The 72089-nt window shown below is 36.3% G+C and overlaps 1 pseudogene; it reads right to left on the reverse strand.

The window, feature by feature from the left end:
* Positions 1–28808: 28808 nt before the first annotated feature.
* Positions 28809–29508, reverse strand: LOC101543256 (elongation factor 1-beta-like; annotated as a pseudogene).
* Between the last annotated feature and the right edge of the window lie 42581 nt (positions 29509–72089).

The following is a 72089-nucleotide window of genomic DNA, read 5'->3' on the forward strand; positions in this document are numbered from 1 at the left end:
CTGGGAATCAAAACTGTTCAGCCATATGCAAAGCAACCACCTTACCTGCTGAACTGTCTCTCTGACTCCTATCTTTGGAAGAAATCGTTTGAAAAGAAATTGATTTTTTGTACTCTTCCCTAATATAAAATAATCCTATACACATGACTTCTATAATTCACAGAATAATGCTCTTTCAGAGCAAAATGTAATGAAAACTCATGTCCTAAGACCACCAATAACTGATAATAAAGAGTTGAGGGATATGAGCTTAAGTTTTCCATAAAAAAATGATGAAAAGTAGTTCCAGGCAGTTAATTTGCAGACACCAGATAATGACTAAATATTATAAATGAATTTTGTCACAGTTGCCTTGCTCATGTTAAATGGGCTAAACCTTCTCATACCATAGCGATTTCTAATTGTAGAAGTACATTATGAGTAATTTTAAAGACAGCATATGGCAGTCAGTAATTATATTAGATGAACAGTCACTGAAATCATTAGAATAAAATCAAGATTTCTCCATTTCTGATGAAAGGTCTCCCATTGGGTGCTCAGAGGGTGGTGGGGAAGAGGGATTCTACCAGACATCATCAATTTAGCTAGTGGATTGATGCTAGGGTCATAGGATGTGGCACTGCTTGGGCTCACCTGGTGTTGAGGAATACTAGGGCCACCCTCAGAAAGGCTTCTGGAGTCATACCAGAGATGCCAAAAACAGTAACCATAGGTATCATTCCCCTGACCCTGAAAAAGCCTCCAATTGTTGGGAAAGATGAGTGAGGAGAGGCTGCTAAAATCTCAGGGCTGGGAGGAATAGAGACATTACTGGTACCTGCTTGAGTAAATCGACGAACAATGGGATGGCAGTGATACAGTGATACAGTGGCCAGATATGTATGTCATATATAGATGTGTAAGAGCCTCCAAGGCTGAGGATTAAGCCAGGATCAGGAGTATATGTATCCTGGCCAAATGTACACATACATGTCTCTATTTTAGTTGAAATGTCAAAGTTCCACTGACATTTTAAAAATCAGCGTTATTTAAGATGCCTGCTGCAAATGAATGTGAGTTAATTATATCATTGGTATTATCCCATTAGTCCTTTGAATACAATCGGCACTATTTTCCCTAACTTCTAAATTACTATTATGTTTTAACACAAATAAGAGTGTTGTATAAATTAGAAAAAGACCACAAAATGCATGAGGGACAGATGCTAAGATGAATATTTAAAAATAAATCTATGATACTTATTGGTCACTGAAAAGTCTGTACTGAAGGGACAAATATCACATTGTGAGGGGAACTTATTCTTAATCTCTAAAGACTGTAGGACAAGAACCAATGACCTATACCAGGGGAAAGAAATTTAGTAAGATAAAATAAAATAAAATATATCTGCTCAGAAAAGTGGGTAAAACATACAACTTACTATAGTAATAAATCAACTCAGTGTTTTTCTAGGTTTTCTGATTTTACTTCCCAAGAAAGCATTATTTACTGTGGTAATTGATTCTGTTTATATGATTTTCAGATTTTATTAGAAAAGCAGGATTTATAGAGCCATATGAAAGAATTTGTTATACGGATTTTACTTTACACGATGATGTGATCTTGTCAAGCAGCATTGGGAAAGCTGTTGTCTCTGCATGTGCAAAAGGAGTAAGAGGACAAAAATACAAATAGAAAATGGAATCTATAAGCAGAAAGCCATGAGAACTGAATGCGACCCATTTCATTTTCTCAGCACCTCCACATCTCCAGTTTCAATGATCAGAGGTATCTGCATAAAATGCCTGTGCCTTCTAATAGTCCAATTTTTGGAATGCCAGAAGGAGGATCCAGAAGGCGTTCAGACTCTGGTCCTGGATGCAGCCCATGCCAAGACTGTGAGCCAGCAGATAAGCCACAAGGTATTTGAATGTTTCATGCTGCGCTCCAGACTTCAGAGCATGCAAAGCTCGATGCTGCTGCTCCAATCCTCTTTCCAAGTTTTGCAAAAAAATGTCTCTGTGCCCACACTGATCTGGAAGTATGCAATGGATGGAATTCTAGGAAGCAAAGTTTTATTTTAGCTGAATTGATACACTTTCACTGTAGTATAATTTCAGTCTAGTCCCAGTGAATTTTCATTGAGATACAAGAAAGATCTGTAATGGAACAAAAACATAAGGTGAAACATAATTAACGAAAAGCTTTTTAAAACAGATGTCCTGGCATTACCTCCAGAGTTTCCAATATGGTGATTGTATTAAGTAGGCTGACCTTGAGAAATAAAGACAACAATATGCGAATGTAGCAAAAATTGTATTTAAATATACATTTGAATATGATATATATTTACTGACTGATTTCTGGAAATCTTAAGCTATTGCTGTGTATACATCTACATCTACATATGTATGTATACAGATCCACACATGCATATACTTACCTATATGTATATACATATGCACATGATATATAAGTAGAGAGATTTATTTTAGGATACTGTTCATTTTCTAAATGAATCACAGGACTGAGAAGTATGAAGTCTTTAGGGAAGACCAAAAACCTGAAGACCCAAGAAGGAATCTCACTGATTTGACTGTCAATAACAAATTAAAAAATAAATTTACAGGGTCAAAGTGATAGTACAGAGATTGAGGCAATTGCCTTGAGTGTAGGTATTCCTGATTTGATCCCAGGCAATGTATGATCCTCAGAGTATTGCCTGAAATGACCTCTGAGCAGAGTTGGGAGCATCTACACAGTACAACAGATGCGGCCCCCAAAACAAAAAAAAAAAACATATTCACAGCAACATCTGGACTGGTATTTGACCAAGCATCTGGGTATTTATATGACGAACCTAAGGTCACATATAAAACTTTCAGAGTGGAGATCAAAGAGATCAGGTGAGGTGTTTGTTTTGTACACAGTCAACCTTATTTGTTCTCCAGAACTGCATGTGGCTCAGCAAGTACATCAGAGAAAGGAGCAAGTCCCGAGAGCTGTTGGGTTTGCCATAATAATCAAATAAGAACTATCAGAAGTAACTATAAATGCGAAACCTATTTTTTTCCCTACCAAGTTCTCTTCTCAAAGCATGCAATAAAAATCCTTTAATTTGTCTTGATTAGGACAATTTAAACTTTGGGTGAAACCCTGTAAGAGGTTTCAGAAAAATGTCATGCAGTGATTGACTTAAAATAAGAAGTTGTATTAGGATGAATGAAGATAATGAACATCCTTGCTGGGAAATTGGATGGTTTGATATAAAATATTTAATGTGCTAATTACACAATATTAATATACAGGGTATAAGAATGGTGTAATATCACATAAATTAAATATTATATCTATCTTACTAGGTCATATATTCCTTAGGTTTGGGTTTTTGAAATATCAAATATTATGGGACCAGCAGCATAGTAGTTGTATTCTTAAGCAGTATTTTTTTCTACTTATGCCATAAGTAGATGCATTGTTGAACAAGGCAACACTTTTTTGGTTATTGAGTTTCAGAAAGTGGGGATCTGATAAGCATAAACGTCTTCTTCATAAGTAAAATTATTGCTGATATGCTTAAAGAAAGCTTGCTGCCTTTTTGGGAGCATAATTGCTCTTGTATATAGTCTCCTCGGTGATGAAGAAAGTAGATTCTTTGAGAAACAATAATTTATACTACTAAATCTTTCAAACTTTTAAACCATAACTCCCAAAGCATCATTTAAGTAGCAAAACAAAGCAGAATTATTTATCCCAAAATAGACTACAGATACAAAACCATACAAAACCTCAACTGTGCTCAATTTTGTTTATTTTGATGGAAAAAAAATCTTTTCAATACCTTTAGACAATGGGTTTCATGCTTCTTCCTACAATGTTCCTCAGAGAAGAGAGTTAAGGGGCTCAAGGAGTAGGAAGAAGTTGAATTCCCTGGCACTTCCACTGAATCCTGATCTGATATAGAAGAAATCAGTAAACAGGAGTTGGTGCAGGTTTGAGGCCTGTTTCATTTTCTTCACGATGAAACTGAAGGACCAACCCTCCCTCCCAGAACTGGTACGGAATATGGCTGCATTGTTGAACAGGAACACTCTCTCATCAACTTCACAAGAACAAAGTGTTCTGTGATGCATGCAAAGTGTTTCGGTATAAAAGGGCTCTTTGTTCAGTGTGATGAATTCTGCCTGCTCCAGGCGATCTACTTTTCTGATCCTGGGAAGTTCCAAAGGAGAGTTTGTCAGTTTTCATATATGTCAGTCACATGATCTTAACAGACCAATGTAAATAACTTGCCTGGTTTTGAGAATGACATTTTTGTAATCAATTAACTGGAAAACAGGTTCTTTCATCACTATTCTATGATAATTTCTTTCTGTGCCAGGAGGTTATCTCCTGCTATCATCATAGGCCATTTGATAAGCACTTGTCATTGCAAGTGAGCATCACTTTTTTTTTTTTTTTTTTTTGCTTTTTGGGTCATACCCAGCGATGCACAAGGGTTATTCCTGGGTCTGCACTCAGGAATTATTCCTGACGGTGCTCAGGGGACCATATGGGAAGCTGGGATTTGAACCCGGGTCAGCTGCATGCAAGGCAAACGCCCTACCCGCTGTGCTATCACTCCAGCCCGAAGCATCACTTTCTACTGTGTAACCGCTGTCACACTTTAGGAATAAGGAATGAGTTCTTTTCTTTACAAGTTGTAAGAAAAAGGGTTGAAAAGCCCCCTTTGTAGCAGTTTGCCATTAACAGGACCTATCATTTATTGGATGACTTAAATGTCAGACACTATGCTTAATACCTCACTTTTCACTTAATTTCATTTCCTTGTTATAACTGCACAAGATGAGAAGTGCTAAGGGTAATATTTTTAGAAATATATTTAGAAGTGCAAAAATAGTCACTTAATTACTTTACAATTGATTTGCCCTTCTTTATATCACCTGCATATTATTAAAAAAAATCAGAAAAGTTCAAGTGGAAATTCAATTGGTTCTCATTTGGGAAAATTTATCTCAATATAATACCATAATTTAAATATATTCTTGGGGCTAGAGGGATAGTATAGAGGGTAAAGCATTATGGCTCGATGTAGCTGACCTGGGTTGACACCAGGCACCACATATGGTCTACTGAAACATGCCAGGAGTGAGCACAGAGTCAGGAAGTAAGCTCTGAATACTGTGGAGTGGTCCCCAAACAAAAAACAAATGAGCAAAAACCCAGTTCCCATAAACACCTGTATATTTCTCCAGCACAACTGTAAATTACTAAGGTACTTTAATATAATATACTACCAATGTGTTCCGGCAAGCTGCACATGTACTGTCACACTGGGTTTTCTTTGTTATAGCTGCCCTGTTTGGGTGCAAGTGTGCAAGGATTTCTGTGAGATGATTTCTTTCTGAGTTCTGATAGTATATTAGTTCCATGATTCTATTCCAGTATCTCACCTCAACCTATTTAGCCTTTGCCTTGCTTTAAAAGTTCTGTTCACACAGCAATATTGCACTGTAGCACTGTCGTCCCGTTGTTCATCAATTTGCTCGAGCGGGCATCAGTAACGTCTCCATTGTGAGACTTATGTTACTGTTTTTGGCAGACCGAACATGCCCAAAACAGTTTGCCGGGCTAGGCCATGTGGGCAGGATACTTTCGGTAACTTGCTGGGCTCTCTGAGAGGGGTGGAGGACAGCAATATTAGAATACTTATATTTATTTCTTCTCTTTTTTGGTCAATATTTTACTATCTTTTGATGAAATTTTTTCCCAAGTCAGTATTCAACTCAATTTGACTCCCGTTGGTTATTTTGGTTCTATATTACAGGATGTCATGGTTAGAGCTCTGTTAATATAGTCCTCCCATATCTGTGATTCTTTATAAATGACTTTTGTCTACTTCTGCCAACAAGAGAAATGAATTTATGAATTATAATATCACTTCTAAAATAATGTAGACAAAAAGCTACAGTAGAGCTTAGGCAACGTACTGAGCAGTGAAGCTACTTAATTCTGGATTTATGCTTGAATAAGAAAGGGGAAGGTGGACATAGGATTCGTTAAAAAATTAATTTTAGGATATCAAAATGTTTAAATGGTTTATTTTGGTTTATAGCTTTTTAATCTACTTATATAGAGTCAGTTGATAAAATGATTAATTTTAAATCCCAAGAATCTTGATTAAATCATTAATCACCATGTAACAAATTAGCTTATTCCTTAAAATTAAAAAAAAAAGTGTGTGTTAGTTTGTGTTGTCTATTTTCCAACCGATTGCTGCCTCTGCATGAAAAAAACAACACCTTAGGTGTGAAATATTAGCACAAAATATCACAGTAACTTGGTAAAATGTTATTTTCTACCCAAACACTTCTACCCAAAGTGTTTCAGCCAACAGTTCTACTATTTTAAAAGATATCATTTTCCTCAGTGGTTAATGTTTGTTATACTTTACTTTTAGTCTTTTTAAAAAAGCTTATTTCTATGGGTTAACATAAACATGAACATTTTTATTAATGCATAGAATTGTCATGCAAAAAAAGCAGATCATTGGAATAGAAATGCTTCTGTGCCTTTGAAGCTTTGCGTAGATTTGTTCTTTGAAATGACAGCTTAGATGTTTGTATGATTTTAACAAATTTTATGTATCTATATATGTGCATATATAGATATATGTCTCTCTCTATATACATATAAAAGAATAGCATACGTGCTATAACACAAAAGTAGACATTTTCATTAAAATTTTGGTTGAAACTATTTTGTATCAAAAATAAAATATAATTTGATATTTTTAATTTTCTGCTAATGTACACATTAATTTCATTAGAAAGACATATTTTAGTTTAAAATCAATATAAGTATAAAGGTTCTTTCTTATACTAAAATAGAGGTTCTTCCTTATACTAACTGTAATTATATGTTATTTGAGAAAAATGTTTTATAAGATTCTTCCAGTAGAGTAAAATGCTGTACTGACTAAGAGATGCAGACACCAGAGTCTGAAATTTTGTTTCATTTCATAAAAATTATTATAAAAGAATCCATTGACTTTAACTAAAAAGGGATTTATAGTATTTTCTTTATAACAAACTTGATATGGTGAACTTACCAAATACTTTTGTTTGAGGGAACTTATTGTCTTTTTAAAGCATTAAAATGTAAATACATCACATGTGGTAAATATGATTGCCCAATAAGATTTGGAACAGATTGAAACATATTCACATTTTTAAACTTTTTTAATTTTTCTTTTTTCTTTTTTAATGAATCACCGTGAGGTACAGTTACAAACTTACAAATTTTGTGCTTACATTTCAGTCATACAATGATCAAGTGTCCATCCCTCCACCAGTGCCCGTTCACCACCACGTGTTCTCAGTATCTCTCCCATCCCTCCCCCATTCCCCTTGCCCTCTGTGGCCAGCACATTCCTTTTCACTCTCTCTCCTCTCTCTCTCTCTCTCTCTCTCTCTCTCTCTCTCTCTTCCTCTCTCTTGCTCTCTCTCTCCTTTAGGGTGTGTGGCCTGCAATGCAAGTGTTGAATGGCCATCATGTTCGGTCAAAAGTAGACTTACTTTTGGCACCCATCTCTCATCCCCAGTGGGCCCTCTGAACATCCTTTACTTGGTATTCCCTTCTCTATCTGAGCTGCCTTCTCCCCCAGCATGTGAGGCCAGCTTCTGAGCTGTGGAGCAAACCTCCTGGTATCTCTACTATCCTTGGGTATTAGTCTTTCATTCTGTTACTTTATATTACACAAATGAGTGCAATCTTTCTATTTCACCCCTCTCTTACTGACTCATTTCACTTAACATGATACTCTCCGTGTTGATCCACTTATATACAAATTTCATGACTTCATCTTTTCTAACAGCTGCATAGTATTCCATTGTGTGGATGTACTAAAGTTTCTTTAACCAGTCATCTGTTCTTGGGCACTCAGGTTTCTTTCAGATTCTGACTATTGTAAACAGTCCTGCAATGAACATACAAGTACAGATGTCATTTCTACTATATCCTTTTGCCTCTCCAGGATATATTCCCAGAAGTGGTATATTGCTGGGTCAAATGGGAGCTCAATTTCTAACTTTTTGAGAAATGTCCATACTGTTTTCCAAAAGGAATTAACTAGTTGATGTTCCCACCAGCAGTGAAGGAGAGTCCCGTTCTCTCTACATCCACGCCAACACTGGTTGCTTTTTTCTTTTGGATTTGGTCCAGTCTCTGTGGTGTGAGATGATATCTCATTGTTCTTTTGGTCTGCATTTCCCTGATGATTAGTGATGAAGAGTATTTTTTCATGTACCTTTTGGTCATTCGGATTTCTTCTTTGAGAAAGTTTCTTTTCATTTCATCGCCTCCTTTTCTGATGGTGTTGGATTTTTTCTTCTTATAGAGTTCAACCAGTGCCTTGCATATCCTTGATAGCAACCCCTTCTCAGACGGGCATTGGATGAATATACTTTCCCATTTTATAGATTGTCTTTGTATTTTGGTCACTGTTTCTTTTGAGGTGCAGAAGCTTCTTAGTTTAAGATTTGTTTTTCTCTGTAAGAAACATTTTTGCACTTTTGTGGAGAAAGCCTACTTCGCAAAACTACTGCCTTCTTCTGTTCTGTGTACAAGGGTTCTGGTAATTCTCTAAAATGGCACCTTACCATGACTTCTTAAAATTTCTGTGCACATTGAAAAAGTGAGTTATAATATTAATAGGGACACTGTAGAGTGATGCAGTTATGAAGGTGCCATGTTAGCAGGTTGCAGAAATAGCTATTGAACTAACCGTTAGCATATAGAAAATGGTTCAAATGATTGTTTAAAGATTTCTGTCAAAGGAGCTTTATTTCTGCATACAATTTTTAATTAATGGATTGTGTGTGCTTTAGGTATCTTCGGGGAGAAGGGACCTGTGGTTATTTAGCTTAATGACTGTATTGAGTGGTTGAGTAGAACTAAAACGAACAGCTTTAGGGAGATGTTCTGCATCAGGCCAGAGAGATCTTATGACGGTTTATGGACTTAACTTGCATGTGGCCAATTTGAGTTTTATCACTGGTACTTCATGGTCTCTCAAACATCTCCAGGAATACTGAGTAGAGAAACAGTAGACTCAGAACTCCACTGAATGTGGCCCCCAAATTTCATCTTTTGGTCAATTAAAAAGATAAATCTTGTATAAACAGTGCAAACGGACTGCAGTAATTAGAGACTTTTTTGCAAACTGCCTAAAACTGTAGAAATCTGAGAACTGAACAATCCAATATTTTTTAATTTGTAATGGAAGTATTTAATAAAATGTTGAATGTAAGCTATTTTAAAAATTGTTATTTTAAAACTACTGGGTGGGACCCAAACCACCTTCCAATAAAAGTTTTAGGATAGTTAAAAAAAAAAAGAATGAAAAAACTTTAGGCTAAAAGGATACTCTATCAAATGGGGCAAAAATATTTGCACATGACACACCAGAACAATTGCTAAATATACAAAATATATAAAGCACTCACAAACTCAAAAACTTAGTAAGAAAGAAACTAATAACACATCACAATGCAGAGAGGAGATAAACAGTCATCCCATGAAGAGGACTGAAGACTACATATAAACACAAAAAAGGCATAAACAGTGTTTATTGACACTTACTAAATACATATCAAAATGATACTTAATTTTCCCAAGTGGGAATAGTACTATGTAAAAAAGACTGAACAGAGTCAGTGTTGGTGGGGATGTGATGAAAAGGGAACCCTCATTCATTATTGGTGGGAATGCTGTCTGATTCAGGTTCTATGCTAAACTGTATGGAAATACTAAAAAACTAAGTGTAGAGCTCCATATGACTCAACAGTTTTACTTCTTGGCTACACTTCCTCTACACAAAAACTAAAGCAAACCTCTAATTCCTGCAGCACTAAGTACAATAGGTAGGACATAGATAAACCCCGAGAGTTCAATGGCAGATGAATGCATAAAGGAATCATAGTCTATTTTCACAGTGGAAAACTGTGCATTCATAAGAAAAGATAAAATCATGCAGTTTGCTGTAAATTGAATAGTACTGGAGGCTATTGTGTTAGGCAAAGAAGTCAGAGAAGGACAAATGATGGGCCATCTCATTCATTTGTGATATATATAGAGATAGAAGACAAAATATTGGAAAATATAAAATGATGGTAAACACTTGGGGTTATATTATAGAACTAAAAATGCTAAGTTAAGGGGTCAATGAGTGGGGGGGGAGAAAGATGAGTTAGATGGGATGTGATATAGAGAAATTGGTGGAGGGTTTTGAGATCTTTGGAAATGGAGCTTTTACCTCGTGTTGACATTATTGTAAACATGTTACTCAAACTATACCAATTAAATAAAGAATTTCCCAAAAGGTAGGTGGGTGGTATGCGAGAGAAGACCTTGAGACCTTGGTGGAGAAATGCTGATACTGGTGGTGGGTGTGAGTTGAAATATCTCATACCTGGACTGCTAGTTTTAACTAGAGTATCTAAATAAATCTAGAAAGAAAAAATTCACTGTATCACTGTCATCCCATTGTTCATCGATTTACTAGTGGGTGCCAGTAACACTTCCTTTCATCCCAGCCCTGAGATTTTAACAGCCTCTCCTTACTCATCTTTTCCAATGATTGGAAATTTCTTTCAGGGTCAGGGGAATGAGACCTGTTATTGTTACTGTTTTTGGCATATCAAATATGCCATGGGGAGCTTGTCAGGCTCTGCTTTGCGGTCAGGATACTCTCGATAGCTTGCCGGGCTCTCCGAGAGGCATATATATTTATTTCCCTCTATGATGATGTGTCCGTGACCGCGCGGTCCAGGAATATGTTCACTCATGTTCACTCAGCCTGAGCGTGTGGAAAGCGGCCTGGAGCATGGCAACAGTTGGGTAGTGGAGGTCGGTTGCTGGGGCTCGGTGGGTCCCTTGGGGTGGGGATGGTTCTCACCTGCCCTCCCTCTGGGACACCCCTTGTGAAAACAGCCTGGCGTGGAATCCAGCATCATAGTTATGGGGGTTTCACTTTATGCTCCCTTCCAGGAGAAGCAGCCATGTGTTCTGGAGGGTGGCCAATGAGGAGGTTATCTGGTACTGATAGGAGGTGGCTTATGGGTGTGACCCCCAGTTTGCTGAAGACTGGGGGAAACGGGCAGAGGATATCTGCCCCCGGATCCCACTGAGCCCAGAGTCCAAGATCACAAAGTTTCGCATTACCTGGGTTCCGTGGGACTTTGCTCATGTGTGAGGCTCGGCCGGAGCATATGGAAAGCAACTTGGAGCATGGTGGCAGTTGGGTAGTGGAGGTCGGCTGCCGGGGCTGGGTCCCTTGGGGCGGGGAGGGCTCTCACCCAACCCCCTTTGGGGTACCCGGAGTGAAATAAGCCTGGCACTGTTTTAAATTTATTTATATAATTAAATAATTATATATAATAATTTTTATCATAAATTTGGAATCACACTGGGTGTACAAGTTCAAATAGTATATTACTCTAGAGAATATAAAAGAACAGACAACCCTGATTATTCATAGTTCCATATTTGCATATTTACTTACAAGTTAAAATTTATTTAGAACCTCAAAGTCAATACTGATTGTACTTTCATGGGTTATTCATGAGCAGAGCAGTGAAAAATTTTGTTCATCAACATATACCTTTCTAGTTAAAGTTGAAAAATGACACTCTACCTTTTCATTTAATTTATATTGTAAACGAATGATTATTTCCCCCGTCATTTAGTGTTAGGTGCTTTGCAAACTTGTCTTTTTGTAGGGTGCACTATTTTTCTCTTATTTTTTTTATTTTTTATTTTTTTTGCCTGTTGGGTCACACCCATTGATGCTCAGGGGTAGCCCTTGGCTCTGCACTCAGGAATAACTCAGGGGACTATATGGGATGCCGAGGATCAAATCTGGGTTGGCCACAAGCAAGGGAATTGCCTACCCGCTCTACTGTTGCTCCAGCCCCCTTTTCTCTTAATTTTTCACTTTATCATTAATTTATAATTTGTGCACAATATTATGGGATTTAAGGAATTTATTTTTTTTATTTATTATTTTTTTGCTTTTTGGGTCACACCCGGCGATGCACAGGGGTTACTCCTGGCTCTGCACTCAGGAATTACCCCTGGCGGTGCTCAGGGGACCATATGGGATGCTGGGAATTGAACCTGGGTCGGTTGCGTGCAAGGCAAACGCCCTACCCGCTGTGCTATCACTCCAGCCCCTGGGATTTAAGGGATTTATCTTCACACTTTTTCATGCATACAGTTCTCAAAACTCTTACTATAAAATTCCCAGTGCCATTCCAGCAGCAGAAAAACTCTACTCATTTTTCTTATCCAGTTCCCTTTCCTTTTGGTAACTGCCATTGTTTTCATTAAGAGTCAGTGTTGTATTCACCAGTTTAACTTAGTATAGTGCAGATCCGTTCAGTTTTCTTAGGAGGTGTAAATGTATTCTTTGTTCAGTCATCTGATAATGGACTTTTAAAATTATTTTATGTTTTAGTTATTGTGAATAATGCTGGTGTGAACCTAGGGTGCAAATAGCATATCAAATTAGCTTTTTCATACTCTTTGGATAACTGCTGAAGTGGTATTGAATCACATTTCCATTTTTAATTTTTAAGGAATTTCTCTACTATTTTCTATGGATGTTGATAGCTTTTTTCTTCCCTCCAAATTGTTGCTAATCATTTTGGCTATTTTCACTGCTGCAAGGTCATTGTAGGTCCAATTTGCATTTCCCTAAAGTTAAATGATGTTGAGAACTTTTTCATGTGTTTGTGAACCAACTATTGTCTTTATAGGAATATTGTATTTCACATCTTGACCCAATATTTTTTGAGCTATTGTATCTTTAATGCTGAATAGTGATTTATTAATATATTTTAGATATTATTCCCTTGTTCGATGTATGATGTTCACATATCTTTTCCAAATTTGTAGGTTGCATTTTTTTGTGGTAATTTCTTCTGCTTTGAAAAGTTTTTTAATTGATAGAGTCTTATGTGTTTATTTGTGCTTTTGTTTACCTTGTCAGTAGAATTAAACCTCCCAATATATCTCCTTGAGTATATCACCTGAATTCTTCTATGTGTTTTATGGTTTCAATCTAATCTTTAACATATTTTGAGTAAATTTTTATTTATGGTGTTAAAAGGTACTGCAGATTTTTCAGTTATTTGTTTTGCATTTGTTGTTCTAATTTCCCCAGCACCATCTATTGATTAGACTTTCCATTTGTATGATTTTGACATTTTTTGTCTTGGGTTAGCTGTACACATTCTTGTGGGTTTATTTTCTATACTCTTTATTAGATTCCTTAACTTGTGTGCCTACTTTAGTGCGAATTCCATGCTACTTTTATTAATACTGACTTATAATATATCATGAGTTAGGAACAATGATAATGATGATGCTACCATTTTTCTTTTTTCAATAACTTCCATTATTTGTGGACAATGAATATTTTAATAGGAGCTGTGTTGAATATGTAGATTTAAATCAAGTGGCCATTTTAATAGTATTTATTTTAAAGTCTATGAACATGGAATGTATTTTTAATTTTTTTGGTGCATTTTTCTATTAGTAATATTTAGTAGTTTCTAGTGTTTAGGGAATTTTTGATTCATTTGTTTTAGGTTAACTCTCAGGTAAATTCTCTTTTTCAATGCATTTTTGTATGGAACCAAATTCTAGTTTCTCTTTCCTTTAACTTATTGTTCTTCAGAAATACAACAGTTTCTTGGGTGAAAGGTATAGTACAGCCAGTATGGCGCTACACACTGCAGAACTGTGTTCTATTCCTAGCATCCTGCATTTCTGGGTGTGGCCCCCAAAACAAAACATAGTAAAAGAAATACAGCAGGTTTAGAGTACTTCTTTTTCATCTTCTTTGGGGGCGGGTGTGGAACTTAGAGTTTCTTATATATATTATATTGTCATCTTCACTAGCAGTTGTCTTAATTCTATTTCCATTTTGGATTCCTTCTGCATCATTTTCTTGTCTAATTTCTCTGTATAGAACTTCTAAAACTATAACCCTTAAATGTAGTCCTAAAATACTGTTTTGTGTTGCTAAGGATAAAATGACTGCCATGTGCCTTATTTAGGAGATATGTTAGATTATATTTGTTTAGGCATTAGTTGCATTGTTGTTAGTTATAATTCTGATGTTACTGAAACAATAATGCATTGAAAGTAAGGAGTCTTTGAATAGAAACATGCACAGAAACTAGAAGCTCTCAAGACTACCCTTACATTTCCCCTAGCAGTAATGGTTTGCATTTGTCGATTCAGTGTTTGTGGCAATTTTCAGCATGTAACTATTGTGGATAATGGGACTTGGGTATATACTATAGTTGGGATACATATATAATATGATTAGGGAACCAAACCGTTTACTGTGATGCCCTTTGTGAGTCTTGCTACTGTTTTGTCTATCCTGTTATTATGATTTTTTCTTTACAAAAGGCCAGTTTTGCTTTTGTTTATTTTTCTTGGATTTTTGTTGCTGTTGTCGTTGTTGTTGTCAATTCCATTTTGTTAATCTCTCCTCTATGTTTTGTTATTTTCCTTTTTTTCTGCTTGCTTTGCTTTTCTTTTGTTTGTCTTTAGTTGCTTGAGCTGTGCAGTTAGGTTATTTATATGGATGCTTTTGTAGTGAATGTTTGCATTACTATAAATTTTTCTTTTAACGCCACTTTTGCTGTGTCCCAAATACTGTGGTAACTCTTTATTCTAGCTAGTTTCCAGGAATCTTTTGACTTCCTCTTAGACCCACTGTTTGTTCAATAATTTCACAGTACTTGAGTTAGATGCAGGAGAGATAGTACAATCGGTAGGGTATCTGATCCTTGGCATCCCATATGGTCCTTTGAGTATCTCTAATCATTAATATATGACAACTTCTGGGTCTTAAAACCTTTGATTTTAGCTTAAAGTCAGTGTTATCAAAAATAAGAATAACCATCTTGACCTTTTTAAAGGAATTATTTGGCTTAAATATTGTTTGTCAGCCTTTGATTTTTAGCTTGTGTTTGCCTTAAATGTTCAAGTGTGTCAAAGGCAGCAGGGAATTGCATTCATTCTATTAATCCATTTCACCATTCTGAGAAATTATATCACTTGTCATCCTGTTGGTCTTCGATTTGCTAGAACAGGCACCAGTAACGTCTCCATTCGTCCCTGTTACATGCCAGTGTAGCCCAATGGCATCTGCTTGCTCCAGGAACATGAAGAGCCTCAAACCATTTGTTCAGGGTTTTGACGAACAAACATGTTTCTTATTCCCCTGAGAAATTTTATAGCTAATTAAAACTGATTGAGTCTTCTGGATTGTTATCTTCACTCATAAAGAGTAATTGGGGCCTACATTGCTTCCTTATTGCTTTTTTTGATACTGGCGGTGTATCATTCTAATTCACCACTTGTCTCCCCCAGGGCCCTGCCAGGGAGCTCTCCTGTAGAAAGAATTGGATTGTGTTTTCTTCCTTTTATTTCCTTATGATTATATTCTGACCCAATCTGTTGTTGCTAATTGGTTATTCAGAGTTGTGTGCTAGGGTTCCAGGAAGACTTTCAAGGTCATTGGTCCTACCACTATTCCAGCAGTAACTGGTTCCTTAAGACCACAGCTACCTTGTGTGTTTTGGGCAGAGTAGATGACTGGAGCTAGGATGAAATTAGTGTGGTTGGGGGTGGTAGTCAAGACACTCCAATGTTATTTTAGTACAAATATCCAACATATTTTCCCGGCAGGATATAAAGGAGTGAAGTAGTGCACAAGCTTTATTATTGGCTGTATGCTTATGGAAAACCAGCAACACAACCCATTGTTTAATGGGCAGAGCAAAATAGTAACTCCTCATTGGGCGTCCTTAGTAGGCCTCCAAGTTTCAGCCTGCATGATGGCTGGGCAGGCTGAATGACCTGTATGAATTTTGTGAAAGCAGTGGTCTTCTGGACTCAAAAAGAAACTTTTAAAACATGGGATTTGTTTTTGTTTCCATAAAATTACATTTCACTTGTTTACTAAAACACTTGAAGTATCACTAATATTTTATCAGTAAATATAGCACTATCACTGCAGCACTGCTATCCCCTGTTCATCAATTTGCTCAAGCGGGCACCAGTAATGTCTCCACTGTGATACTTGTTGTTACTGTTTTTGGCATATAAAATATGATATCGTGCGGGCGAGATACTATATCGTGCGGGTGGGATAATCTTGGTAGCTTGCCAGGCTCTCCGAGAGGACAGAGGAATCGAACCTGGGTTGTCCTCGTGCAAGGCAAACGCCCTACCCACTGTGCTATCGCTCCAGCCCATCAGTGAATATGTCACCCACAAATTACTGTTCTTCTTGGTGATCTACTGATTTTTTATACATCATCTAATATAAACATTTTATTAACATTTTTGTATATACAGTTATACAGTTTGAAATTTTAATAAATGAAAATTCATTAAAACTTAACATTACAATCGAAAGAATAATATATTATGACTGGTACTTCTCTTTAATTTTATCTCTTTTCTTAACATTAGTGATTATATTTACTAGACAGCTCCACATTTGTACTATGCAGAGAAGCTTACTGAAATTAAATCATGATAATTTTTATGAATGATCACGAATCACTTTGTTTTGTTTCTTTCTTTCTGTTTTGGCCACACCAGCTGTACTGAGATCTCATTCCTAGCTCCATGCTCAGGGATTACTCCTGGGCATACTTGGACACCCTATGTGGTGTCTGGGACCTTACAAGAGTTAGAAATGTACACAGCAAGTACTTATCCCTTGTAGGATAAAATAGCCTCAGGTAGTTTAGGTTTATTGGGTTGTTCCCATTACAGTGCTCCCTTTCCTTTGTGCTTATTTGTAACTTTTCTTTGTGCTAGGTTGACTTGTAAATATTGTTTTTCTCATCTTCTTAAGTTCTTTGCATAGTATATTCAGAGCAATGTCCTTTTTGTATGGGCACAGGAAGACAGAAGTAAATGCTATGCTTTTGTAACCTGGGAGTCATTTGACTCTAAATGATACTTTCCTCCTGGGCATCTGTTCTCTCTCACCTAAGCCTCAGCTGACTTTACTTCCTAGCACCCTCAAAAGCAGGGTCCTGATCAGGGACGGGATGGACCCAGGGCAAGTGGTGAGCTATGTGCTACCCTGCAATCGAGATGGGCCTGGCCAAAGTGCCTAATGCTTAACTATAAGTTAAGACCTTGGTCATGGACAGATGCTGTCATGATCCAAAAGGTAGTGACTAGATTTGTACCCTGCTAGGGTTAGGAATGATTAATCTGGGATGAGTTCTATAGTCTGAGTCTGTGGCAAGATGTTAGGAGGAAGGCTGCTTTACAAGTTTCAATGTATCTCTTACTGTGTCCATACAAAAATAACTAAAGGAGAAAAACACTTTAAGTGGTACTTTGCCCTGTCAGGAAGGGCTTCTTTATGTTATTTTTGCTTCCAGACCTGGTGGAGCTTGGGCCATGAGGGCAAGGTGAAGAGATATAAATAGGGGTGACGAGAGAAGTCAAGGGGGTCAGAATCCAAGAGAAGTAGTGAGAGTCTGAATCCAGAGAGTCTGAATCCAGAGGGAAGAATCTGGAGAGCGGGGATTGCGGAATGAGGAGCTAGGAAAGAGAGTGCGAAAGATGAGAGAGAGGGAGGGATTATTATGATGAATATATTTCCCTATTTTATTATTTGGTATTGATATATATTTGTAATCTGTCTTTTGCAATCATCACTTTTATTTCTTCCAGTTCTTTTATACAAATGGGAGTGCAATTAATTTTAAAATAAGCTGTTTTTTTGCACCCTAAGGATATATTGCCAGAAGTAGTATTGCTTTGTCAAATGGGAGCTCAATTTCTAATTTTTTGAGAAATGTCCATACTGTTCTCCAAAAGGGCTGACCCAGTCGGCATTCCCACCAGCAGTGAAGGAAAGTCCTTTTCTCCACACATCCATCCCAACACCACTTGCTTTTGTTCTTTTGGATCTGCTCCAGTCTCTGTGGTATGAGGTGTCTCATTGTTGTTTTGGTCTGCGTCTCCCTGATGATTAGTGATGAAGAGCAGTTTTTCATGTGCCTTTTAGCCATTTGAATGTCTTCTTTGAGAAAGTTTCTGTTCCTTTCATCACCACATTTTCTGACAGAATTGGATGTTTCTTCTTGTAGGGTTCAACCAGTGTCTTTATATCCTTGATATAAACCCTTTATCAGAAAGATATTGGGTAAATATCCTTTCCCATCCCATAAGTTGTCCTTGGATCCTAGTCACTGTTTCTTTTGAGCTGCAGAAGCTTTGTAGTTTAAGATAGTCCCTTTTGTTTATTTCTGCTTCCACTTGCTTGGTTAGTGGCATTTCATCTTTGAAGATACGCTTAGCTTCACTGTTTTGCCGACCTTTTCTTCAATGTACCTTATGGATTCTGATCTGATGTTGAGGTCTTTAATCCATTTTGATCTGAGTTTTGTTCATGGTGTTAGGTAGAGGTCTGAGAAACTTCCATACTGTTCTCCAAAAGGGCTGACCCAGTCAGCATTCCCACCAGCAGTTAAGGAAAGTCCTTCATTTTTTTTTGCTATGTAGCTGTCCAGTTTTGCCAGCACCATTGGTCTGTGGATCTATCTTTGTTCCAATACTATGCTGCTTTAAGCATAGCAGAAATGACATCTGCACATGTACATACGTTACACTGTTCACAACAGACAGAATGTAGAAACAGCAGGAGTGCAGGAGAACAGAAGATTGGTTACAGAAATTTCGATACATCTACACAATGAAGTACTATGCAGCTGTTGGAAAAGATGAAGTCATTAAATTTGCTTATAAATAGATGGTCATGGAGAGTATCATGCTGAATGAAATGAGTCAAAAAAGAGGGACAGTCATAGAATGATTGTACTCATTGTAGAATATAAAATATCATAATATGAGACTAACACCCAAGGACAGTAGAGACAAGCGCCAAGAAGATTGCTACATGACTGGAAGCCTTCCTTATGAGCTGGGGGAGAAGGCAGCTAGGATAGAAAAGGCATCACTAAGTCAATGATAATTGGAGGGATCACTTGGGATGGGAAGTAACTGCCAAAAAGTAGGTAAAGGAACAAACACGATGGCCTCTCATGATCTGTATTGCAAACCATAATACCCACAAGAAGACAAAGAGTAAGAGGGAAACTGCTTGCCATAGAGGCTGGGGGAGGGTTGGGATGGTGAGGGAGGGATACTGGCAACATTGGTAGTGTAAAATGTACACTGGTGGAGAGACAACTGAGTGTTGTATTATTGTCTGACTGAAACTCAACATAAAAGTTTTGTAATTGTAGCTCACTGTGATTCGATTAAAAGTAAAAATAATATTAATAATAATAATAAGTAAGTAAGCAGTGTTTTTAAATAGACATTGTTCTATCTTTCCTCTTTACTGATAGCTTAAATTTTATATTTTGTTCACATTTTTTATTTTAAAATAATCTTTAGTATTATCTCTGTTTTATGTGTTTCCTTCTGTGTGGAGCAATTTTCAAAATTGTTATCTTTAAAATTTTGCTCTTATAAACAATTCAACTTAGGTGTCTGTAAGAACAGTTAAAAATTAAAATAAAAATTTAAAGTGTGAACTGAGTACTGCTATGCAAAATAAAGGACTGCATCTTGTTAATTTTGCTTTCATACTTTCCTAACTTCTGTTTTATAGTAATGTATCTTATTTCTAAAATTAGCCTTATATTTAATTCTCGTATCTGAATTTTCTGTCAGCTCAATTTTTATATTTCTCCTCTGAAAAAGTATTTAAATACGTCTTTATCCTTATTCCAATTCTAATTCTGACTATTGGGCTTGCAGTCAAATGCCAAGGATGAATAAGAAAGTAACTGAGAAAGACAGAGAACTATAAAATCATAGCATTTTCTTCTGTGACTGTATGAGATGTTGGACTTTAGACAACTTTCCTATTCCGATCTTAATTTGGCACAGTATTTATATATGCCTACCTATAGGTAAATTGCTTCTCTAATGTGTACATCTAACTGCTAATATGCTGTTCTTTTTTTTTCTTTTAAAATAGTTGCCTTGTAAAACTTGTTTCTTTTAGTTTCCCACCCCCTCCCTTCAATGCATCAACTTTAGTTTGAGATGGGATTCTTAGCTGTCTCTTTGTACTTCCTTTACCTTTAGTACTTGTAAATTTACTGTTACTCGTGGATTTTAAATGAGGTCAGCTTCTTTATTTATAATAATTAGGGCATTTCCCCCTTATTCCTTGGGATGCAGAATATTTCATCTTATATTCTTTTGTCTACTCATTAGGAATTGTGAGGAATGTGGTATCTTTCCGATGAGGCCCTTTTACACCAGCATGCATTCACTGTTTTATTTATTAAGCACATACCACTTGTCAGGCACTGTGCCAAATATTGCCTGATTTTTTTAAAGTAGGATTTTAGTAACCTAAACTTTGGTTTATCATTTTTTAAGACAATAAAATGCATCCCAAAATGTAGACTAGCATGAAGATATTTATGTACAAATGGGGTACAAATAAACTAGGGCAGCCAAGATTATTTTTTGCCTCTACTGGATATGAAAGAGACACCAATGTCAATTTCTGGCAAGGACAATGCTTAAAAACTGGCATCTCAAAAGACCCAGTGAAAAGTTTAAGAGAATTTGCTTTTAGTCTAATACAGCTAAAAAAATTTGTAGGCCATTCATAAATTTGAATTTTTTTTGTCCATAAAATAAAATTTGGAAATGATGGGTACTAAGCTACTTATGTTAAAGAAGAAGGCAATTGACACTGCATAATTAAAAAATCGATGTTCTAATTTTAGTTTTTGAATTGTAGGTCTAAGCTTTTAAAGGTATTTATTGATCAGTAAAATAAAGCTAAAATTTAGGATACTTTTAAGGTCACTGATGATGCCTTGTCACAGATCCTCAGGGTGCTGCTAAAATTAATTGAGGATGGCTTGTTAAGCATTATCTCAACTTTTTGTACCAGTAATGAATTAGATTAATCATTTGCCCTCAATGGAACGAACATCTCCGAATGTAGCAGCTATGTGTACCTAGGTCGAGAACTCAACATGACAAACAACCTGGCACCTGAACTGCACAAGAGGAAGAGAGCAGTGTGGAACACCTTCAAGAGCATCGAAGATGTGGTTAAGAGGACAAAGAACCTCCAAGTCTGGCTACATTTTTTCGACTCCATTTTTTCTTCCCGCACTAACATACACCTCAGAGACCTGGGCCCTACCAGAACAGGATGAGAACTATTTGGGTCTCCCAAAGAGGAATGGAAAGAGCTACGCTTGGAGTATCACGTTTCACACAAGTAAGAAAAGGAATCTGGAGTTCCAACCTCTCTCCACGATCAAGAATCAGGGACACTGTCTCATTTGCCAAGGCATCGAAAATCAGATGGGATGGACATGTGATGCAATTTAGAGACAACCCTGGACTAGAGCCATTACCGACTGGATTCCACAAGACGTCAAAAGAAGGCGTGACCGCCCACCTACGAGATGGTCAGACTTCTTTGTCAAGACCCTGAATAAATGGCTTGAGGCTCTTGGTGTTCCTGGAGCAAGCAGACGCCATACACGAGCACGTGACAGGGCTGAATGGAGACATTACTGGCGCCCACTTGAACAAATCGATGAACAGTGGGATGACAAGTGATAAAATGAATTAGAAGTCATCATCTAAGCAGGGACGACTGGGAATAACATGAATTGAAGCAGAAATTGTAATTCTCCTACTAAAAATCATTCAGGATTTCCGGTACAATAGAAATGTGAAAACAAAATTAGAAGGTGAGGAATGAATGACACATCTAGACAGCTAAGTTAATGCTCTCATTGCTGTCCTCTGAAAGCACATGGGTGAAAATCACAAAACAAACACAACCCAGAACGGATAAGCTCAAATTGTTTCCCAAAGTCTAGCAAAATACCTTACATTATTGATACAGTCACACTATTAACCTTGGTATTCAACTCCCTGATTTGTAAGGCTACTTTGACATTAAGTGATGTGTCTCTCATCTTTGGCTGCCATTGCCACCATCTGCACTTTTACTGCACCAAGGACATAGACAATTAAAAGCTACAGAATGTGGGAGATATCATAAGAATCTGACTATTTATAATTCCCATCTGGAGTTGCAATTAATGAAGTAAAGTAGATACTTTAGTTTGTGTATCTGATTTTGAGAGAGTAGATGAATTGGTTTGAAAAGTTGTGTCAGTTGCCTGTGCTATTATCCCAGCAGCAAAACAGGAATTTAATTTAATTTTGGAAGAGGTGATCGATGAGTTGTACCACCTACAAGCATTTTTGTTTTCAATCTTAGATAAAAGTCATCCAACAGGAAGACTTTGCCAGTGTTCCTTAGTTTTTTTTATTTTATTTTTTTATTAACTGTTACTATCACTACTAGAGACACAAAAATCTCTTGAAACTGCTGTCAATATACTAGAGAGTTACTGGAAACAGGTGATTTCAAGTTTAATGGGGCATTGGCTATAATGGAGTTTTGACTGTGTGCTAGGCACTAGGCTAATATCTTTATAGAGACATCTCATTTAATCCTCATAGCAGTCTGAGGAGGTAATGCTGTCATTAATTTATTTTTTTTGGCTCAGGAAACTGAGACTAATAGAGGCTCAGGAAAATGAGACTTATAGAGGTTCAGGTACTTGTTTAAGATTGTGGTGTTAAGCAATCAGAATTTGATAGTACATAGTTTGACTTTGGAAATAGCATTCTCTATTGCAATACCCTTGCACACTTTTACTTCTCTTCTGCAAGTCCTTTTGAAATTAGTTGAATCCCACATTTTTCACACAATTATTAAAATGTAATTTATATTAAAATGCAAATTAATTTTAATAATAACTAAACAATGTTAACACCAATATGAATAATAACACTTTGACATTATGAGCAATTTTAAAGTCTGTTTTAAAACTATTAGTGCTTCTAAGGTAAATCAGTACCTTGGTCTCAAATCCTTAATTTTCTCTTATCAACAAGCACCAAATGATAAAATTAAAAGTCCTTCCTTGAAACTTGTCCTCAGATCTCCCAGCTTGCTCAGTTTCAACTTAAAATTGCTTATCTCTAACGGATGGCTATCTTCCCTTTGACTCAACTATAGTAAGTTTATTCACCCTATTTGCCCTTTATCTCACCAATAAGAAGGATGCTGTAATTTTCTTAAGCACTAAGAGATCCGTTGTGAGCAAATATATTTGCCAACTTCCTTAGGGGAGAGAAAGAGAGAAATGATTTTCAAGGTTATCTTTTGTTTAAAGCATTTCAATACTGATCTTTTTTCTCCCACCTATCTGAATAACAAAAATGAAAGCAAAACCCCCTCCTCATTCCTTTTTTCTTTATCTTCACTATGTCACTAGGACTTTGAAAAATAGAAAAGAAAGCAACCAAAATAAAGAGTACTTGCTTCCATCACTAGCAGCCTATGGCTGAGATTTAAAACTATAAATGGCCTCAGAATTTAAAAATATTGTTTATTAAAGGATTTACACTTTCCATTTGTTTTATTTTGGTACCACAGTCAACGATGCTCAGGGATTACTACTGGTGGTGCTTGGGGAATCATATGGGATGCCATAGATAGAACCCTGTAAACCACGTGTAAGGCAAGGGCCTACCACTGTACTATGTCGCCAGCCCAGATTCATACTTTTTATGTAGGCAATAAGTTTTAGACAAAATTCAACAGAAAAGTAACTTTAATATGGTACTCCAAAAGAAATCTTGCTTTGTTATGTCTTAAAAGAATTATTTGAATTAATGAAAAGAGTGATAGCACAACGGTAGGGTGATCGCCTTTCACGCGGCCAGCCCGAATTTGATTCCTCAGCCCCTCTCGGAGAGCCCGGCAACCTACCGAGAGTATCTCACCCGTAAGGCAGAGCCTGGCAAGCTACCTGTGGTGTATTGGATATGCCAAAAACAGTAACAATAAGTTTCACAATGAGAGAAATTACTGGTGCCCGCTTGAGCAAATCGATGAACAACAGGATGACAGTGACAGTGAATGAAAAGAGTAATGATTCACCAAATTTTTCCTAATTTGCAGGATGTTGCCTTTCCAGAGAGAGACAGAGAGACAGAGAGACAGAAGACAGAGACAGGGACAGAGACAGACACAGTGACAGAGAGACAGAGGAGAGGAGAGAAAGAGGAGAGAGAGAGGAGAGAGAGATAAAATTTATTAAAATAATAATATTAAAATCCATGGAACCAGAGTGCTAATATTTGTGGATAAGGTGCTTGTCTTGCATGCTCCACTCAGATTTGATCCTCAGCATCCCATATTGTCCCTGGAGCCTAACAGGAGGGATCCCTGAGTGTACAGCCAGGAATAAGCCCTGAATACCTTTGAGTGCCCCTCCCCTTAAAAAAACCTGAATTCATGTATTAAACTCTTTTATGTGTCACTTATAATGTTGTGACCTTATATCATCTTGCGCACAACCTTTTGGCAGAGTTGGATCATGGTACCATGGGCCTTAATCTTCTAGTTTTTGAGAAACCATTTTAACAACATGAAAGCAGAAGCTGTGGAGAGACTGCAGAGGACTGAACCCCTTTTTTTCCCCTGCAAATTGTAAGTTGTAAATTGAAAGGAAGCATTCACAAATATAACCAATAATAAAAATTCCTTGGGGCTGGAGCGATAGCACAGTGGGTAGGGCGTTTGCCTTGTGCGCGGCTGACCCGGGTTCGATTCCCAGCATCCCATATGGTCCCCTGAGCACTGCCAGGAGTGATTCCTGATTGCATACGCCAGGAGTAACCCCTGTGCATCACTAGGTGTGACCCAAAAAGAAAAAAAAGTTCCTTAAAATTCTTTAAAAATGATGTACCAAGGGACGGGAGCAATAGTACAGTAGGTAACGCACATACACAGCTCACTCAGGTTTGATCTCAGAAGCCCATACGATCCTCAGAGTCCTGCTAGGATGTATTCCTGAGGAAAGAATTATGAATAAGCACTGAACACATGTGGGTGTGGCCACCAAGTGAAGCCAAAATTAAATTTAAAAATGAAATGTTAATAAAACGACAATAATATTTTTCATCTTGATGGAAAACTGGTATCTTTTATATATGAAATGATGCTGTATTATTTTTTATCTATAGAAAGGTGGGGGTATGCCTAGCAAAAACTTAAACTCTGTTTTCTCACTTGTCATATATTTCAGTACACTGCGAGTGTTTGCAAGAACGGAGTTTCTATGCTATTGACACCCAGCAGTCAAGATCCTAATAGTAAAAAGACACTGATAACATGCTTGTTGATTAAGGGAATAATTAAGCTGTGAATAAGAATGATTTACAATGTGATTTAGTTCAGTTGGGAAATAGATGTGGTTAAGAAGTGTTCTGTACACCTCATTTTGGGCTAAGGAATATGGAATGCATAGGAATTCTCCTTAAGGCTCAGCCCATTCCTTCACAAATCACTCTTTTGTATTTAAGCCAGACCCTGAACTGGATGTGTTTTGGGATTCTATCATTTTGTTTCATTTACCAAAGGTCAGTAATTAATATAAATTTCTTTTTTTTTAACAAGGTACCATTTTAAAAAATGCTTCAGAAAAGCTCCAATTTCATGCACCTGCACCAGTCTAACCACCCACATAATCTTCCTTGGCATCAACTCAATGGTCTTTTCAAATTGCTATTTGCGTATGTTTTCTATGAACCCTTACAGAACCCATCCCAGCAGTGTAGGAAATGAAGAAAAATAAAACAAAAACACCTCTTAAAAGATACAGGGATTTTCTTTTTTCCTTTTAAATAAAATGAGCTGGGAAGAGGCAGAGAACTTTTATGATTCAGTAATGGCAAGATACGATACTCACTAGCTCACAAATCAAAGAGCCGTAAGCGGCAAAAGCTTCAATTTCGAAAAGAACAGCTCAGGGCCAGGCAAAATGTCATCCTTTTTATAGGTTCAACGAAATTCCTGTTTTTCATCTTGCAACACAGGCATTAGATCAGCTCTTCAAGTTCCTGGGATGTCTGGAATGCTGACTTGTGTGCACTTTCTAAAACACAGGGTCAAGTGCGAATAAATGCTACGGAAAAAAAGAGGTAATAGCAGCAGAAACCCAAAATGCCTGAGTAAAATCTTGACTGAAGCAATATCATGTTGAGTTCTTTGGTGGCACATAAATGCACCCTAAGGCTAACATGTGTGCACACGCTAATGAGAGTGACCAGCATATGCACTGGGAATTGCAGGCGAAATCACATTACAGTCTGTTCTTAGTCACATTTAAAATTTGGTTCTGAAGGATAAAACCAAAGGTGAGGACAAAATATTATAAAGGAAGACCAGACTTTGAAATTAACATAAATTTCATGTCTAAGTTATTTATTTTTCACATGACAATTAAGATAACATATCCTTTAAGTAGCACGGTAGCACTGTCATCCCGTTGTTCATGGATTTTTCTGGAGCAGGCACCAGTAACATCTCCATTGTGATATTTGTTGTTACTGTTTTTGTCATATCGAATATGCCCTTTAAGTATATATTTAAATACTTCACTTTTACTTTTCAATGATTTTTAATATTATAATATTCCCTGCCTATATTAACTTTCCTATTATAAAGCTCAATTTTATGTTGATAAATAGACAAAGATTGTGTCTATTTGTAGAATCTGGTAATATTTCAAAAATGAATAACATAAATAAACAAATGACCTTTAGGTTTCCTCTAGGCAAATAAACTATAAATAACAATTGCTTGTTTATTAATTTATTTGACAAATGTTATTAAAGTACCAATTTCCTATGTATTTTCTATATTGGTAGATAAACAAAGATTCATGCTAATTATATGAATTAGAAAACTACAGGTTTGAAAATCTGATGTCTAATTTCTGTGACTATTTGAACATTGGTAGATTAAACATACTAAGGAATACTACCTAAATAATTGCATATGTGAAGTGAATGAATTGATATTGACAACTATCTGTGTTTCCTATAATGTGAAAATTACTCTAATAGATACAACTATGCAAGGGATATATGTTTTGCCCGTATAGTTAATAAATTTAAGAAAGTAAAATAAATTCATAAAAATCATTCCAACACACTTAAATTGTTGGCATTGCATAGCAAGTTTGCAAATTGCATTTAAAAAAAGGCCAATTTGGTTGAAATGATATGGAAACCTCTTTCCTTCTTAGAAATTTTCTCTCAGAAATTTATTTTTGTTTTGCACTCTGAAGTTTTGTTTAGCTTTGTTTTCTGGCCCACATCTGGCTATGCTCAATATTTACTCTTGGGTCTGCACTCAGAAATCACTCCTGGAGGTGCTTGGGGGACCATATGGGATGTCAGAGACCAAACCCGACAGAGATCAAAGTCACTTGCAAGATAAGGTTCGACCCCATGTACTATCACCCCAGCCCCTCTGAAAATTTCTAAAATTCTAAAGTCACAAAACTTGTGTTTTGAAAGGATTTAGGCTGTGTCCTTTCACCTAACCCCCTTTTCCCCTCTGCTTTTACTCTAAGTAATTTTCATATTTCTATGATACTGCTTTCTTTGATTGAAATATTACCATACTAGGAGTTGGGGTTAGGTTTTAGCATCATGCTATGTAGTGCCTGATCATTTGTCTCTTAAAATCATATTCTACCTGTTACTACTGATAATATTATTTGATAAAATATTATTTCTAAAATTGTAAATGGAATCTTGGTCACTGAAACTTTGTAACATGAACACCTTTTTTGGCCAAAAACATTTGTTGAAGAGCTGGAGAAATAATACAGAAGGTAGGACACTTGCCTTGCATGCGGCCAGCCCAGTTTCAATCCCCACATCCCATCTGGTGCCCCTAGTGCCACCAGAAGTAATTCCTGAGTCAGTGCCAGGAGTTATCCCTGAGTATTGCCAGGTGTGGTCCAAAAAATGCAAACAAAAATTGTTGAAAGTTCTCCAAACTATTTTCCAGAGACCCTGAAACAAATAATATCCCTATCAACAGTGAATGTAATTGAGTCATATTGAGTTTATATTTTTTATTTTTTTAGGAATTTACATACTGTTTTCTATAATGGTTGAACCAGTTTATATGAACAACAGTAATATACAGGGGTTTACTTATTTATTTGGCTTTTTGGGTCACACCCAGATTTGCTCAGGGGTTACTCCTGGCTCTGCACTCAGGAATCACTTCTAGTGGTGCTTAGGGGACCATATGGGATACCAGGGGATCGAACCCAGGTTGGCTAAGTGCAGGGCAAACGTCCTATCCTCTGTACTATCACTCTGGCCCCAATACAGGGGGTTATTTTACTCCATATTCTTTCTTCAACATTTTTTGTTCCTTTTCCATTTTACAACAAAATTATCGCAGGTTAGGTAATAGCACATTGTTATAATTTAAACTTACCTAATAATTAGAGATTGACATGTTTTCATAAGCCTGTTACCCATATTTGAATATTATTTATACAAGTGTTTATTCAGATCTATTCATTTTTGAATTGAACTTTTATTTCCTATGAGCTTTTTAAAATGTTAAATATTAAATTGTGAATATTAACTTTTAACCAAAAACATGATTTGAAAATAAATTGTTCTTGTCCAACGTTTTGCCTTTTCATTGTATTGATGGTTTCTTTTTTTTTTTACTTTGGGAGTTGGTGGTGGACACCCCTGACCTTGCTCAGGAATTTCTCCTGGTTCTGTGCTAATGGATCGCTCTTTTTTTTTTTTCCTCCAAGACTTTATTGAAGAGCAAGTATCCACAATGGATTTAGATCTTGTTGAAAGCAGCCACATCCATGGACTGCACATAGTCCTCAAAAGCAATGATCTGCTCCTCCAGCATATCGGTTTCTACTTTATCATCATTAGAAGTTTTCTAATTCCGTACCCTACTGGTACGAGTTTAGAAGAGATCCAAATCAAGCTATCCGCTTGAATGCCTCTGACACACTCCTCTAATTTTGCAATATCCGTTTCATCATCCCAAGGCTTCACATCTAATAAGATGGAAGACTTGGCCACAATTGCAGGTTTTTTGGCTTTCTTTGATTCATACTGTGCAAGGCGTTCTTCTCTTAGCTTCTTTGCCTCTTTAGTCTCCTCCTCATCATCAGATCCAAAGAGATCAATGTCATCATCATCTATACTGTCCCCAGCTCCACTTCCTGTAGTGTCTTCCACATTAGCAGGGCCATATTTGCCCAGAGCTTTCTTCCCCCCTGGCTGACTGGCCTTCTCCTTCTCGAAGGACTTGATATGGCTGTACCAGGGACGGGCATAATACAAGTCAGCAGGAGGTGGGCCGGAGACCGCTTCAAACACTGCCACGTCGGCCTGCGATGGCACATACCCCTCGATGTAGCTTTAGTCCACCAGGTAATTGTTGAGCACCTGGAGGTCTGCAGGACTCTTCAGATCTCCAAAACCCATGGCGTTTGGCTGCTGCTGCTGCTGCTGGGGCGAGTCTGCCGTGGGAGTAACGCAAGCAAGAAGGCGAGAAGCGCTAGATGCTAAGAGGCAGAAAAAAAGGCATGGATCTCTCTTAACAGTGTTATTGATGTAAAGACTCCTCCTTTCCCATTGCTCACCGATTTGTTTGAGCGGGCACCAGTAACGTCTTTCGATTGTGAGACTTATTTGTTACTGGTTTTGGCATATCCAATACGCCACGGGTAGCCTGCCAGGCTCTGCTGTTTGGGCGCAATACTCTCAGTAGCTTGCCAGGGTCTCCGAGAGGGGTGGAGGAATTGAACACAGGTCTGCCACGTGAAAGGTGAATGCCCTACCACTGTGTTATCGCTCCAGCCCATGTGAAGACTAATATTAAAAACTTTATAACCATCTTTTGTTTTCGAAATTTTATGGTTTAAGTTTTTAATCCACTATAGTTTATATTTTGTGAGTGGTTTAAGATGGTCCAATTTGATTGTTTTGCGTAAAGCTATTTAATATTCCCACATCATTTATTCAAGATATCTCCAATACATCTTCAATATATATTTTTGTTTTTATTACAAATTAATCATATATATGTACATATAAAGTGTTTTAGTTGGATTCTCTAGATTAGGCAGGGTTAATTTATCTATAAGCAAATCACATTCCTAATCTTGATCATGATGAGTAGTCACAGGCATAGCAAACATTTTCTACATTGGCGCTTATTTCAGTTGATTTTAAAGATGTTATAGAGTCTGAGTAAAATCTTGTTGAATGATACATGTTAAAATATTTCCAATATTAAACAGTGATCCCAAGCGTAACATATCAAATGATATTTCCCATAATCTTTCTTGTTTTAATAAATAGCAACATAAAGTGAAAACTTTAAAATCATTTGCTTTCTCACTTTATTTCATATCCCACATTCTATCAGCAAGTAAAATGTTCTCTATTTCTTAATGTGCCCAGATTTTAGTCTCTTTTCACTATCTTCATTGTTACCTATTAGGTAAAGATATTATATTTCCTCTGTATTACTGAATAGCCTCTTAACCAACTGATCTCACCTTTCCTGCCCCTGTCTGCCATAATCCTTTCTTAAACAGTAGCTGGAATGAACTTTAAATGGTGTATATAGATCATATGACTCCTCTTTAGAATTCTCTAATTGCTTCTCTGACTTACTCAATATTATACCCAAAGTTTTGCCAAGATCTAAGAGGCCTTTAAAGATGGGGTCCTTACACTCCCAATTTCCAGGAGTAATCTCTTCTCCTTACTCAATTCTCTCTAACTATAATACTGTCCCCTGATTATTCTTCAACACCTGAAACATGAGACTAACTCAGAACCTTTGCATTTTTGTTTTCTCCTTCCAGTATATGTTTTATTATTATTTTTTAACAAATTGCTAACAGCAGCATTTACCTTAATATCTAACAGCTAACAGTTTACCAGGATTGACCATGTGCAAACCATGCACCCTAAACCCTGTAATATATCTAGCCCATCATTTAAATATCTTTTGATGATTCATCCCGGTAGTTCTTAGGAAGCCTAGGCAAATTTCCTGGTGCTTCTCTGCCAAGGCACAGAGTTCATAGTTCAGCATAGTACCCAGCACTAGCAGAGGGTTTCTAGGTAAACACCAATATGCTTAGGAAGCCATGTGGTGCCATAGGGTATCAGACTCTGTGTCTCCTTTTACGCATCTCTCTATGATGAAAAAAATAATCACAATTCCATATACTCTCTACAATTTTAAAAAATGATGGAAGCTAGAACAATTGTTCAATAGACTGAGTGCGTGCTTTTTTTGCATGCAGGAGATTCTAATTCTATCTCTGGAAACACATGGGTCTGTGAGGAAACCAAAAGTAACCCCCAAAGCTCAAAGACCAGAAGAAGCCCCTGAACACCACAAGGTACAGACCTAAAACAACAACAAAAGACCCTGACACTTGAGGTTTTTCTAAAGCAATTATCACCATTTGGCCCATTGCACGTTAATTTTTTTCTTACTGTCAAAAAATGCATGCCATACAGAAACTTTAATTCATTTTTTCATCAATGAATACACAATAACTGGAAAACTCATAGATAGCCAATTTGCATTAAATATTTTATCATTGCTTGTTTATTTTGACCACATCTTGTAGAGTCAAGGAGATACTCTTGGCTTGTGCCCTGAGAATGTTCCTAGAGGTATTAGGAGATTCATGTGTGGCTGGAGATCAAACCTAGGCCTCCTGCATGCAAAACATGTGTTAGAGACAACTGAGTTTTCTTGGCCCCAATAAATATTTTGTTAAATAAATGAATGATGCAATTAACACAAGCCATATGGTCTGATGGGATGATTATCTTCTATAATTAATGATTACTTTGATGACATCTTAAGGAGTACTAAAGACTAATCTATTTTTTAAAATTTGTTTGCTTATTTCAACATTTCTATAAAGTTGAATACCAACAATAGAAATACTTGTTTATATTTAAACCCACATTATATATACATATATATACATTATATATATATACACACAAGTAAAGGGTAATTAAAGATTAAAGAATATTCATCATTAGAGATGCACTGCTATGTGTAAAGTGAGAAAGAAGAAGAAAAATAGCAAATAAAATATTCTGGCCAATTCATTGACTTTTACCTCTGCATTTCGAGAGGAATAATCCAATTCCATAGTGATGCCATGTAGATTTGATTAAATATTTTTCAATTTCTTTAGGAAAAAGGGGATTAGAGATGAAAATTGGGTATTTGGAATTAGAAAGATTTTGTTTATGCTTCTTAAATCTGTGTGTTTTTGGACAATTCACTTTTTCTCACTGAGCTATTATTTCTTCAATATAAATAGCAGATAATTTTCAATCTAGAGAATTTTGTTAAAATATTCTTAAATTCTTAAATATTATTAATATTTAGAGAGGTGTTTTACTTAATCTAAAAATAATGGAAAATTCTTTGGGGGCTTACTTATACCATAATTTTTGGATTGTAATCAAATGCATCTATAGTGAGCCATAGATTAATTTTCCACACTTGAAAGATCATAGATAATTCTATTTTTCTGACAGCATCAAGGCAGCTTCTTCATCATTTTTATTGACTGCAAGGTGATGTCTAACTTTTAAGAATTATTTCTCAGTCTATCCAAGCCAATTCAAATCTCAAAAGGAAAATAAAAAAATTAAATATTTTAATTTAAAAAGTATGTATATAACATGACAAATTGCTGAGTATTTTAAATTCATTTGTCTATGTTTTTATGAAGCTGAAAATTTTTTCAAGTCAATCACAGGTTTAGCATTTTGGAATCAAATATTCTTCATATAATCTCTGGTCACTTAAATTTATTTCATATAATATTTTTATATGTATTTAATAAAATTTAACATTCCAACTTTCAAGTCAGCTGTGATACATTGGTATGTCATGTGATCTGTTACACTCTGGAAACACAAACAATGAATAAAATACTGTATTAGTCTTAACCATAAGCTAGTATACTAGCTAATATAAAGAATGAAAACTTGATATCTTCAAATTTATGTATTTTATAATCTGACCAGGGTTTAGAAAGTTATAAACACTGGGTGTGTAGAGCTTTTGGTGTACACTGAGTGTATAGAATGAAGGATGTAGACTAGCAAAAAGCTGGATGAAAACTGGTAAAGGAGATATGATAAATGACAGATGGATGGTGATTCTACTAAGAGTGGACAAGTCTCAGAGTGTGAAACATTTTGAAAGTCTAGGGTTAGGAATGTGTAGAATTTTAATCCAGCCAGCGTTCCTTGTATTATGCAAAATACAAGATTCACTATGATTTTAGAGAGACTCCATATTCCATGGTAACAGAGCACTTAAAGGGAGAGCTCAAGCATGTGCATGAGGCAGCTACTTTATTTTTCTTAATGGACTCATTGCTCTTAAAATTCTGTGAACTTTTCTTCTGTACACAGGAGATGGAGATTTGTTACTTTATGATTAAATGCTTTGCCTCTAGCTCCTTGGCATTGTGCCTGATGCTCAGGTCTTCACATTTTGAAGAATGGAATTTAGGTCACAAGAAATAGATCTTGTCCTAGCTTTTCCACTAGATGAATAACTAAATGACCTTGAATAAACTCTTTAACCTTTCTGTGCTTCACTTTTCTACTTTGTAAAATGAAAGAAGTGGAAGAGATAAGCTCAAGTGTTCTTTCCTTGGCTGACAGCATCTCTATATTTCCCTTGTTCAATATGGGCCAAGGAATGTTAAAACTTTTTGTACATCAATATTCATTAGTGACAATCATTATCATAATAGCCTTCTTTCATTGGGTTGTCTTATGTGGCACGCTTCATGTTCACCTCTTTATTCAATATCTACTCCTGCATGCATTCATTTAAACCTTATATTAATCATATTATAGTCAAGGAAACTGATGTTCAATGAGGCTAAATGCTTATTCAAGGTCACACAAGTACTACAAGACAGAGCCAAAATTTTAACCAGGGTTTCTTCAACTCTGCAGCTATTCATATCTGTATCTGACTTCATTGGCTTAATTTTTTACCGTTGCAATATAACTCAAGTTAAAAATAGAATTGTAGTAGAGCAACCAGTGGGGCATGAATCTGGCATAACTCTGATTCAAAAGAAAGTCTTACTCAGCTTCACACATAGTGTGAATAATGTCATCAAAAATGTTCAACATAAATCTCCTCCAGACCTTAAGGCTGGGCTTAGTATGCTAATAGATAAGCCATTGCAATATGTCATAGCTAGAAATAAATGGCTAAACATAAAAATGTGTATTTAAATGTGGATGGATGTGCCTACTGAGGCACCAAAGGCACTATTAATATTATCTACACTTCTGTATCCATGGAGGATGAAAGTCCTTTAGAGTCAGCAATGAGAAAGTCTCATCTTGATGCTTAGCTTAAGGCAATTTGGCTCAGAGACCAAGTTAAATTGAATCAGAGAGTGCAGCAAAAAGGCTAAAATTGTACCATCATTAAGGAATGGAAGCAACATTATAGTTAACAGTATCCAATGAACCACCACCTCAGTAAATAGCACCAGGTAAACCCCAAAGTCAAAGTTAGCATAGAGGAAACCTCAAAAAGTAACATTCAAATCTTCTCATGTCTAACTCTCAGTTAACAATGAAGAAAATTCCAACAAATCATTTTGTAATAAAGTTCTATAAGTAATCCTGCTGCAGAAGGGCTTTGGATAGATTGAGACTCCAGCTATGCTATAGAGCTGAGAGAGGTATACTAAATCACATTTTTTTTCTATGTATCACTTGGGCTGGGAAATGGGCTTGTCAAAAACAAGGAAACAAAAGTAACATCACAAATAGGTGTCTCTAGGAATCAAGGGTCTTTTGCAATCTTTCATTTGTTTACAAAATTAAATTTTAGCTTAATTATACCTATGGACACATGGATCTCTGTCTCACTTCTTAGGGTAATGTCATAAATATACAAATGATGCTAAACTATTTTAAGGGCTATAAATTATATGCTTTATAGTTTTCAAAGCATTTAAAGAAGCTTATGTTGTAGTGAGAACTTGATTTATCATTATTTCAATAAATAACAAGATTCTGGCAAAGATTCTCATCCTCACTAAAATTTAAAATTTATGATAAAAGGAGATAATATTGGTGCCTCTAATAACTGCAGTACAATATAAAATAAGTTATTTCTCTTTTTTTGCCCCTTTTAAAAATATGCTGTGCTTGGTGGCAATGTTTAGTGCTTACTCCTGACTGTGTGCTCAGGGATCACTCCTGTTAGGGCTCAGGAAAACATATGGAGTACTAATGATTAAACCAGGGTCATGTGCAAGGCAAATGCCCTGCTGGCTTCTTCTGGCCCCCAAAACCATGTTATTTATACTGATGATAAGTACTGGGTGTAAAAAACAAATTCTGCGTGTGTGAGGAGCTGTAAGATTCCCCACCTCAGGCTGTGTAAGCCCCTCACGCATTCGGAGATGACTCATGAAAGGATGTTCGTGGGCTCTCCGGGTAGCTCTGGGTGGCTCTCTTTCCCACCCTGCCCTCGTTCGGTGCTCTGAAGCTGCTTCTCCACCCTGGCCGGCTGTTGCCTTGGACAGATGAAGGAAGAACGAGGGTCAAGCTAGTTGCTGATTAGTTGCCATTTACTCAATCTCTCTTCTCTCCCAGCTCTCTCCACCCCTCCTGCCTCTCTCTCTCTCTCTCTCTCTGCCTATCTCTCTCTATTCACGCAATTCTTTCTTCCCACTGTATCTGTCTCCTCTATCCCTATCTCTGCTGTCTCTTTTTCAATCAATCAATCCAACCAACAATCCAGTCATCCCATCAATCTCTTGCAACCTCTCCCCGCAGCCGCCTCACCAACCTTGCCTCCCCATATGGGAAGTGTGATCAAAAATGTTTTTCCAGACTTCTCTACTTCTCTACGAGGGCAAAACATCCTTTAGGTGTGTTTCTCCTCTCTTTAAACCTGCAACTTAATTAACATCTTTAATTCTCCTAATATTTACCATTCTGTATGGACACTTTTACACTTGTAGGGTGACTCTCCTGAGGATGTCTTACCACAAACTCAGACTATAGTGCTCAGGCTGGATCAGTCATTCCTAACCCCAGCAGGGTTCAAATCTAGTTATTACTTTTTGGATCATGACGGCATCTGTCCATGATCAATCTTTTAACTTATAGTTAAGTATTGGGGCACTTTGGCCAGGCCCACTTCAGTGTGCAGGGTAGCTCCTAACTCACTGTTTGCCCTGTGTTCATCCAGTCCCTCGTCCATACCCTGGTTTGGGGGATATAAGAAGTAAGAGCAACTGAGGCTTAAGTCGAGAGAACAGATGTTCAGGAGTTATATTATCTGGAGTCAATCAACTCCCAAGCCCCAAACCACAGGCTTGTCTTTTTAACTGTCTCTCTGTATCCATACAAAAAGCAACTGCTCTGAAGTAATAACCATGCAGAGAGCATTAGGGAGAAGAGAAAGACAATATTTACAAGTCAGAGTCTGATCAGGAGACAAAGGTAATTGACAGGTTGGGGGGCAATCAACAAACACAAGCTCCCAGTGGCCAGGGAGGAAAGGCAAATCAACCATTATCCTACACTGGGTACTGGTAATATCATATAGCTTGTTGCTAGCACTTATAAGAGAAACGCTAACTTTCACTAAGAATTTTGGGAGATGTCAGTTTTCTACTATTCACATTCTTCTGAAATCTAAACCCTTGAATATTGTATTGAGAATTTCTGATCTACTTGCAGAGTACTAAAAAGCTAATGAAATTTTATTTGTGTATTAATAATATAGATTGTCGCAACATTTTGTGTAACAATTATAGGTGACAGAATTGTTTATTAGACCAAATAAGATAATTCAGAAAGTGTCTTTTCTATGTATTTGTTTTCAATTAACAAGCTGTAGTATGCAGAATGGGTGTTTTTCACAGGTGAGTATTTTGGTTTAATGCTGAAATTCATGTAATCAGTTGTTTTAACTATAAGGACAATATTTACCTACTTAGGTCATTAGTTACCCAATATAAACACTCTACTATGAACTCAAATACTCTTCTTACAAGAAGTGTATCTACTGCAGATATAACCTGTGCTTTATGACTCTCACTAGCCCTCCTTCAAGTTGTTCTCATTGGTTATTACTTACAGTGCCCTTATTCACAAACTCACAATAACAAAACATTGATTTTTTTTTTAAGACTTGCTCTTTCCTCCTGTTCTTTCAAGTTCTACATTGTGGCATGGATTACATGCAGTTTTATATTTATGTTCATATTAACTTCTGTAGACCTCTCATTGTACTGATTACACTGCTCTGTAATTACTGAAGTCTACACTTTTTTTTTAATTAGTTTATTTTTAATTAGAGAGTCATCGTGAGGGTACAGTTACAGATCCATACATCTTTGTGCTCATGCTTCCCCCATACAAAGTTCAATAACCCATCCCTTCACCAGTGCCCATTCTCCACCACCCATAAACCCAACATCCCTCCCCCCCTCCCCAGACCCGTCTCCCCCCACCCCACCCTGCCACTATGGCAGGGAATTCCCTTTTGTTATCTCTCTCTCTGATTAGGTGTTGTGGTTTGCAATAGAGGTGTTGAGTGGCCATTGTGTTCAGTCTCTAGTCTGTATTCCACCCACCTCACCCTTCCCCCACATGACCTCCAACCACATTTTACTTGGTGGTCCCTTCACTGAGTTACCCAGAATGAGAGACCAGACTCCAAGCCATGGAAACATTCACCTGGTACTTATTTCTACTATTCTTGGGCGTTAGTCTTATAGTCTATTATTCTATATTCCACAGATGAGTGCAATCTTTCTATGTCTGTCTCTCTCTTTCTGACTCATTTCACTTAGCATGATACTTTCCATGTTGATCCACTTATATGCAAACGTCATGACCTCATTTTTTCTAACAGCTGCATAGTATTCCATTGTATAGATGTACCAGAGTTTCTTCAACCAGTCATCTGTTCTAGGGCACTCGGGTTTTTTCCAGATTCTGGCTATTGTAAACAGTGCTGCGGTGAACATATAAGTGCATATGTAACTTTGACTATACTTTTTGGCTTTTCTGGGATATATTCCCAGCAGTGGTATTGCTGGGTCAAATGGGAGCTCAACCTCTAGTTTTTTGAGAATCGTCCATACTGTTTTCCAAAAGGGCTGAACTAGCCGGCATTCCCACCAGCAGTGTAGAAGGGTCCCTTTCTCCCCACATCCTCTCCAACAGCGGTTGCTTTTGTTCTTTTGGATGTGTGCTAGTCTCTGTGGTGTGAGGTGGTATCTCATGGTTGTTTTGATCTGCATCTCTCTGACGACTAGTGATGTAGAGCACTTTTTCATGTGCCTTTTGGCCATTCGTATCTCTTCCTTGGTAAAGTTTCTGTTCATTTCTTCGCCCCATTTTTTGATGGGGTTGGATGTTTTCTTCTTGTAGAGTTCAACCAGTGCTTTATATACCCTTGATATCAACCCCTTATCTGATGGGTATTGTGTAAATATCCTTTCCCATTCTGTAGATAGTCTTTGTATTCTGGTCACTGTATCTTTTGCGGTGCAGAAGCTTTTTAGTTTAATGTAGTCCCATTTGTTAATCTCTGTTTTTACTAGATTGCTTAATTCCGTGTCATCTTTGAAGATACCTTTATCTTCAATATCCTGGAGGGTTTTGCCGACCTTGTCTTCAATGTACCTTATGGTTTGTGGTCTGATGTTGAGGTCTTTAATCCATTTTGATCTGACTTTTGTGCATGGTGTCAGGTCGAGTTCTAAGCCCATTTTTTTGCATGTGATTGTCCAGTTGTGCCAGCACCATTTGTTAAAGAGACTTTCCTTGCTCCACTTCACATCTCTTGCTCCTTTATCAAAGATTAGATGATCATACATTTGAGGTTGTGTGTGGGGATATTCCACCCTGTTCCATTGGTCTGCAGCTCTGCCTTTGTTCCAGTACCATGCTGTTTTAATTGTTACCGCTTTGTAGTAGAGTTTAAGGTTGGGGAGGGTGATGCCTCCCATCATCTTTTTCCCAAGAATTGTTTTAGCTACCCGTGGGCGTTTATTGTTCCATATAAATTTCAGGATTGCTTGCTCCGCTTCTTTGAAGAATGCCATGGGTATCCCTATAGGGATCGCATTAAATCTGTATAATGCTTTTGGGAGTATTGCCATTTTGACAATGTTTATTCTCCCTATCCATGAGCAGGGGATATGTTTCCATTTCCTCATGTCCTCTTTTATTTCATGGAGTAGAGTTATATAGTTTTCTTTGTAGAGGTCCTTTACTTCTTTAGTTAAGCTGATTCCAAGATATTTGATTTTCTGGGGCACAATTTTGAATGGGATTGCTTTTTTCATGTCCCTTTCCTCTGTCTCATTGTTTGCATATAGGAAGGCCATGGACTTTTGGGTATTGATTTTATAGCCTGCGACTTTACTGTATAGGTCAATTGTTTCTAAGAGTTTCTTACTAGAGCTTTTAGGTTTCTCTAGGTATAGCATCATATCATCTGCGAATAGTGAGAGCTTGATTTTGAAGTCTACACTTTTAAAAAAATTTAGACTGAAGTGCTTACAGCAGGGTCAGTGCTAAAATCAGCTTTTGAGCCCAAGTCTTAATACAGTAATTAGCACAATTAGATTTCCCCCAAAATATTTATGGAATAAATGACACAATGATAATCTGCATGTATACATAAATGTGTTCATCACAGTGCATTTGAGATGAGTGAACTCTTGCTGAATTGATAGTTCTCTCTCTCTTTCTTCCTGTGTGTGTGTGTAAATGCACATGTGTACATGCATATGTGTACATACATGGAAAAGAACAGTAAGAGTAACTGGCATATGTTTCTAGTTGCTAAATGTTAAATAAACAACATACTTAGATAGTTGAGATCTCCATTTGAAAAAATGTCATATGAGTAAGGAATGAATTAAATGGTATTATAGTATAAAGTATGATGCAGGAAGCACAATTCATGATAGCCAAAATGTGAAAATTAACCAAGTGTCCAAAATATGGGGAATAATTAGACTTTTCATTCACTGTCATTGTCATCCCGTTGTTCATCGATTTGCTCAAGTGGGCACCAGTAACATCTCCATTTCGAGACTTGTTTTTACTGTTTTTAGCATATCAAATACACCAAGGGTAGTTTGCCAGGCTCTGCCGTGTGGACGAGATACTCTGGGTAGCTTGCTGGACTCTCCAAGAGGGGCAGAGGAATCAAACCTGGGTTGGTGGCATACAAAGCAAACGCCGTACCACTGTGCTATTGCTCCAGTCCATATACATATGTATATATATGCATATATATATACATATATATATCTCACATATTCCTACCATATTATATGGTAGGTGTTATACTTAGCACTGGCCAAGAGGATACCTGAGAAAACTTCTTGTTACAATTTGGTTTGGGTTTTTGATCCACATTCATCAGTGCTTAGGAGTTTGTTACTCTTAGCTCTCTATAAAGAAATCACTCCCAGGAATAGTACGAGCAACCATGAGTCGCTCCAGGGATCAAACCAGTGTTGACCATGTATGTAAGGAACTTTTTAAGAGAAGAAATTTAAGGCTGGATAGGTAGCTCAATTGAATGGAGCATATGATTTGCATGCAGGAACCTGAGTTTAAATCAGGTACCACATATGCTCCCAAGAGCACTGCCTAGAGAATCCTCAACAATCGAGCTGAAAATAACTCCTGAGAACTGCAAACTGTGGCCCCAAACCACTAAAATAAAGTGAAGTGAAAATTCATATCTTCAGTGGCATTGGTTAAAATGGAGATAACAATCATATAAAATTTCATGATAATATTTTTTAGAAGATTAAAATTATTTCATTTGGTTTTCTTTGTTTGCTTTTGTTGTAGAACTCACAAGGATTACTTTCTGGTTCTGTGCTCAGGGATTACCCCTGGCAGGGCTCAGAGAGTTTAATGGGGTGGCAAGGATTAAACCGGGATCTTCTGTGTGCAAGGCAAGTACCCTACCTGCTATACTATCTCTCCAACACTGAGATTGATATTATTTCATGTACAGATTTATTACCAAAGTATACCTATATGTATATATAATACATATTCTTTAGGAATTTTAATGTTTGATTGAAGGATTGCATTAAAAACTTTTTATGTGCCCTAGTAGTTCCTAATTTAATATAATTTATGTAATCATTGAAATGTCAGAACAGAAAATGAAATATCATCTTGTCATTTGCTGTGGCAGGAATTTTAAATACTAATTTTAGCCACCAGAATAACATCATTTTCCCCCTAATTTTCTAGTAAAAAGTCTTGAGTTCCTTATAAATAAGTTTATTAGAGTAAATCATGATTGAAATTACTCTATTATGTGGTGTTAGCCTTACAATGGCATTTCACATAGATTTAAAATGTATACAAGAGTAAATAGAAAATCACTTATGCTAAGAAGTAGATGTTGAAATTTAAATAATAAAATGCTCTTAACAGGTAGTCTCTTTGTATTCATAAAGTAACCTACAGGCTTCTCATTAGCCTATTGAGGGCAAGTTACTGTCATTGTTGTAAAATATATACCAGTAATATTCCCTACATGTTTATATCTTATATATCTTAATTATACTATACTTCCTTGAATATTGAGACCCTTAAATTATTTCAATTTTTGTTGACTGTTTCTGACCTAGGGTCAGTGATTTTCCCAAAAAAACTTTCTATGCTGCTCAAAAATGAAAGTATTTTATAAAGAAAATGGTGGAGAGTTTTTGGCACTATGGTGGTTGATGCAGTAAGTAACATTGCATGTCAAAACAGAAATTTTAATACGTTTTAATATGTTAAATGGAAATCATTTGCAAGCAAGAATTGCTGCAAATTTGCATCATTTTGGGGGGTGGTATGTTCCCAGGAGGCCTACAGACCCAACTCTGCCAATCCAGCTGGCACCTCAAGGGCCTCAGGATGCTGCTTAGTTGTCAACGGTACTACTTACAGTTCTGGGCATTACAAGGCCCATTTGATGGTGCTGAGACACATCTGTGTGTGCTAGGGGCCTTCAAGGCTGGACCAAGCTATGCTCGGGAACCACATGGATGCCACAATTGAACCCTAGAGGGAGGGACACATGCTAGACATACACAGTCTCTGCTGTACTATTTCCTAGCACCTTTGCCTCGTATTTAAAGGAATCCTTAAAATATTTAGGATTTTAAGGAAACACTATTAAAGGAAACAATAATAGTGAGTTTTTTATTGAAATATTGAATGTAATCAAAGTAAAGAGAAAGTAAAGTGAAATTTATCAGCTACACAGGCGAGGTGGGGGGCTGGGGAGGTGGGGGGGTGGGAGGGGAGGTGGGAGGGTAGGTTTACTGTGGTTCTTGGTGGTGGAATATGTGCACTGGTGAAAGGATGGGTGTTTGAGCATTGTGTAACTGAGACTTAAGCCTGAAAGCTTTGTAACTTTCCACATGGTGATTCAATAAAAAAATAAAATAAAATAAATAAAGGAATCCTTTAAGGTCAATTAAGAAATTTTTTTCCAGTATCCTTCCCACCCTCCCACCCCTCCCCCCTGACCTCACCCCACCTCTGTGGCAGGGCATTCCCTTTTGATCTCTCTCTCCTTTTGGGTGCTCTGGTTTGCAACAGGGGTACTGTGTGGCCATCGTGTTTGGACTATATTCTATTTTCAGTGCGCATCTCCCATCCCATGCAGGTCTTCAAACCACACTTTACCTGGTGTTCCCTTCTCTATGTGAGCTGCCCCTTCCTCCAGTGTGTGAGGCCAGCTTCCAAGCCTTGGAGCCAACTTCCTGGTACTTTTATCTACTATTTTTGGGTGTTAGTCTCCTATTCCATTATTTTATATTCCACAGGTGAGTGCAATCTTTCTATGTCTGTCTCTCTCTTTCTGACTCTTCACTTAGCATGATACTGTTCATGTTGATCCACTTATATGCAAAGGTCATGACTTCATCATTTCTAACAGCAGCATTCCATTGTGTAGATGTACCAAAGTTTCTCTAACCAGTCATCTGTTCTAGGGCACTCAGGTTTTTTCCAGATTCTGGCTATTGTAAAGTGCTGCAATGAACATTCGAGTGCAGATGTCATTTAGACTGTACTTTTTTGCCTCTCCGGGATATAATCTTTTCTGGCTTAAACATGCAACTTAAATTGGAAAGAGGAAAATGCATGAATATTTCTTACCTTTAGATAGTCCAAATACAAATTGAATTTTATTTGTGTGGCTTGACTAAGAGTTAACAAGTATGATTGAAATTACACACTGCTTTGTTCAGTATAGAAAACTGCATTATATGTAGGTTTAGCAGATATTGTGTAAAATGCCTCAAACAAGAGATTTTAGTCTTACCCAGTATCTGTATGCTTATAAAGACTTATCACATTTAACAGGAAATATTTCTTAAAATAATTAAATATACTGTACTTAGTTGACCAGTTTATGAAAAAAGTTATGGCTCTAGCATGGAAAGGTATCACTTGAATGGATTGGAACAAACCTAAGACTGCATTAGACCACAGTTAAAATTCAATATGTTCAATTTGTTGTAGCCTGCAGCCCAAGAGCTTGATCCTTTGTCACTATGTGCTCTAAAAGAGAACATAGATCTCTTTTTGCACTTATGTCAGGAAAAGCACCACAACCTACTTATCATACTTGCAAAACACTTAAGAAAACAAGGCAAATTCCCCCCAAAGTAATTCAGCTTTTGGTAAGGGTTTTATTATTGCAATCAATTACAATGTTGTCAAACCTGACAAATTGAAGTTCCTAAATATCTGGATCATAACTGGATCTCTTAAAGCTAGGAGGATAATGTACTTCTACCCTTTCTGATTTTTGTGTACACTTTGTGAATCCATTATGTAGTTTCTACGTAGTCTATTACATATGAACGCCATGTTGTGGTGTGTAAATCAGACTTATTTTTAAAGTTATTTAAACAAAGGGGAGTAAAACATCATTGATACACAATGAAACCAACTCAATAGAAACAATTCAATCATTTATTTTAATAAAGGTTAATTGAGCTATAGTCCCTTACTGTTTCCTATTATGCATGCTGTTGATGCACGGTTTTTATTGGAGAGTCACGGATGAGTAAAAATGTTGCTGAATATAACAACATGAAGGACTGCATATAGAAATGCAAAGTATCTTCTCCAGTACATTTTGAGCTTTCAATCTTTCAAATTTTTGTGTGACTTAGATATTCTAGTTATAAAATTTTGAGGAGTATTTAGCAAATATTTTTCTTTTGCCTGGATTAATGTAGAATCTTGGATAAAACGCTTTACTTGGAACTTAAGAATTATTATTTTATATCTGAAGCACAGTAATTTGCAATACTGTTAATGATATGGTTTCATGCTTAAAACATTCTAACACCAAATCCTTTAAAAGAGGGGACCACTGTCTTATCTCAGGTCCCCTCTAAATACCCCTTCATCTAATCCTTCATTAAGCCCAATTCTGTAAAGCAGTTCTCAGGTTCCATTGTGTTTGACCTTTTGTTATTCCCATGATATATTTCTTTATGTCACACATATGAGAGACTTAATTCTGTATTTCTCTCTGTTCTTGTGAATGATTTCACTCATTCATTGTGAATGATACTCTCCAATTTCATTTACTTAGTGACAATTTGCCTGACTTTGCTTTTCATCATAGCCAAGTAGTAATCAATTGTGTGTATGTGTGTGCTTGTGTGTGTGTGTGTGAATGTGTGTGTGTCTCACAGTTTCTTTGCCCAGTCATCTTTCCTTTTTGTCTTTTTGTTTGTTTGGGCCATATCCAGCAGTGTTCAAATCTTACTCCAGGAACTGTACTCAGGTATTACTCCTAGCAGTGCTCAAAGGACTATTTGGTGTTCTTGGAATCAAACCTTACCTTGCCATTGTACTATCTCTTTTATCCCCGGTCATCTGTTTTTGGACATTCAGGTTGCTTCCAAATCTCAGTTATTGTGAACAATGCTACAATGGACATAAGAGAGTAATCATCTCTTTTATAGTTTTTGAGCCTTTGAAGTAGTTGCTGAGAAGCAGAATAATTAAGCTACATGGAATTTCAATTGTAGGTTTCTGAGAAGTGTCTATATTTTTTTCCCAAAGAACTAGACTTGTTAACATGACCAGCAGTAGGGTTAAGGGTTCCCCGTTCCTCACATCCATTGGTGTTTTTGTTCTTTTGATGCATGTCATTCTCATTGGTATAAGGTGATATCTTGATGGAGAACATTTTATTTATTTGTTTCTTTGTTTGTTTAGGATCTCACACCTGGCTGTGCTCAGGGATTATTCTTGGCTCTGTGCACAGGAATCACTTCTGTCTGCTCAAGAAACCTTGTGGAATACTGGAACCCTAATCTGGTTTGGCCATGTGCAAGGCAAGAACTCTCTGTACTCTTTCTCCAGCCCTTTCTCTCTCCATTTTTGCCGAGGTTATTTTTTATTGTTATTAAGTTTTCCAAGTTCTTCATATATTTTAGATATTAACCTCCTTTTTTTTCTTTCAGCATAATATAGCCTTACATAAATACTTCTCTTCCTTCTATTGGCTAAAAAACACCAGAACAGAGCTAATATATTTTTCATCACTATATTTTCATGCCATCATAACACAGTACTGGGACTGTAATAAGTCCTCAGTGAAGCATAAGGAGTGAGTAAGTGAATAAATCAAAATATATTGTGTGGCACAATGGCATCAATTTACTCAAATTTCTACACTTTCAAAATATATTCCCAGTACTATGCTGCTAAGTGTTTAACAACTGATTCTCAGAACAAATTTGTCACTTGAATGTGATAATACTTCAATCGTGGCTCATTTCAGTCCACCAGTGCAATATCATTGAATGCAGATCTAAGAAGAGATAAGCTGTTGTGAGAGGACTAGCTGGCTCCGGAACACCAGTTTCTCTTTACTCAGCATGCATATCCGTTTGTTCTACTATGGAGAAGCAGATAACATTTTCCTATCACGTTTGAGTTTAGTTTGGTTATGTGACAATCGTCAGGCACAAGAATAATAGAGTATAAAGAATTTATTGTGAAGGGTTTATGCTGTAGCTTTTCGTTTTATGCTATGTCCATCAACAGTGGGAAAATATGGCACTGGAATAAGAAGGAAAATAAACATAAGAAGTAAATTTATAGTGAATTTATCACTTAGACTCATGTAGAAAAATTCAGACTGTCAGTGAAATCTCAATCCATCTAAGGCTGCAAAGGTATAAAACATACGTTTACTATGTTATGCAATTGATACTTTGTGGTTATTTGTTACACAGAAAAATCCAATTGATATATAGAGCATACAAAGTGAATATACATATAAAAATGAAGACAACTTGTCAAAATGTTAGAGTAAGAATAAAAGACCAACAATACCACTTGGTTGGTTTTCTCTATTTTATTATTTGTTTGTTTGATTTTGACTCAGCAGTGCTTAGGATTTACTTTTGCTTTTATGCTCAAGAATCACTCCTGGTAATACTCAGGGAACTATACTTGGTGCCAAGATTAAATTGGGGTCTGTTCATGTAAGGCAAGCAAGTTCCTTAATTCTCCAACCCATTTATTTAAATGTTTTAATAATTAATCTATCAAGTAATTATACTGGTGGGGGAGAACTTGGGTCACAGCATGAAGTATTTGGAGGTTATTCATGGCTCTGGGTTTAAGAGTGACTCTGGTGGTGCTCAGAGGCATATGAATTAACAGGGATTGAACCTGGATTAGATGGATGAAAGACAAGCAACTTACTTCCTCTCTAGCCTTTTAAAAAAATTACTAAAATAGCTTACTAGACTACACTGTGTTTCTCTTTATCATAAAATTTTCTTCTTTATAGTGATGTTGGGCTGGAGCGATAGAACAGTGGTAGGGCGTTCTTCTTTCACACGGCCGACCCCTGTTCGATTCCTCCGCCCCTCTCGGAGAGTCTGGCAAGCTACCGAGAGTATTGAGCCCACATGGCAGAGCCTGGCAAGCTACCTGCAATGTATTTGATATGCCAAAAACAGTAACAATAAGTCTCACAATGAGAGGCGTTACTGGTGCCCACTCGAGCAAATAGATGAGCAATGGGATGACAGTGACAATGACAGTGATGTTATGAGATACTTTATAATTTTTTAAATACCAATGTCAGTTTGAAGATTTCTAAAATAATCCAATTATATACTTAAAACGTTCATTCATTTATTTTTCACTGTAATCCACAGGTAGGTGAATGTATACTGTATCCATGAACTGTGTGGAATATAAAAAATAATTATTCCTCAAGGACAAATTTTCTCTATTTTCTAAACTTCCTATGCACTGGTATTTTCATTTTAACAATTTATCAAAAATTCTACAGTGTTCTTCAGTTACTGATAGACATATCTAAGGAATTTTTCTCAGCTCTCAGTTTTCACGAACTTCTGTTGTATTAATTTTACTCTTCCTTCTTTAAACTCTATGTTATTGGATTCTATGTAACTTCTCTTTCATCTCAGGACTTCCTTATAAGTTCTAATATCGTTCATTGAATGGGTCATGCAAGTTTAGTCTTTAATTTTCTTGAAATTTATCTTTCAGTACTTTTATTAATCTCTTTACTCACTATTATTGCATATTTTTGTGCTTCTCAAGTCCCTATCTTTATCACTAAAAACTCCAGGATTATTACTCCAAATAGAACCTTAATGTTTCAATTCTCTCTATATATAACTATTACTCCAAAGTCAGTAGGATGAATTTATATTTATTTGTTAAAGGTCACTTTTTAAATTTTAACTTATATTAGTGACTTATCATTTAATTAAAATGAACTCTAAATCTTGAGTTAATAATTTACCTTTTCCTCTTTCATACTATTCCCATATATCTTTATAATTCTTAACTTTTTTTGTAGATGTTATTGCTTTTCATTGGTATTTTAATCTCAAGAAAAAGAATTTTATTCTCTTAGTTTTTACATTAAATATTGCTTTTTAATTTTTTCACATATGAGCAGAAATTTTATGTGTTATGTAATACCAATAGGTGCAGCATCCAACTAAAGACTGAAGCAACAGAAGCATGAATAAGGGTCTACATAGAAAAAATGTAAGTGAAAAACTAATAAGAGGAGCAAGAGGGGTATGTGGCTCACTGATTGACTGGACAATTGATGCCTCACATGAGGAAAATCTGGGTTCAGTCCCTAGAATTGAAAAAACGAAACAAAACAAAACAAAACAAAACAGCAGAGTTTTAAAAACAAGAATATAATATACCCAGATAAAAACCCACATTTTTTTAGGCAGCTCAGATAGAGAAGGTACCACCAAGTAAAGAATGCCTGGAGGATCCGTTCGGAATGGGAGATACGCGCTGGAAGTAGACCACAGATCAAACATGATGGCTACTTAACACATGCATTGCCGACTACAACACCCTAAAGGAGAGTGAGAGTAAAAGAGAATCTGCCAGCCTAAGAGGAAGGGTGGAGTTGGGGTGGGAGAGGTGGTAGAAGGAATAATGGGAATATTGGTTGTGGAGAAGGGCACTGGTGGAGGGATGGGTACTCGATCATTGGATGACTAAAACATAAGCATGAGGGTGTATACGTCTGTAACTGTATCTCACAGTAATTTATTAAAAAATAGGAAAAATTTTAAAAAACACTTTTTTTACTGTATCATCAACACAACATATATATATATATATAATTTTCTTATTTTTTAATGCTTTTCTGATTTAGACAAGTGTAATTTTATTCTTTTAAGACCTGAAGACTTCTTTGATGAATGGATTTCTAGCAGGCACAAGCATTAAGGTTTATCTACTGACATCTAGATTCAGAGCTAGATTCATCTAGATTCAGAGTGTCTTTTCAAGGTACATAAGAGGAAAGTGTTTATTCTGCTGTGCAATAGATACTAAGGTTTCATTTGATTCAAAACCTGTTGCATGAACATTCGTGGTGGGAGGTGCTGAGATTAGGAACGCGGAAGAAATGCATTGATTGGAGGACTAAGGCTCGCTCTGGCTCTTAGCAAAGGCAGAGGGCCTTGTGGATCTCCTTTTATTGATCATGGCACTTCCAAAGGGCGCAATACATTGCCGTCACCAAAGGCACCAAAAGACATTACAGGAAAAACATTGAGGCAACATTATTCTCTTGTCTCTGCAGGCCAGTAATAAAGGCCTCAGGAAAGAAGATACAAAACCAAAATGGAAACCTTCCTTGGGCTGAAAGCACTCGGATTTACATCCCAAAGAGCAGGCTGGGCTGCCACAGGAAATCTACAAGTCAATTACAAACTAGGCAGTACCTGAAATCTATATCCCAAAGACTAGGCTGGGCCAGAGCCTGGAATCTACAATGTCAAGTCAGGCCTGGCTAGCACCTAAGATCTGCATGTCAAAGACAAGCCAGGCTTCTGTGAGAAAAGGAAAACTGCCTCTGAAATTATTTCCAGAAGGCAGCTGAGGAGGGGAAAATATTCCTGTCTGCAGTACAGTGTCCCCAACAAAAAACATTTAATTTCTGTTTTTTTGGTTTTTTTTTTTTACTGTAACATTATGGTACAAGTAGGATATTTTGAAACTACATCAGTTTGAGATAAAAATGCCATAGAAATGACTGGAAAATTTTAAGTAACAGATGAAAATATACTATCATTACATTTACTATTTTAGCTTTGTGCACTAATTCTCTTCCTATTAAAGAACTAAGTCTTAAAAAATTGTTTAACTTACTCATACCCAGCTCCATATTGAGAATAGTTTAACTTTCACCTGACAAAGAGAATGTGAGTTTATATTTTACTAATGACATCAAATTAGCGGGGATTACACTCATTTATTCCTTTGAGGCAACAAAAGAAAACTAAAGGCAATCTTTCCCTGCTTAACTAACAATAAAATCTGAGATGAAATAATTATTCATAAAATGAATAAGTCACCTGAAAGAAATTTGTCAAGCAGAGTGTGATTCTGAGTTACAGGAAATATTCAACCAACACAAATTACTGATGACAAGAGCTTAAGAAAAGTATAGAGTAATTTATTTCAGTTGCAGAAAATGTCTTCATCTATTGCGCTCTAATGTCTTGTTGTGTATAAGGCTGATAAGGTTATCAGAAGTGCAAGACTGAAGCGTTGATTTTTCTCTAGGTCTACATTACAATTTCTCTGTGCATTATATTGTAGGACTGAAGAGAAATAAAATATGGCCATCATTAAAAACCCCTTTCTACATAATAAGCACATGCTGAAGGGTTATCAGCAGATATAGGTATGTAATTGAATAGATGTTTCAGAGCCTTCTGCTGCCTTTTCAAGGTTATAAACAAATGATAAGTATGTAACATGGATCTATGAATATATTCAGAGATCCATTTCTTTAGAAGATATTTGAAGTCAACAAATACAAATATAACACATAAAAATATTTTTACTGGATACAACTATCAAGAGTGTTTACTACTTGCAGACAGTCAGTTCTGGCCCATTCTCATCCTCACCTTTATTCTAGCACATACTACAGATCTTCCAAATTATAGCCTGCTAGCAAGGGGTGCCTCCTTCTTGCTGTGCTTCCCTGCCATTATAGTAAGAAAGATTGCTCCAAGCAAGGCCTTCATGCACCATCACAAACTAAACATGAAGTAAATCCTAGATACCTTCTAGGCCTAAAACAACACTTAGATCCTAGTTCATACCCAGACTGGGGCACCTTAACCTCTGGCAGTTCCTCGTGATTTTGAACACTAGTATAGTCCAGGATTGCTCAATGATGGCATCTTTGCTACTCCTAGGTACTTGATTTCACAGTAGCTTGACTATTCACCAGGTATACAAAACCACATCCCTGAAGCTGCTACCAATGACTACACAACCCAGTCACCATAGTGCTCAAAGTAGTAACAATCGCAATACCCCAAAAATAGCAAGTGCAACACCTACAATGGTTGGAACTTGTCACCACAGCTGCCATCCAGGAACTAAAAATTAAAAATTAAGGTTTCCTGGGACTGGAGTGATAGCACAGCAGGTAGGGCATTTGCCTTTCACGCGCCAACCAACCCAGGTTCGATTCCTCCATCTCACTTGTAGAGCCCGGCAATCTGTTAAGAGTATCCCGCCTTCACGGCAGAGCCTGGCAAGTTCCCCGTGGCATATTTGATATGCCAAAAACAGTAACAACAAGTCTCACAATGGAGATGTTACTGGTGCCTGCTCCAGCAAATCAATGAACAATGAGATGACAGTGCTACAGTGCAGTGCTATGGTTTCCTGGAAACTACCCAGAACTACTCTACTACTATTCTGCAGTCACTAAAACCATGGTCATGTACTCAATCACATTGCTATATAGCTACTCCATCCAGGCTCATGCAACTATAGAACTTTAGTTAACACCAGTTACTTGTGAGCAAGAACTACCAACTGTGTCTTAGGCCCTTGGGGAGAACCAGATACAATGAGGAAACAAACATACCTTCAATGTCACCCATCAAGTCAGAGATTAAAGCAAGATCCTATAGAAAAATTAATACAATAGATCGATTTTAGGTATATAATAAATAGGTCAAGGGAAAGGGGAGATTCAAATGAATCGAAACTCTTGGATACTGACATCAAAATTAAGGTAACCAAAGGAAGAAGAGAGAAATCTAGGAAAAGAGGGAATCCAATGAGTAATGGTGAAAAGATTCTGGTATCTTTTTAAGAGATATGGTATGGTAAAATTAATTTGTAGCTGTATGAACCTGTACTGTGATACTTACTCATGGAAACTATTATTAGTTCATGTAAACTATTATTACGTCAATGAAATGAAATGAAAGTAAAAACTAAAAGTAATTATTTTTGTATTTTTATTTAGCACTTTAATAAAAAAGGCTTAATAGAAACAAAGAACTAATACCACACTCTTTTTACTGCCCTATATTATAAAGCTGTTCTGCTTCTATAGCTGAGTATTCATAGAATGATTTGTTCATATTAAATTGTTTGATATGAATCTTAAACTAGTTCATTTCATCCTTTCAGAGAGATTGCTACTTTTCATTATTACCACTTTTTGTTCTAAATGAGCTCATAGAGAATAATATTTAGAATCCATGCTTTTATTTGTTCTACACCTCCCTAGTATGGATATAGCAGAGGTCTGGCACATGAAAAACCCATGAATACTGTCTGGCCTTATAAACAATTCACAAGTTAATCTTCTCAAAGGAAAAAGAAGGAAAGGATGTTTATAGGATGATTTTTAAGAGGAATGATGTGTTCTCAAACTGCTGGAGGTGATGTCAGCACCTGGCAGATTGAATTGATAGATTAAAGAAAGACAATTATAACACTCCACAGGGATGATAATGAAGGCAAGAACAAGGTTGCTAATATTCTCATGAATGTGGGATCACCTGATATGTAATGTCTTAATAGGGGATTGAAAACAACAGATGTTAAATTTAAGAACATTATGATAATGAAATTCAGGGCAAATAAGTCAATTGTTTTTACTATAAAAGTATTTCTTCTTCTTCAAACTAGAAAACATTGATTCAAAGTGGAAAATAAGTTTCTTTTAAAATATTCTGAATATAATCCAACAGGAATGCAAATTCTTTGTAGTTACTAACTCATAATAATTTAATTTCTTTTCAATAATTGATTTGTTACATTTACCCTATGGATAGAATTATAGAAAATTATAGGTTAAAAACTAAGAAAGAAACCAATGCTACAGATTATAAGGTACATACATGGCATTTGGTCAACCTGGCTTGATCCCTGGCATCACAGTTATGATCCAAGTCCCTCACATTGAATCACTGGCCCATTGGCAGAGAATCAGTAGAAGGATGCTCAGGTTTCCTTGTCATTGCTTGAGAGATTATCACATCTCCCTCTTACCCTCCCCACCAAAAGACAAACAAGCAAAGCAACAGGGAAAAACTGGGGAAAATAAACTGTTTCACACATTGGGTACATTGGTTTAAAAATCACCTAGGAATGGTATAGAAAGATCTGAGATTAAAAGTAATCTAATTCTCAAAATTATCTTAATTGTGTGCTGAGGTTGGGAGACAAGGTCATAAGTAAAAAAGTAGATTTTGGAAGACTATTGTTCTAATACTATAGTGGCTAAAATGTAGTTTCTGTGTACTTGGTCTCGGATTGTGACTCTGCCACTTATCAGCTAAGTGTTTTTGAATTATTTCCCTTAAGCACTTAAAGATTGTTTCCCAAATGTCAAAAATGAAGGCATTGAACATAGTTACTTACTAAAGTTTATGGGAAAATGATGAAAGACTTGATACAATACACTTAGCATTGTTGCTGTGTAGGAGAAGCTTAAGAACTGTTATAGTGGATTGTTCACTATGATAGCCACAACTGACAGGAACATTTTTTTGTTTAGTTATCTCACTTTGAAATTAATTTTCCTATGGAACATAGTACTAATGGTTGTATAAAATCTCCTCACATTTTAAAAGAAGCTACTTTATTATTGGGATGACACTATATCTAAAAATGCTTTTGAGAAGCCCAAGAGATTGTATAGCATGTTGTATGGGCTAACCTGGATTTGACTTCCAGCACCACATATAGTTGACCAAGTACTGCCAGCAGTTATCCCTGATCACAGAGCCAGGTGTAAAATTCTGAGCATTGCTGGTTGCGGTCCAAAAATACCAAAAAATAAGCAAAGTATAAACATTTTTAACCTCAGATGACATCTATCAACAGGATTTATGTATATCTTTGATCACATAAAATACATTTTATTTTGTCTCTGTTGCTTTTTATTTTTGAAAGCAACTTTCTGTTTGTTATTACCTATTTTCATCCAAAGTAAGCAAATTTATTTAATATTTTCTCTAGATTTACCTTATGCGATATGACGCAATATGGTAGTCACTGCCTACATTTGGTTATTGAGAAACTTCATGTGAATAAACAGCTAATTCCTTAAGATTTGCATAGTGGTATAGCATACATTCTGGAATTTAGGCAGTGTAAATATTAGAATTTTTTCTAATTATCAACATTTTTTCTAATTATCAGCATTTTCCACGCTATTAACAGGCTAAATTATTTTAGATATATTTTGTTAGATACATATACTGAATTAATGTCATCTATATAATTTTACACTTTTAATGTGATTATAAGAAAATTTAATTGTATATAAATCTCATATATGTGGCTTTCTATTAGATGAGTTCTGTATGTATCACTGTCATCCTGTTGTTCACTGATTTGTTTGAGCAGACGCCAGTAACATCTCCATTTTTCCTAGCCCTGAGATTTTAGCAGCCTCTCTGTACTCATCCTTCTCAACGGTGCCACACTGGAGGGCTTTCAGGGTTAGGGGAATGAGATCCGTCATTGTTACTGTTTTTGGCATATTAAATATGTCATGGGGAGCTTGCCAGGCTCTGCAAGTTCTATATGTAAGCAGAATAATTATGGAGTTTATGTGACTGGATAAAGATTGTAAGAAAAAGTAAGAAAGAAATTAGTATAAATTTTTAAATGAGAGCTTTTAGTTTTGAGTCAAATAGTACTTACTTGATGTACACTTATTGTAATTTCTCATATGGCATATATACAAGCTAATTTTTGTGTGTTTATAAGCTAATTCAAAGCACACACTAAAAAGATGGTTTGATCCCACATTTGCCATCTTGCTAGCAGAGAAATGGCTGGGCTCCATTTCTCCAAAAGAATATAATACCACTGAATCCCCCCCCAAGTAGACTGGTCCAGGCTGAGGACATTGGGGCCATTAGGTATGTGCATATTCTCTCTTCTATCATAGCAGCCTGCAGGCACAACTGACAGCCTCTAACATAGAAATGGCCCAATTTCCACAACTGAACATCAAACCGCCAAGTTACCAAATTGCTCCAGATTTGTGGATCTTGTACGTCAACATTTCAAAGTCATCCCAGTGGGATCACAATGAATCTGGTAGGAAAGTTGAATAGAAGACCACAAAGCTCAAGGATCTAAAGCAATAATGCCCACCAGCATAGTAGATTCTCAGGCAATAATGATCCTCAGTAACATCTGTGTGAGGTATAATAATCATAGCAAGTTGAAACTACTGATAACACATTTGACTTGCCTTCATGTAATATGAAGTAAGTCTATTTATGCCTACGGGGGGAATGGCTGGCCTTGGTGGGTGGGAAACAAGGACATTGGTGGAAGGAAGGTCACACTGGTAACGGGATTGATGGTGGAATTGTTGTTGGAACACTTAAGGCTGAAGATAATTGTATAGTGAACATTTTTTTTTTCTTTTTGGGTCACACCCAGCATGCTCAGGGGTTACTCCTGGCTTTGCACTCAGGAATTACTCCTGGCGGTGCTCGGGGGACCATATGGAATGCTGGGAATCGAACCCGGGTCGACCGCGTGCAAGGCAAACGCCCTACCCATTGTGCTATCTCTCCAGCCTCATGATAATTGTATTATGAACAATTTGATAGTCATGGTATTAAATAAAAATTTAAAATCAAATAAAATTTATTAATGAATTCAATTAATGATTAATTAATAATTGATGTAATAATTAAATAAAAAGCTACGGTGGTTCAGTACTAAGTCAATTCCATTTTGCCAGTATTTACCAGCCTATCTGCTGCTTGGGGCAGTGATTTTTGTCAGTCTGTGATCGCAATTGCTCAAAGGCCAGAAACTTAGAGAAAATTTTCCTTATCTTTGAAAGACTTGTTAAAATTTCTTCAGCTCAATGTATAATTTTCTATACTCAAAATTCAAAGTAATTATAGGAAAATGATTGCCAAAAATAAAGATTGCCTCTTCATTTATCTCAGAAGAAAACCTGGACATTTCAAGGAAAAAATATCTCCAAGTTTAGAGGGTTAAACTAATCCTATTCATTTTCTTTTACACAGAACTATACTATAGTGGAAAAATATTTCACAGAAATAAAAGGGAAGAGCCCACCATATAGCACTTCTAAATTCATTTACTTTGATTTAGTTTAGTTCTGATTTTTATAAGGCTATAAATTGCACATGACCAGTGCTTGGTAACTTATGTTCCCTGCACAGTTCTCCAAAGGGCAACAATCATCTGCACAGCATCTATATTTACTTGGTTTTGTTGTGGGGCTCTAAAATTTCTTCCAGTCTAAGCTTCCTAAGTATATTGTTTGTGCTTTTATAAAGTTCAGAGGCATCTTTCTTTCTTTCTCCCCCTGCCTCCCTCCTTCCCTCCCTCCCTTCCTCTCTCTCCCTCTTTCTCTCCCTCCCCTTCCTTCCTCCTTTCCACTCTCCCTCCCTCCCTTTCTCCTTCCCTCCTTCTCTTCCTTCCTTCCTTCTTTCCTTCCTCCCTTCTTCTCTCCCTCACTCTCTTGCTTGTTTCTCCTCTCTCTTGCTCTTTTTCTCTTGCTCTCTTTCTTTCTCTTTCTTGCTTTCTTTCTTGATCTCTTTCTTTCTTTTTCTCTCTCCTTCCTTCCTTCCCTCCTCCTTCCTTCCATCCCTCCTCCCCTCCTCCTTCCTTCCTTCCTTCCATCCCTCCTTCCCTCCTCCTTCCCTCCTCCTTCCTTCCTTCCTTCCTTCCTTCCTTCCTTCCTTCCTTCCTTCCTTCCTTCCTTCCTTCTTTCCTTCCTTCCTTCCTTCCTTCCTTCCTTCCTTCCTTCCTTCCTTCCTTCCTTCCTTCCTTCCTTCCTTCCTTCCTTCCTTCCTTCCTTCCTTTTCTTTCTTTATCATAATTCAGGTTATCTTTAAGATTTACAATCTTCCAACTCCAAACCATTCAGCACTGTTACCATATACCATCTGGTGTCCTAAGGCAAGATCCCCTCTTATCACTCAGTCACTGTCACTGTCATCCTGTTGCTCATCGATTTGCTCAATCAGGCACCAGTAATGTCTCCATTTTGAGACTTGTTACTGTTTTTGGCATTTTTAATTTAAAAAGTGTTTTTGGCATTTTTAATTTAAAAAGTGTTATTAAATATTATCTAGGTAAAATTTCCCAGCCTTGGCATGATTAAAGTTTTGACAAGGCTTATAGTTTGTCCTGGTTGTTCATAGTTCTTGGGTTTTTCTGTACGGCTTGTTCCTTAGCAGCCTGGGGCCATTACCTTCTACATGATGTTGCCATCTCTAACTTCAGTAGTGACATTCAAAAGTGTCTCTAAAGTGTACCAAATATCTTCTGGATAACAAAATATCCCCTGCTTTAAATCTTTTTTTAAATTTTTTTTTAAATTTTACTCTGGCTGAAACCTTGTGTTAGTTATCTGTGGCGAGAAATAATCCCAAATCTTACAATTCAACACAATGACAATAGTCCAGTTGGTAGGGTGCTTGCCTTGAACACACCTGCCTTTGGTTTGATCCCAGGCACCAGGCATCCCACATTATCTCTTGTGCACTACCAGGAGTGGTCCCTGAACAGAGCCAGGAGTAAACCCTGGCTATTTCTAGGTGTGACCCCAGAACAAAAAAACAAAATAAAAAGATCAGAGATGAAAATAAATTAATATTATCATGTACAGCACAACCAATAGAATTGATAAATTAATTATCAGAGCAATTTAGAATATAAGTATGGATTTGCCTAATCTTGATTGTATGAACTTGCAAATAAAATAGCATTTACTTCTCAAATAATTTTGCTTGATATGGAAAGTCAAAGGTTGGGAGCATAGTTTTACAATTACATTTATTCTTGGAAAACTAATAGAAATGTATACACAGAGGAGGGAATAGTGGAAAGAGACGTGCTTTTTGTTTATTTGTTTAATTTGTTCTTTTTAGTTTGAGGGATAAACCCTGCTATGTTCAGGTCTTACTCATGGCTGTGTGCTCAGTGATTACTTCTAGAAGGACTCAGGGAACCGCATGGGGTAGCAGGAGTGAACATTGGTCAGAAGCATGCAAGGTAAACACCCTACCCACTTTATATCTGTCTCATCTCACAAAAGAAAGAAATTTAACATGAATGCATACAATTACATAATTACATTCATTTTACTGAAAAGAAAATGGAAATGTGTAAGAGGGAATAGTAGATAAAGAAGGGGGACATTTAACGTGTGTATTGGTGTTTTAAATGAACCGAGTTTGATCAATCCTTATGACAATTTCTGCACTGAGGCTAGGATCCTCCCATATTGACAGTCTCCCTGGCATTTTTAAATGCTCCCTTGAAATCATGACAGGCCACCATCACATCTTTCATCTGTACTTGTTTGTTCATTCTATATCAGAATTCAGTGAGGTTTCTGATGCCCTTTACAATCTCAAAGTGTTTCTACCTGCTATTTAATTGCCTACTTATTTTTCACTCAGTTTCATCAATCATTCTCTTACCAACATTATGAGTTTTTATGTAACTTGAATTTTAAAACCCAGAATGGTGATTTTTTATGGCAATTGCAAAGTCTCATCTGTACAACTTCAGTCAGCTACTAGAAATCAAATATGTTGGGTGGAATATTAAAAATTAGTGAAAGAAAGACTTTTGTGGTACAAAAACACATATTGCAATACGTACTCACATTAAAATTATATGATGAATAGCTCATTGGCTGATGATATAGAATAGTTCATTTAAGTTATTTGGGACATTTGCACCCTTTCAGATGAAGAGTAATGTGTTTGATTTCCATAACTGTAATTATGCTATTATGGATAGACTTCTAAGAAGACTGGAGATTTTAAGAAAAATAAATTTCAGTTTGGTTTGCTGATATTTTCCTCTTCTTACTTGATGTGCCAGGCTAATTTAGAGAACTACTATCTAGAAAAGTTATTTTGTAAGTGTGAAACTTAAGTACAATTCAATCATACATATTTATTAGATATAAATTTTGTCAGGATACGCTATAGTATTTACAAAGTTGAAATATCTAAAAAATTAAGTGTAGCTTTATTAATTGCTTGCCACTTCTCTGGAAATGTCTAATAGCTTTTAAATATGATCTTGTATAAATCCTTGTAACAGTTCTGAACCAGTAAGTCTTTGTTCACTTTATAAAAATAAGACAGTCGATGCTCCAAGAAGGTGAGCTGATAGTGACTTAAATATCTTCAAGGAAGTCTGTCTGTTTCCAGAAGCTATTATTCTTTCAGCTCTATAGTACAGCTGATAAACATCCAACTCAACTTTCCTTCATATGTCTATACAAAGAACAGAGAAGAGAAATTTATTTAACCTTGACAAGGCAAAACCTTGAAAAAAAAGTGTTTTCTTTTAAAATAAGATTCTAATATCCAATTCCCTGTAGCCCCAAGGACTGATGATCTGTACTAAGTTATTACACAGCCTAGCAGTTCTAATATGCCCACTTCTGCTTCAGTAAAAACACATGAGTTGATCAATTCCATTTGCAATTATGCTGGGTAAAGGCATTATACAGACAAATATACTCAGCTGTTTTGCTCCCCTGAGTACAACATGAAATTAATCACTGGACCAATCTTTCCCTTGCTCTACTATTATTGATCAAGGAGAATCCTTTGCTAAATCTGTCAAATACCAGTACTAATACAAGACATTTATTACAACAAAATTAAAATGTTTACTTCAAACACCACTTTAATCTCTTACACAAATATTACTAGTAATTATTGTAAAATATTTCTCATAGCAATTAGATATAAAATTTCCTGGCCAATATAGCAATTTTTGCATCAGGTATATCTGTATTTTAATTTTAATTGTGCACAGTGGTGAAAGCCTTTAAATAATTTAGAAGCACAAGGAACTTTAGATTTGCGTTTGTCAGTTTATCAACTACTTACAAACCACAGGATGATTGGTTTTGTTCCATAAAAAGAAATCTACATGGGACCACTATTTTGACATTTATGACAGATAATATTCCTAAATGGTAGATGTAGCCAGTTGCTTGTGTCCCATTAAATTTGAATTACTATCCAATGTAGCTCAAATACTTAACTTTTGAAGAAATAGATATTGTATAATTTAATTTGTATAGTAATAACAGAGAAAATGAAAGGATTTTTGCAGTTCTTTTTATGATTCCATGAAAAAGGCTCATTTCTCTCATGTAAGCAATCTCTAGAGTCAGTTTTACAAAGTATGTGTCTCAGAATACCAGTGTGTTACAAGTGGTTTTTTATGTGTGAAAGACTGAACAATACATATACTTTGGGGAAATGATTAGCTTCAAAAGTTTCAGACTTCCAGAGACAAATTGAATTAAAAATATTTGGAATAAAAAGGTAAATATACATAATGGAATACTACTCTGCCATAAGAAAAGATGAAATTATGCAAATTGATTGTATATTGATGGAATCAAGATAGTATCATGATTGGTGAAATGAGTTAAAGGGAGAGGGCATAGAATGATCTCACTCATATTTGGGACATAGAAATACATAGTAGGGAAATAATATCCTTAAACAATGGAAATGAAGAGCAGGAGAACTGATCCTTAGTAGGAATCTTGCCATTCTAGAGGAAATTGGGATAGGTCAGGGAAGAGACTACTGTAACAGTGATGAAAGGAAGTAGTCACTCTAGAGGCAGAGAGGATGCTGAAAGGTTATATGTATGGTACTCTGTCAGGAAACCACAGTGCCTAGAAGAAACAATAGAAAAAAGAAAAAGTCTCTGCCATAGAAGCAGACTAGGAGGACTGGAGGGAACCTGGGGACATTGATGGAAGGAAGTGAACACTGGTGAAGGGATTAGTGTTGGAGCATTGTGCCTCTGAAACCCAATCATGAGTAAATTTGTAATTTATGATTATTCAATAAGAAAATTTTAGAAAATATACTAAAAATGGTATATCAAAATTAGTATATAAATTTTTTTGTCATAAGACAGGACTACGTTAGCCGAGAATATAACTTACCACAAACAAAGCAAATGATTATTGATTAATGATAACCTAGAAATATGAATATCACTTAAAAAGTCTTTTTTATTGGAATGCAAAAGGAATACATGTACATTTTGAAAATTTTGGAAAAAGTACAGAGAAGAAACTGAAATTAAAGAGAACATCTGTAATGTGATATTCACTCCTATATTTTATTCATGTTTTAAAAATTAAAATAAACCTTTAAATTTACTTTTTATTGCAGCTTATATAATAGGGTTACAATAGTGATTATTTTTATGGTATTGATTCACAGTCTCTAGAAGTTTTTTATAAATGCAAAGCTGTCAGGCAAATAAAAAATCTATAAATATACGAGATATTCAAAGTCAAATATTGAGACTTAATTTTCTGAAACAAATAGCCATGATTTAAGTATATTACATATATCAACCTTTCAGTTGATAATCAAACATTTAAACATTTAGGCAATATGATACATATCTGTTTTTCTCAATGTTATGATCATGGTTTAAGTGAGAGTGTAAGAACTTGAAACATTCTTCATAAAACCTTCATAAATTATATACTTCAAAAAAACTGTAAACAAAATTACTTTTCCCCTGCTTTTTCTATGTTAATTCTTAATTTTTAAATACTTTTGATAATAATTGCCATTCAATTTTTGTTGGTTTTTAATATTTATTTTTAAGCCATCGTGACTTACAAAATTATTCAATATTCTTAGGTCTTAATCACTTTGTATTCAATGCAGTTTTGTGCTCAACATTTTTAAATCAACATTTAACATTAAATACAAAACCTATCCTAAATATGAAAGTTCTCTTATTGAGATGATGATTTTAGGATTTGTTTATTTCCATCTAATAAAAAAGAGGTGTTCATAAATTATTTTGCTTTTGTTTTTCATTCTACTTTGTCATAATGGTATATAAATTCTGAAAAATTCTATCAAGTTCTTTTATTTTAAATATTGATATCTAAACAATTGCTATTAAAAGGGCCTGAGGGATAGGACAACAGGTAAGGAACTTGTCTTTCATGTGTCCAAACAGGGTTGGATCCTGGCATCCTTGATGGTACCCAGTACACCACCAGGAGTAATTCTGAGTTCGAACCACAAATAATTCCAGAGCACCATCAAAGGTGGCCCCCAAAGCAAAATAAATAAATAAATAAATAAACAAAAACCAATTGCTATAAAGAAGAGTACAGAAAGTGTATCTTCATTTCCAAATTTATTGTCATGTATTTGAGTCATAAGTCTATCTTTAGTGTATTAAACAAAATGGACAAATTGATACAAATATTCTAAAAGCCATTCTTTCCCAGGATTTAAAGTTAAGAGGTGCTTATCATGGCCATGACATTTATCTTGACAGTCATGGTACAGAGTTGAGATTATCCACTGTCAAAGTTTGTTATTTATTATGATATCTTGACAAACATTGTATATCTTTCAATTAATAAAAACTGGCCTAAAGCAAGACTAATTCGTCTTCCATCACTGTGTCAGAATTGCAGTCTTCATTTCAACAGTATGGCCATATAAATTATTCAGAAAAATGATCTATGATTTGTCCTACATAGTGCAAGATAAAAATATGTGCTAGTAATAGCTAGATAATAGCTATAGGAATAGCTAACTAATCTAGTAATAGTTGCGTTACTAGATTATCTCATATAAAGAACCCTATTGCCCATGTTAGAAATAGCTAATGAGAATATTCTTGCTATTCACTCTCCTATATGATTATTTAAGCATTTGAGCATTGTTGGGGTTGTGAGGGGCAACTTTTTTAAAGCACTTGGCTGGATTTCATCAAGCTTTATTTTTTTATTGGCAGCTCCAAATATTTTATTACGTATACTTTAGATCATAAATCTCTATGTAAGTTACAGAAATACAACCTATCTACCAGATAACTGAAGTTGTGTAAAGAACTTTTGTAGAGCTTTGTCATGGGAGTGAGTCAGATCCCAAAGTTGCAAGTAGCACAAATTCTAGAACTTTCAGAATCAAGGACAATTTTCTATTTCTTGAATAGGAGCATGTAAAAGGAAATGACAGCTACCACATTAGAACTATTCAAAAATTCACTAATATCATAGTTTATAATAGGTGTTTATTTCCTGATAATGATTTTATGACTTGTAGATATTCAGTTGAATTTTAGCACTGTCAGTTGCTTGAAGGACAGTTGAAGCCAAAAGCTCATACTCATAATATGATATGCTAATTTGCTCATATATCAGCTTCAAATTCAGAACACAGCAGTAATCGACAGTGTATATTAAACTCTATGTGTTTCTGAATTCCATTATGTTATTTACAAAAAGACAATATATGTGTTTCTTTTTTTGTTGATGTCTATTAACGATGACTAAAATCTCAACTGCATCAAGCCATCATATTTCTAATGATCAAGTCATATCTAAGCAGCTTCTTTTTGCAACTCTCAAATTATTATACTTATAATTTTTCTCACGTTTATTAAATCAAAGGATTGGTTGTGTAAGGTCTTTCATGGTGTATCTGTTCAGTCAATTTAAGGCTGAACCAAATCTTTTGCTTTCATACTTTTAAGTTGATTTTGATTCTGGCTTTTATGAAATTTGTGACTGGTACTAAATTTATTGAAAGAATTGTATGAGTTCTTTGAGAGTTTTTAATGTATGTAATTGAATCAATATTCCTGCTAGTCAAGCTGCCTTGACCAGTCTAACATGTGAAAATTTACCTAAGAAAAGGTCACTGTGGAATTCAGCTCTGTTCTTCTCTGCCTCTTTTTCTCTCGAAGGGATAAAATACTTAGAAAATTTGGATTTGAGTTATGGTCTAGTTTTACATGTGTGTATCTGTGTTTCCAGAGGTACCATTTTTTTGCTTCCTGAGTCCTATGTTGTCACTAATTTAGTGCATTGTACTTTGCTTATCAATCAGGTGTCTATTACAATTCTTAAATAGTTGTGACTTGCCAGATTAGTATAAAATGTACGTTTTTATATTTCAATACAGTTGTAAGGTTTTTTCTTGTTTTATATTTGTTAATCTCTGTTTCTTAAGATGCTTTCATAAGTCAACTTATCACTGTCACTGTCATCACTGTCATCCCATTGCTCAAAGATTTGCTGTCATCACTGTCATCCCGTTGCTCATCGATTTGCTCGAGCGGGCACCAGTAATGTCTTTGTTTTGAGACTTGTTACTTTTTGGCATAATGAATAGGCCACGGGTAGATTGCCAGGCTCTGCCGCGCAGGTGATATACTCTCAGTAGCCTGCCGGGCTCTCCGAGAGAGGCGGAGGAATCGAACCTGGGTCGGCCTACTGCTGTGCTATCACTCCAGCCCAAGTCAACTTAAATTTTTAAAATTTGTTTTTCTAGTTAAATTAACTTAAATTTATCTAATTAATTTTATTTGCTTTCATTTCTATTTTTTGTTTGTTTTTTTGGTGACACCTAGCAGTACTCAAGGCTTACTTCTGAATGTCCCATCTCTGCACTGGGATTACTCTTAATAGGACTTGGGACCACATGAGTTTCTGAGGATCAAATGGCTCAGACCTGTAAAAAACTCCTTACCTACTATACTATATTTGTGCCCCTATTAGTTGATCAGTTTTCAATTTTAAATATATATTATCAGATAGCTGCATCTTCAGAATCTTTATTTGTTTGTTTGTTTTGGACCACCCCCAGAAGTGCGTAGGACTGACTCTGTGCTCAAGAATTATTCTTGGTGTGCTTGGGGAAACATATGGGATGCCAGGAATCAAACCTAAGTTAGCTGCATGCAAGGCAAGTGCCCACCCACCGTACTCTCCCTTGGGCCCAACGGTAATGAAACTTTAGTGAAAAATGTGATTGCCATAGTATTGGATATTTAGCGTTAGCACTTTTTCTATTTAGATGGGAGAGAATAAAACCGAATATTTTTTAACTTTGAACAGCAAAATGAGTTCACATTGAAATAAATAAACAGGAGATGCAGACTGACTAGTGTATTCATAGTGGTTACTAACATCTACTTCCCCCCAAATGAATCTACTCCCCATCCCGGCCAAAATGACCTGTGAGACCTATGTGAAATCCTATTTATTTAATCTAGAGGTGGAAACAGGATAAACTATGGGAGAGGTAAGGCACGTTGGGTCCTATAGTTTGCTGTTTTTCATGGGTATTATCCTTATGGTATTTGCATGGGCATTATCTTTATAGCTTCACAATTTTATTTAAATAAGGCTCTGGGGCTGGATTAATAGCATAGCTGGTAGGACGGCCAACCCAGGTTCAATTCCCAGCATCCCATATGGTCCTCCGAGCACTGCCATAAGTGATTCCTGAGTGCATGAGCCAGGATTAACTCCTGTGCATCTCTGGGTGTGACCCAAAAGGCAAATAAATAAATAAATAAATAAATAAATAAATAAATAAATAAATAAATAAATAAATAAATGAGGCTCTGTATATTAGTGGTCACACATATATGTGATTGTTCCCTCTTGAATTGTGTGGTTTCTTTAACAATCCAAACATGATTAGGGAAAGATTTTTTTAAAGAAAGAATCAAATCTCTATATGTGTTAAATTGCTCATATACTTTTTTCCCATAAAATTCATAATCTAAAATGAGATCACAACTCTTCCCACTATCCAGATAAGTTAGTAAAATTTGAAAAAGCAAAATTATCAGCCTCAAGGTCTTAGAGATAATAAAGGACAGTCAGGATTTAAATATAGATCTCCTGACTCAACCACCTGCCTCTTGTTCGTTAATCACATTACTTTTCTTTAATAGTTTTACCTTTAAGCTTACCTTGTATTTTTATTCTTTATGTGTATATTATTTCTTTTTTTTTAGATTATTGATTTTTAAAGCATGAATTTTAGTGTATCAGCATCAAATTCACCTAAGCTAGGTGTTTGAGTTCTGGCCCTTAGTTGCTGTCCTAGATTTACTGAATTTACAAACTCTTATCAGAAAAGAGAATACATTTTACTGCTAGGAATTTTAGGTAAATTTGGTGTACTATATAACTCAAAACTACCCTTCTAAAGACTCATGCTTGATGTAATAACCAGTTTTTTACATTTTCTTTTGTATTATGATATGGTTGGTGTTAAATAAGTGCTTATTATATTAGTGTTTTAAAATTGTTTTAGAATCTTTTTTTGTTTTAGAATCTTTGAGAAATACTTTTTTCCTCTGTATTAAATTATTAGAGTAATCATAATGTTTTCTACTATTTTATAAATCATTTAATAATTGTAGCCCTTTGTAACAAAGACCACAGAAGAATAAATGCCAAAATTTCTGCATAGTACGTTTACCAATGTATATCCTTGGTCCAAAGAAAATGGCAATACAATAACTTTATATTTTTGTGATGCGCAGGTAATAAGGCTTCCTAAGTTGTGTTCAAAGATTTCTAAAGGCTTCTTCCACACTGATTATCCAATGACTTGGCACTGGTTCAATGAGAGGTATGAGGATGTGGTATTCGTTAGGTCCTGCAGTGCCAGAGGCTACTCAGGAAACCCTGGCAGTGTCTAAGTTCTCTAAGGCTGTACTGGTAATGTTCAGAGAACCATGTGGTATAACGGAGCAAACCAGGGTCATCCTGTGCCTTAAACCCTGAACTATCTCTCCAACCTGGCCTTAAAATAACACAGGTTATTTCTAGAAGTATTTTTTAATTAATTTATTTATTTTTAATTCGTGAATCACCGTGAGGGCACATTTACAGATTTATACACTTTTGTGCTTATGCTTCCCTCATACAAAGTTCGGGAACCCATCCCTTCACCAGTGCCCATTCTCCACCACCAGTAAACCCAGCATCCCTCCCACCCTCCCCGATCCCATCTCCCCCCACCCTGCCCTGCCACTGTGGCAGGGCATTCCCTTCTGTTCTCTCTCTCTAATTAGCTGTTGTGGTTTGCAATAAAGGTGTTGAGTGGCCACTGTGCTCAGTCTCTAGCCCTCATTCAGCCCGCAACTCCCTTACCCCACATGGCCTTCGACTACATTATAGTTGGTGATCCCTTCTCTGAGTTGCCCTTTCCCCAGAATGTGAGGCCAGCCTCCAAGCCATGGAGTCAACCTCCTAGTACTTATTAGAAGTATTTTTTTTAATACTCATATTTTAAAACACCTACTCTTCATTTGATTGTTGTCTTTCCCTTCAATGTTAAAAAAATTTACACTTATGGGATACTAGAGATATGGAAACAGACATGATTTATATGGAAAAAATGAGAATGATAAATCCTAAACTGAAATCATTAATTTTTCTTTTGGAGAGAGCAGAGTGGGGCCAATACCTGTGTGATTTGGGATTACTCCTGGTCCGGCTCAGGGGACTATATAGGGTACTGTGGAGAGAACCCAGTTGGTCACATGCAAGGCAAGCATCGAATCCACCAATACTATTACTCTGGCCTAGTAACACCAATTTTTAAAAATCTTTTGTACTGTAATGGATTCAGGGTTAGATTTTAGATCAGTAAAAAGACATTCTTATTAAAATTAGTGAAATCTAAGTAAAATATGAGTTTAGTTAAAGTGAATATATAGATGTTAATTTCTTAATTTGATAATATACCCTCGTTATATGATCATTGGAGTTAAGGGAAACTGAGTGAAGGGCATATTGAAATTTTTCTAAGTAATTCTATTAATATATAATTGTCTACATAATGTATTAAAGTTACATGCACATGTCAACATGTAGACTGTGTTTATCTGAAAGAAAAGATCAAATTTTACCTGTGTATATTACAAAATTGAAACCTACTCAAAAATATTAGAACTGTGTTAATAAGGATGAAGGTCTTGGTTTTCTATGTTGGTTAAAGGAGTATTCCTAGAATTGAAGAATTTATGTATTTAAGAGACAAGACTATGCACACGCAATATGTAAAAATAGACACATCCATTTTATGTGCAGAAACCTTGAGAAGTATTTATTTATTCATGAGGTTTCTTTTCCTAAACTACACTTTAGCTTCTGTTGTTAACCATGAATTCACACTCCCTTGTGGTTAGGTGTTGGAATAGCAGGAGTTATATAACCCCCTTTGAAACCACTGCTTATTACCCTTAAGATAGCAAAAACAACCTTTACTTTCCACATCCCTTCAAAGCAAAAATGTTCACCGGACTGCTCTGTGCCATGTAGAGTTGCTCCCCTGTGCACATTGGCTACTGCAACTCGTATTGTGTTTTTATGTGTGTAGGTAGTTTTCAAGAAAATAACACATTCTCCTCAAATATTGAATGTACTCAATTTGTGTTCTTGCTGTTCCAAGTCTATTCCCCTTGCTCCTCAGTGGCTGCTTTTGATTTAAGTATCATCAGTAGTGTTTTTGTGAGTTTTCTTTCTCTAAATAAGGATCTCTCCCTGGAGGCAAGGAACATGTTCCATACTTTACCGCAATCATTCAATTTCCTAGGTTTACATTACTGTTAAGACAGTAGACTGGAAATTTTAACAATTAGCTACCTTGTCTTGATCTTGTCTTGATCACGTAGTATATATTTTTCATATTTCTTTTTAGCCATTTATCACATATAGGCAGTTTCATAAGTTTAATAGCAGTCCCCAAATGACTATTTTTTAATAATTTGATTTAATCAATATAACACCTCTAATTTTAGTTTATTTGCGATATTTAAATATTCACTGTATCACTGTATCACTGTTATACCATTACTCATTTGGGCACCAGTAATGTCTCTACTGTAAAACTTGTTACTGGTTTTGGCATATCAAATATGCCACAGGTAGCTTGCCAGGCTCTGCCGTGCATGCGGGATATTCTCGGTAGCTTGCCTGGCTCACCGAGAGGGATGGAGGAATTCAACCCTGGTTGGCTGCATGCAAGGCAAACGCCCTACCCACTGTGCTATTGCTCCAGTCTAAATTGCATAATATTCTATTGTTGGGTATTTTGGTTGTTTTCAGACTTTGATTGTTGTGAATGGTTCTGTGATAAATATTGTTGTGGTAATACCCTTGAAAATTTATGTTTTGGTGATTTGTGGGTAGATTCCCAATAGGAGTATTTCTGGGTCATATGCAATTTCTATTTGTAATTTTCTATGGACTCTCCACATTGTTTTACATTAAGTCTGGAACACATAAAGTCTCATGTAAAACAGCGTGCAATTCCTCAGAAAATAGTAAATAAGGAATGAGGGTCCCTTTTCCCCTGTATCCTCATCTACAATGGTTCTTTCCATTCTTCATGATGCTTGGCATTCTTACCTATGTGATATGATATTGCATTGTAGTTTTTTGTGCATATCTCTAGTAAGTGGTGATGAGTACTTTTTAATATGCTTAATAGCTATCATTATGTCTTCTTTAAGGAAGGGTTTATTAAGCACCTCAATGTACCTATTTTTTAACTCTCTGCTAAAGAGTTTTATGACCACTTTATATATTTTGGAAATTAGCCCTTTGCCCTATATATGATGTGCAACCATTTTCTCCCATTCATTCGAGTATTTTAGGCATCATTTTTGGTCGTACAGAAGCTTTTAAATTTAACATAGATCATTTGTATATATCCACTTCTATTTTCTTTGCCAGTGAAGTAGTCTTTTTGAAGACTCTTCTAATATCAATATCACAGAGCATTTCACCTAAGTTATCCTCAATAGTTTTACTGGATTGAATTTTGATATCTTAATTCATTTTGAATTAAGTTTTGTATATGTTGTGAGACAGGGTTCTCTTTCCTGTAGGAAAACATAGCCTCAGGTAGCTTAGGTTTATTTGGGTTACTCCCATTACAGCATTCCCATTCCTCTGTGTTTATTTGTAACTTCTTTCTTTGTACTCTGTTGACTTGTAAATATTGTTTTTCTCTTCTCCTTAAGTCCTTTGCATAGTTTATTTATTCAGAGCAATGTCCCTTTTGTATGGGCACAGGAAACAGTAGTAAATGCTTTTGTGACCTGGGAGTTAGTTGGGACTGGGCCTCCTCTGCCCAGATTTCCCATTTCCCAGTAGCTAGATGGTCACACCCAGGGACTGTCCCCCTCCTCCCCCCCACCCCCGCTGCTGGCTCCGTGTCATCCTGTCAATGGTCAGCATCCAGAGACTTAAAAGCAAGCTCTTGGATATCTTATAATCTGCTTCTCGCTCTGAGAGAACCTGGCAAACTACTGGGAGTTTCCTGCCCACATGGGGGAGCCTCCCAAGGTCCCTACAGTGTATTCATATGCCAAAACCAGTAACAAGCTGGGTCTCATGCCCTGACCCTGAAAACCCTCCAATAATGCAACATTGGAAGGACGAGTAGAGAGAGGCTTCTTAAATCTCAGGGCTTGGAAGAATGGAGACGTTACTGAGACCACTCGAGAAATTCGACGATCAATGGGATGATGATGATGATGATGATGATGATGATGATGATGAACCAGGAGTCATTTGACTCTATATGCTATTTTCCTCCTTGGCACTTGTTTTCTCGACCTAAGCCTCAGCTGCCCTTACTTCCTAGCTCCCCCACAGGCAGGGTCCCGACGAGGGATGGGATGGACCCAGGGCAAGTGCTGAGTTATGTGTTACCTTGGCATCAAGATGGGCCTGGCCAAAGTGCCTAAAGCTTAACTATAAGTTAACAGCTTGGTCATGGACAGATGCTGTCATGATCCAAAAAGTAATAACTAGATTTGGACCGTGGTAGAGTTAGGGATGATTAATCTGGTTTGAGCACTGTAGTGTAAGTCTGTGGCAATATGTTCCCAGGAGAGTTGCCCTACAAGCCTCAGTGTATCTCTTAATGTGTCCATACAAAAATGACTAGTATTAAGATGCTGATTGTGTTTTTGGACTGAGAAAAGAAGAAAAACAACTTAAGAGGTATTTTTGCTTGAGGGCAGTCAGGAAGGGCTTTGGAATACATCTAGGTGGTGTTTCCTTTGAACCTGGTGGGCCATCAGGAAGGGCTTTCTTATGTTGATTTTGCTACAGACTGTGTGTAGCCCAGAAGGCAAGGTGGAGAGAGACAAGTAGGGGTGGACAGACTAGTGGAAAGGAGCAGAATCCAGAGAGCTGGGTTGGAGGAATGAGGAGCTAGGAAGGAAAAGTGCTGGGGAAGAGAGAGGAAAAGAATCAGTCGCAGTCAGAATCTGTGGTCAGAGTCAGACTCAGAATCCAGAGAGGAGAGAGAGAGTCCAGGCTGGGAGATGGAGTGTGAAGAGATGAGCAGGAGAGACAGGAGACAGGAATGAGAGGCAGTGTGAGAATAGAATGGGGAGCTCAGAGAGACTGAAACAGGTGGGAGGAGAGAATGGAATAAAGAACAACTGATCAATCAACCGGCTTGGCCCTTGTTTCCTCTTCTGTCTGCCCCATGGCCTGGGCCGCCCCACCTGGGCAAGTGGCCTGGAATCCCCAGTGGGGAGAGTGGCCAGAAGTTTGTTTGCTGAAGCTTATTAGATCAATAAAATCACCCCTTTGGTCACTATTTCTCTTAGATCCTCCTTCCTGTGGTCTGATGTATCAATTGGGGTCCATGCACATAATTTGACAATCTTTGCTCTGGAGATGATAGAGAGTACTGGTGAAGTGTGATATGCTGTGGAAGGCCTATTCTCCAAGTCAGTCAAATTTAATGTTTCCACTTTAAATAAATACATTGTATTCGGGGATTTTCAAATATCACCAGTGAAAAAACTAGACATTTTAAATTGTTAGCATAAAAATTTAAAATTTCCAAAATTTTGCAAAATTACTTTTATATAGGGCTTACATTAATTTTATAAAACTTCAAAATTCTCCAGTCTTAGATGATTTTCGCAATGCCTGTAAAATCCTCTCTATAGCCAAGATATTTTATTTACTCGTGCATCTTTTAAATTAAAATTTAGAGTATTTTCCTTGAGAAAATAGTCTCATCTCATATAGATTAGATATTGAATTTGTTGTCTCATATAAACTTTCATTTACATCATTATCTTGGTCTTTTGGGCTATCTGCAATAGCATTTTTTTTAAGAAAAATTTGTTTTTTAGTATTTTACACAATCTATAATTCAACATCCATCTTCCTGTGATCGCTTCCAACTTATGTGTTTGCAATATAGAAAATGGTTATGTATTTCCAATATATT

The sequence above is a fragment of the Sorex araneus genome, chromosome 1 (assembly GCF_027595985.1).
Source record: "Sorex araneus isolate mSorAra2 chromosome 1, mSorAra2.pri, whole genome shotgun sequence".
Taxonomy (NCBI): domain Eukaryota; kingdom Metazoa; phylum Chordata; class Mammalia; order Eulipotyphla; family Soricidae; genus Sorex; species Sorex araneus.